Here is a 69,642-nt window from a genome sequence, read left to right on the forward strand (position 1 = left end):
CCTTTTTTTTGTTTTGTTTTGTGAGGTTAGGATATGTTCGTTACTCTATTATAAATTGTCTATAGCTATGGAGATCTCGGGTGCCTTCGTGCAAAAAAAAAGTACCACAGCTACCAATACATATCCAGATTTTGAAAAACGCAGCAAAGTCATATAACATCAAACAAATGCACTGCCTAAGTCGTTTTGGTTTTGTGCTAGCTCTGATCAAATTTATTGAAAAACATGTTAGCATCAAACAAATGCACTGCCAAAATGTATTGCTGATGTATCTAATGAATGTTGCTTCATATTGTGAATGTTTGAGCTTTTTTGTGGATTTGGTTAAAACTAAAGAAGCTTGGTTTAGACCCTATTTAAATCAGCTAAAATAAGTTGCTAGCTGCTAAAGAAGCTCTAGCTAATCCAAACAACCTAGCTTATAGCCGGCAGCTTTCCTATAATAATAAAGCTATCATGGAGTGTTGTCCACATCTTCGTTTCATTTTTTGTGCCTTTCACCGGATAATCTAGCTCTAGATACCATGAGGTGTTGATGGGCAAAACGTCTCTTTATGGTTACACAAATGGGTTGCTAATGTACATGTACAATTATTTTGCATACAACTAAAGTACAATTACACACCTAAATAGTTCCATATATATACACGACTTACATCCAGGTGCTTTTAATCATTGGAATATGCTAAACTTCTTAACGAAATTGGTAGGTGCGCTCTTTCATATAGTAGTAAAATACAATTAGCATTAGAAGGAAGTGCTGATGGAATTACACATTGCGATGTTTTTAATCGCGGACTAAGATATTTAGCTGCGATCTCTTCCAAGAGCTATAAAAAACTATAGTGAAATATAGTGGAAGCTATTTCATTTAGTTGTACAGAAAACATGAAAATTTCTAAATTAATTATCTATGGAAACACTTAACCAAACAAAATTATACGAATTCAAATACATATACTAGCTCTAAGAGAACATGCCTCCATATCGATTATTTAGCATTTAGGGCCTATTTGTTAGAGCTCCATCTGATTCTGATTCTTTATGGACACTGATTCTTTACGAGAAGAGATTCTATGGCTGAAAGCGATTCTCTTTGATTCTTTAGCATAAACTCTCAAAATCACGATATAATCACCCCCACATAATCAGGAGAAGCTACTTTTTCAGCTCCCTATCTCTTAGTTCATTTCAGCGAATCACTTCACGTAATCAACGAAGAATTACTTCTCTTTGAAAAACTAATTGGCAGAGCTTCTGCTGGATTCAACAAATAAAGAATTAGCTCTAGAAGCTATACCAAACAGGGCCTTACCATATCGATCAACATACACAATGCTACGATTAACATCCATTTCATTCAATATTCAATTATCCATAGTTCAATGGTTTATTACATCAATATCAAGTAAAGAACCCCACAAAGAGGTATAGATCGCAGTCCTTTAGACTAAAGAATGGATATTTTCCTCGATTAAAATTAGTGGTGTTAAAGCTAATAGGTGGCTAAGTCAAAATAGTAGTTTTTAGCGAAGCTAAAGCGTCATTAACGGCAATAGCAGAGGTAAACCTTATGAAAAAACTATATCGAGCTATTTAGAACCCTGATTGTCAGAGAACCCAACCGAAGATAAACAACTACTAAGAAGAGTAAAGAATGCCTCCCACAGGCCAGATGGTATCTAGACATCTAGTGGATCACTAATGTTGTGATGCCGCCTTGCTACTAATAGGGCGTGATTGGTTGGCCGAACCGGGCTGTCCTTGCACCGTTTAGTTGCCTGACCTTATTCATGCGGCGTGTTTGGTTGCCCTGCTCGTACCTTTCGCCTGAATCCTTTCATTCATCTACCATCCTCCATCCCGTACGACTTCGTCTTCTGGATTTCTCCTTCCCTCATGGTGCAGGATGATTTGATTCACCCAGGATGCAGGGACCCATACATCAGACACCAAAAAAACTGATGCATGCATGCAACCAAACATAACCCCGTCTTGTACTGAACCAACAGCAAAGATAACCAAACACGACTACCTGCACAAGCTCAACCTGACTTCTTCGGTCCTGCACAGCCTGGCCATCCTGGCTCAAGGCTTGCTCTGTGCCCATAATGAGTGGAGCAGCGAACATGATGCATACCCCGGACCATTTTAAGTGCAACACAACAGGAGCACTACAATGTAAAGGGCAAAGAAGGAGAAGCAACAACCGACCAAGCCAAACAAGAAAAAGGAAATAAAAGAAGAGAAGGGGAGTGGAAGCAACGAACCCTCCTCCACCTCCACTACTCTAAAAATAATCCGCTGGCTGATTAGTTTATGAAATGATGAATCACATCAGCAACAGCGCGGCAGCCCCGCAGCGCACACATTCCAACCCACCACCTCCCAAAAGCAAAGCACGTTGCTAATCTACTAACCAATCCCCTCCGCTTGCTTTCCTTTCTCCTTCGCCTTCCTCCTCCCACCACCAACAGCACTACCACCAGCGCTCCATCCATCCTCGCCTCTCCCCCTGCCCCAGCCCCTTTCCCTCCCACCCCGATTCCCTTGCCCCGTCTTGATCGGGCGGCGGGAGGGTCAGGCTGGCAAGTCGCGCGGCGATGATCTCCTCTCCCTCTCCCTCTCCCTCGCCGTCGCCTTCGTCGTCCCGGACGCCCAAGGGCGGCTCCGCTACGCCGCCGCCGCGGAATCAGGCCAGCAAGTGGCGCAGCGGCGCGGTACGCGGGGTGTACGGGCGGCGCCTGCTGGACGCGCTCCGCGCCACGGGCGGCGGCCAGCCGCGCGCCGTGAAGGCGGCGGCGGACTCGGCGCTGGCGCTGACCGCGCGAGGCCAGACGCGGTGGAGCCGCGCCATCCTGCTGGCCGGCGCGGCCTGCAGCCGCCGCCGCGTGCTCGTCAAGGCGGGCGGCAAGGTCCGGAGGCGGCGCCGTCCGCCGCTGCCGGTGCAGGCCAGAGACAACGCGGCGGCGGCGGCGTTGCTCAAGGGCAAGGGCAAGGAGAAGGACAAGGTGCAGGAGCGGCTCCGCGTGCTGGGCCGCCTCGTCCCGGGCTGCCGGAAGCTCCCCGCGCCCGCGCTCCTGGAGGAGGCCGCCGACTACGTGGCCGCGCTGCAGATGCAGGTCAGCGCCATGCGCGCGCTCACCGACGCGCTGGCGGCCGCGCAGCTGTCGTCGTCGCCGGCGGACGCGGAGGCGGGGAGGTGAGGCGTGGCCACGTGGGTGGGTGGGATTGATTACTTGATTGATTGGCCTAGCCGCCTGGCCCCATGACATGATTGATCACCAGCTCCAGCCTCCAGCTCGCTCCCCACACCTGCCGGATTCCGATGGGGCATCGGGGAGGGGAAGAAGACAATAATCATTTGCGGTGCGTGCGTTGCTCTTGTCGGGAGCGATCGGTGGTGGGACTAGCGCAGTGATGAACTCGATTGATGACCATTCCATTCCATGCAGCCTGAACTGCTGCTGCTCGTGATTTGTTGTAAATTCCTTAATCCTTACTCGTACCCCCCAGCTGCTTTCTACTTGTGCATAAGCAAATGCTGCTCCTCTCATCCTGTGCCTTCTTTCTGCTCTGCTGTGCTGTGGCCTGTGGTACTCTACTTTTGTGTAAGTACAAAAAAAATTGGTGGATAATTGTGTGTTGCGTGCCATGATTTTGGTACCAGGGAATGAACGATGGGAATTAATTTGGTGGATAATTGTGTGTGGCGTGCCATGATTCCTGTACCACGGAAATTAACGAACAGAATTAGTGTTGTGTTGTGGCCCTGTGCCCTCTTTCATCAGGTATAATTTTATGTTTGGGACAAAAAATAAAGAAAAACAGAGGAATTTTGTATTTGAATCATATACAAAAAATTCCCCATGGAGTGCTTTGGAGCACAAGGTGAAAGCCATCTTTGATAAGCGCCCTGGCAGGCAAAGTCTCCGGCCACGGCCAGGCAGCCATCCTAGCCTCCAGGCAACGTCTGAGTGGCATGAATGAGCTCCAACCTGTGATGATCTTCAAGGTTGATTGGGTCGAAATCATAACACCGCTGGCATTTTCATTTCGAAAAAAAGACACAGCTAGCGCTGGGCTTGGCAACAAAAGGCCCAATAAAAAGGGAAACCAAACAATAATTGCAGCTATTTAGGTTTATGTTTGTTAAATATAAATAAATCTATAACTAAGATATACATGATCCAATGAGTATGACATTTTTACTACAGTTCAATCATACAATAATTAGTCTACCATAAAAATTTCATCACAATTGGACATAGAAACGATAACTATGAATTATTCCAGCTATGAATTATTTCAGTTAATTATAGAAAAGCATATATCTAAAGCCACAGTAAAAACATCGTACTAAAGCATACCATATTATATGTTCACTGTGTAGATCTGCTCATGTGGAGTCCAACAAAATTGGATTTTCCATTTTATGATTTTTCTATGATTTTTCAAAGATTCTACCGAAATAAATAAAAAAGAAAAAACAAAACCACCTTTAAAACTGATCAGGAAGGTAAGATAAACCTTTTTAAAAGTTAAGAGATATGTTTTGTCTAGTTTTAGAGTTTAGAGACGAAAAACGGACTTTCGTAAAGTAAAAGTTGAGAAGGTAACGCGGATTTTTTCCCCGAGACAAAAGGCCAAACATTAGGAACCAGGCCCGGCCAACCGCCCTCGTAAAAGCCCATCTCAGGACGGTCAGTTTCAGTAAGGTACTCAGGTCAGCCCCCGCACGTGCTGCGGTCTGCGCATTCCCCGCGCCATCCGCCCCTCCGGTGATCCGGTCCTCGCCCCTCCCCGCGTCGTGTCGTGTTGGCCGTCGGGGGCTCCTGAAACTGGAAGGAAGGAGACCCGTCCCCTCGTCTAACCTCTCTGTCTCTCCCTCCGGCATCTCATTTCGCCTCCCTACACCTCCCTCCCAGTACCCGGTGGATGTGGATCCATACCGTGTCCTAACCCCACCACGCAGCGCGAGGGAGCAAAGGAGCCATGGCGGCGGCCCAGCATCGTCAGGTGTGGTGGCCGGGGCGGATGCCGGCGGCGTTCGGGCCCTCCTTCCTCTGCCTCGTCTGCCTCATCTACTTCATCCAGGTTTCTCCCTCTACCCCCCAATTTTCCTCTTCTAGGATCCTAGGCTTCTATTCCCCTGATCGATCACTGCTTCCGGTATATTTCCGATTAGTAATTATCCGCCCGTTGATTGTTTAGATCTCAATCTTATCGCATCCCCACACGACGCTGTTTGGGAGAAATGGACATATCAGATACGCAAAAATGCCTTACTATAGCTTCTAGTATAGGGCAAAAAATGCCTTACTAGCTTCTGAAGTTCTGATATAGGGCACCGAACCGGAAAATTTGATCATTCATGTTGCCATGCTCTGCGGATTTGTCAAGGCCCTGTTTGGAACCGAGGAGGGCGACCGCGTGGTGTGGTGGGAGAAGATCGCAGTTCATTCTCGCGGTGGATGGAGAGGGGCGGTCGAAAGAATAGAGGCCACCGCAGGGCGTTTGGCGGGCTTTTGCTTGATTGTTGCGGTAGATGGGCGAGAATCCGATTTTAATCGGTTCCAAACAGGGCCCAAATCAATTCCTTAGCATGCCTAGTTACCTGCGAGATCCTCGTTTCATCAGTCAATCAACATCTTGAAGCATTACCAAGAGCCTAGCCTTTCTGCAAATCTAAATGATTGTTCACACACGTACTGCTCTCTATTTTTTTTCCAGATCATCCTGCTAAATCAATTACGTTCCTTCGAACATTCTAGGGTTTCAGGTCTTTCGTCTGGACAGCTGTTTCCTACCAAATGAAGGACTTGATGATGCTATCACCCTCCACATCACAGTTTCTGGTCTCCCTTGCATATTTCCCTTGGAGCATTAAACCTATATATGGGTAAGGTTTTGTCCCTCGTCAATCTTCTATTGCTTTTCCTCTTCTACTGCTGGTACCGAAACTTACTGGTGATTCAACAATGATTTTTAGTGAGAAATGGTTAACATGGATGCTACATTTAACTTCCTGCCTGCAGAGTTGCATGCTTATTTTCTTGTTACTTAAGAAACCTATATGGCTAAATGCCTTCACGCATGCATGACTGCATCCATTCTGTTTCATGTTTCTCAGTAAAATCTAAAGTCCTACCTTTTGGCTGCTTATATGCCAATTGTTTTCTGCAGGATCTTGTCAGACTGCATTCCAATTAAGCAGAGGAAGCGTATACCCTATTTGATCATTTCTAGCTGCCTTTCTCTACTTCCGTGGCTTATCCTTGGACTATCACAAACTTTAAGGAGCTCAGCCAATATGCTTACTGCCTTGCTCGTAGTACAGAATCTGGGATCTGCGATGGCAGATGTTGTTATAGATGCAATGGTTGCAGAAGCAGTTCGATCAGCAGGGTAGGTTTCTTGATGTTTCCTGTGTCCCTATTTGGTATGCTGCTATGGAGTATTGTGAAAACCTACTAATGTTTCCAGGCCGGAGTTTGCTGGTGATCTACAGTCATTATCTTGGTCATCGATGGCTGTAGGTGGGATTTTCGGGAGCTTGCTGGGAGGATATGCATTATCCAATCTCCCAATACATGCTATATATGTTGTTTTCTCAGCCCTCCCATTCTTGCAACTAGTTTCCAGTATGTTTGTTGAGGATTCTCCAAAAGGATTCCACAGTGCAAATGATGAACATAAGTATGTAGACAATCAGAGTTCTGTTACTTCCTTTTCTGAAAAAGGCTCTAGTGAAGCACTTAGATATGAGGGCACTAGAAGGCGAAAGGGAACTCGTAAAAATAATAAAAGGAGATCACTGTCAAAGCAAACTGAGCCTGATGAGAAACACAATGGGTCAATTAATTCGTTGCCAAGTTTGTCTCTGAGATCAGCCTTCTTCAGCCTGTGCACAGCTTTTAAGCAGCCAAACATTCTGCGGTAAGCAAAGATTCTTTTCCTATATTTTGCCCGTTGTATACCCCTAATTTGATAGCCCTAATTTGATAGAAGGTACTAATTGGTAATTTTGTTTTATTTTTCCAGGCCTATGGCATGGTTTTTCTTTTCAAATGTAACAATTCCAAATATCTCCACAGTCATGTTCTATTATCAAACAGAGGACCTAAATTTGGAGGCATCCTTTCTAGGGACTGCACGTGTGATTGGGTGGTTCAGTCTAATGCTTGGCACCTACACCTACAACCGCTATTTTAAGCAGAAGAAGCTCAGGAATATTCTTGTGTAAGTTATCCATTGAAGTTTCTGTGTCTGATAGTTTTCCTTTTGTCATCATGTCCATATGGATTAACGGGACAAAGTAGCTTTACTGAAGTACATTATTTGTCTTGACAAATATATGGATATTGTACTTGAATAAGTTGTCACCCTCTTCTTTTTTGAGCTAAGTTTCAACACCTTTGTCCAGCACCTGCCTGGTTCCTACATATTTGCACAGTACAGGTTTTGTCTTCTTTTCCTGTAACTCTCTTTCTCTTTCTTTTATAATAAAATAAATTGCACAGTAGGGGCCTCCCCTACTTTATTTCCCCTAAAAAAATTGCACGTGTGCATTAAACTGAATGCGTGTTGGATTACATCCCCCCTTTTCCTTTATGTGCATTATGCTATGCTTCTATAAGCCACAGCTGGTCACATTTAGCTGTACTATTAAGCCCCTTCTAGCCCAACTTTGCTGTTTTGGTAAACAAATAAGGTTTGTAGTTTTTGTTATTAGTTACTCTTGTTCCAAGATACCCAACTAAACTTTTAGAAGTCATTGTCCACAGTAAAAAAAAAAATCTATTCAAAGCTGTTATGTCCGCTACTTCTAACATGTGCTGTTGATTTTTCCAGGTTTGCTCACGTCGGTCTTGCCGTAATTACCCTACTGGACATTGTTTTGGTGTCACGGTTACACATTCAGTATGGAATTGCCGATAAGTACATGGTGCTGTGGGGTTCTGCTTTGGGTGATGCAATCAACCAGTTCAAGTATGCTTTGTTTAGTTGTGAACCAAGTAGCTCTATGGCATTTGATATCAAACCATTTGCAAGCTTCTGACAAGAATGCTTCTGTTTGGCAGGATGATGCCGTTCCTGATCCTGTCAGGACAGCTTTGCCCACCTGGAATCGAGGGCACACTGTTTGCTCTCTTCATGTCAATCAACAACCTTGGTTCAACAGTAGGTTCATTCCTGGGGTCTGCTCTGGCATCAGCTTTGAACCTCACCACAGGACAGTTTGACAATCTTGCTCTGGGTTTGGGTGTACAGATGATTTGTACTCTCTTACCGATTGGGTTCCTATCTCTGATTCCAAAGGAAGTCACAGGACTAACATCGTAGGTTGAGGGGTGCGGGCCTGACCATACTTGTTTTATTCCTGCTGGAAGGTAATGGTCATGGTCTGTGCCCGAACCTCAAATTCTTGACTCATGCACAAATATACTTACAACTGTGTACCAGAGTGAGAGGAATATACATATCATAGGAAGGAAATTAAAGATAGTTGGAAGATAGACAGTTTTGTTGACAGTATACAGCTCTGTACCAGGATGAGTGGGAAGAAGAGTGCAACAGATTTTTAGGCAAAGGAATTGCAAAAAAAGAGAGAAGATTTTTAGGCAAAGATGAAAGTTACTTGATGTTGATGCTACTTGACATTTGCAGAAATGAGAACAAACATGAAAGTGATGTTGCTAATGAATAAGTCTGTGCACGTCTTTGGTTTTCATTAGCTGCGTTGTGCATGTATTACGAAGTGGTATGTGCATATACTCCAAACTTGTTGCTATGAATATGGTCATTAAATCCATTGGAGCAGTGAAAACTGTTTCAGAAGCGCTCGTGCTCGGTTCAGTTAAGTTGAACAAAGAACTAATGTATCGAACAAGTGAGTTGCTCCATCATAGAAGAGTTGCTCCATGATAGAAATTCAGAATACAACAAAAACGCACCCATCCCCTTGTACAACTAATGTTTCAGCTGTTACAAAGAATGTAACCACCACCACCCAAAGCCTAAAACTATAGCTAACTGATGACACGAAATTAGGTGTCTGCCTCGTGCTCTGCTTGGAGTCAAAAATTTCTGACAGTCTTGCTTCAGATTCAAAGCCATCTTTTAGCCTTTGCTGCCGAGTTCACTGGAGGTGGTGTTTTTGCACCTCTTTTGTCGTTTGAACCTGACAATAAAGCAAATGCACTTTCAGTACAATAAAATGGGAGGATCAGACAAAGCATCCTTTGTTCCATAACAACAGAGTACATCATAATCTGAAGTAAAATAATCTGGTTTATATTCATCAGCAGCAACTTGTTTTACCAGTAAACATCCCTAGTGCTATTAAAAACAAATAAATCCACTCCAGAGCGTCAACCGGGGATTAGTATGTACAGTTCTAAGGGCATTAAAAAAATCCCCCCTGATAATGATTCTCTATCCAAGGTTAAACTAATTAGCAAGCAGGTAAAGGGTGATCAGCTAAGTAAGAATGGGCATTGACCTTGTTCAGGCCATGGGATCCAGGAGAATGGCAGTGGCTTGTACTTGCTGGCAGCACATGCACTGGTGGTTTGACTATTTCTTATACCTTCCAACAAATGACAAGGCAATGGTTACACTTCAGTTAACTCACCCAGACACAAAAACCCTAACTATATAACTGATTTAATCACTACGCAGAGCAGCCTACATTGTTATGATTTCAAGGATCAATGTAAACATATAAGAGCAAATGGAGTTCACTGGATCTGAAAACTTACTTGTATCCGACTTCCCTCCAAGAGAAGATCTGCGTGACATAGTTGACGGCGGTGGTGGGATACCTGTCAGTGACTGTCTTCTCCTTAACCTAATATCAGCTGTAACTGGGGAGGCAATATTATGGCACGCGTTGGCAGTGATTTTAGTTGGAGTCCCTTGTGCTGAATGTTGCACGTTCCTGCAAAGTTGCAGAAACAGGAAGGCTGTTATCATCAGTAATACGTGTCACAAGAAAAAGCGTGTATCCTAGGGCATACCTTCTTTCAGTGCCGTGAATCAATCTCCCTATGCTGCTTTGAATTGACTTCCTTAGATGAGATCCTTTCTTCACTGCAGTACCTGTCATTATTTTCTCCAATTTGGCAGTGGAAGAAGGAGCATCACCGCAACTTGCTTCAGTGCACAGGTTCCTTGACCTACATGGTGCTGCCTCCGGAGTATTTAATCCTGATTGCTTAAGTAGATTATAAACTTCAGAGGGTAGCTGACAAAATTCCACTGTATCAACTGTACAAATTATCTTCTCCTCCTCTCTAACAAGATCTTCAGCGCATGTCACTGGCATCTTCCATAATGGGCAAGGAAAAAAAATGTCAGCTGCCACAGCATTGAATGATATGAAATACACTAAGAGCAAGATGCACCTTTATTAGTGATTCGTGGTGGTTGGTGTGACGGAAGCCATCAGTGTTGCATTCCTTGTCATGGGTTATACCCATAGCTGAACGAGGCGATTTCAGTATTTTTCTTTCTGGCATCCTGGCTTTATCAGAACTAGCATTCTCTAGGCTTAATCTCCGTGGCCTAGGGGGTGTGCGATCCAGTACTTGCTTTGTTCTCTCACTTGTGGTTGCATTTTCCTTCAGTTTAAGAGATGATTTTTCCAGTTCTTTGCTTGCTAATGCCTTTTTCAGAGTGTCTACCTGAAGAAAGGCTAACTTTTCAGACCTTTTTCGGCATGTGGAACAAAATGGCATACATAAAGTCAAATATAAGATCATGAAACAGCAAGGATTCAATCGACATGAGTGTCACAGAGATAAACACATGTTGTTTTGAGGGAAAAAATGTTCTATCAGATATTTCACCCAAAAATATAGTGACCAAAGAAACAAAATTTTAGCTCAGTGCAACAGGACAAAAAGATAATCATATTACATTGTTGACCACTGGATTTGTAGCGGACCAGAAAGTTACCTGTTCTTTAAGCTCTCTTATTTCACTGCTTTCTTTGTTTGCGTGTGCAGTTCCAAGTTCTACAGTAGAAGCCCTCTGAGCAAATTTCAGTGTACTAAGGGTTTCTGCACAAGATTCTGCTTCCGGACTTATGTGGGAAAACATTAGCGTTTTTGCATTCCCCCCTGTCATTGATATTGCAAAATGTATAGAGAAGTTAGAATTGCATATATAGCTTGAATTTGAAGAAAAAGTTGCCCTAGGAAGCTTAATTTTACTCAAAACAGAAAACAATAGTCAACAGGCATCAGACAAATTCAGGCATGATGAAGCCACGAAGTTAAATTATGATGTTAAAAAGATGGGTCAGAGATGTAGAACCATTGGACCACCCAATAAGTTGTAGATTAATGTGCACAAAATTGCAAGATCATTTTATAATGTGCAGCCAGATATACCTAATGAACTCTGTAGTAGTTGGGTGAGTTTACTATTTCTGTAAGGAATGTGAGAGTTCTTCTGTGCTAATGCGTTGATGACATCTCCAAGGCAGGAGAGGGACTTGTTAATATGCTGAGCCTCCTTCAATCTGTCTCCTGTGGCTTCTGACCTATCAACCCTTTCGCTTCCTGCAAGATCCACCAAGTGCAAACTGCTACGGCTCACATTGCCAGCAATGTCCTTTCCATTTACATGGACAGTTAAGATACTGCAAGAAAGCATCCGAAGTCAATTGCAGCAAGTAATAAAAGAATAACAGAAAACAAACATCACTAGAAAGTAGCCTCAAGACAATGTTAGTGCAGTTGTGCAAACCTGTGGGAACGACTGCTTCTATGGTTTATTGCTGTTGATCCGGAAGCTCGGTGCTTTTCACCCAACTGCATCAAATTGATTACATCAGAAGGACACTGCACTGGGCAGATCTTTGCATCTGGAAGGTTCAATAAACCATTGTTCAAGGAAGCCCTTATATCTAATGTGAACTCAATGTCAGGAACTAACACAAAAACAAAAAGAATCATACTTTGACAAAAGTAACAAGAATAATATGTAAGGTGTGAAAGGATATTTTGTGCTTGATCTGTTCTCATTTAGAAGATCACGAACTTGTTCATTGTATATTTCAACCATCTGCACCCGTATATCATATTTGACATCCTCTCTAGAAGTTGATATGTTGAAGAGATCATTCAAGGCTCTGTAATTAATTCCAAAATCCTTGGACAGCCCACCAGATGGACCACACTAATCACCAAAATACAGAGATAGAAGATCCATTAGATGTGACCAAAATATATTCCTAGAAAACTAAGAAATTACTGTATAAGACATGGTTTGCCTCATACCATTGTATGGGTTTTGCCGGAACCTGTCTGCCCATAAGCAAATATGCATACGTTATATCCATCCATGACAGATCTAACCAAAGGTTGTGTCTCCTTATACACCTCATCTGCACAAAGTTGAGAGTGATGATGTAAAACTAAAGAAAGATGTATTGAACTACAACTGATTTACCTTGAGTAGTTGTTGGCCCAAAAACTTTGTTGAACTGGAAGATTTTACGTGCACTTTGTGGTTTAACTGGATCACAGACCATCACTGACCCATCGGTTCCAATATGTTCGATTGAAGAAATAGACTCTGAATTAAGAAGTGGCCTTATCCGGCAGAAGACTCGGATATTTCCTACAAATAAGCTTTCAGAAATCTCTCGAACAATGACTTAAATAACAACAAAAAACAGTGAATTAGATCATGTGATACCTCGCAGTTCTTGAAGCATGTTATACAAGTTTCTGTTTTCTTTTACAGCTTGGTTATAACCAAGGGCAGCTTTGGAAAGATCTTGGATATTTTCACCTGTAAATATAAAGTTGCTGAGTTAAACCCACATAGTGCTGAGAGAATGTTATGTCTAGTGCAAACAGTGTACCTAATTTGGCCATGTCGTCTAGAAATTGGGTCTGCAAACACCTGAAGTTGACTTTAACATCTTGAAACATTTTCTTGAGGTCCTGCAAAAGTTACCAAGTGCCAACCAGAAGAAGCATAAAAATTTTAACACCACAAATAAAATTTTGATATGATACAAAAATGCACTATGAATTCTCACCAAAAGTTCAGTTTCATGTGCTTGCAACAGCAACTGTTTGTTCTCAATTTGTGAGTTGGAATGCTACATGGAAAAATGGTACTTCATCAGGACAAGTGCTAGGAAAAATTTAGATTCACGGAAGAATGATAATTATTTTGCTCCACCCTAATAACATGTGTATACATAATAAGAGTTCATTATGTTCCTGTATTCCTTGGGCAAAAATATTTATTCTGCGTCTTGGCCATCAAGTATGCTAGTAAGAATCCAGTATCAGTAATCGATAAAAATGAAACCTTGCTGTGGACTGGGAAGACAGCAGCTCTAAGTGCAGAATCCTGCTACAACAAATTTCTTACTATTTGTCTCTGCAAAATTTTACGAAATAAAAAACAACCTCCAGCTCTGTACTTTGTTACAAAGAAAACCCTTATGGATACCATGTTAAGAGATTTGCATCATCACTGGTAAAGAGCACAAAGCAAAGTCAATTCTTCTAACTTCTTCTAATTGTTTTAAAAAATATATGCATTTCCCGAACTAAAGATGAATGCAAAACTGTACCTCAATACAATGAGTTGGCTCATTCTCCACCATAAGCTTTTCTGGAGATAAAAGCTGAAGATGTTTGAAAGGCATAACAGGGATTATTGTGTGATATAAATAGCCTTACACACAGCATGCTAGGCATTTTGTACAGGTCCAACTGATGAAATCACTCACACAAGAGAAAAGGAAAGGAAATATTTTAATTTACCTGTTCTTTTCCCAGCTGATTTGCTAAAACAGCACCAATAAGCTTTGTTGGATCCTGAAAATAAAATCAATCCTTGTCAGTCTGGCACCTGACATGGACAGTACAGTATATTAACAAAAAACATGGAATAACTTATTATATTCAGAATGACCTTTTTCAGAATGTCTTGGTCAAAATTTTCCTTATAACTCAACATAGAATCTACTATAACTTTCTGAAGTTTCTCCACTGCCTCTGCAAATGCACAATCTGCAAAATTAATCAAGTGTGCAGACTATACTAATTATACAGGATAGCAACGCCATAAGTTGCAATTCTAGTAAAAGTAGCATTAATACGGGTAGCAGGAGTGACTTATCAATCAGAAAATATTTAGGCATAAAGTGTGTCGAGCAAGCCTGGAGAAATGTGGCACAAACCTTTCATGTTAGGATCTACATTTTGAAATGGCAGTGTGTCAGCATCAGCCTCTGTCAAGTATAGACACTTTTGGGAAGGAGAAGGTCCCAAAGCAACATTTTCGGATTGAATATGCGAAGAACGCACTGCAAGAGGTGATTTCATGTACTTGATAGGCCCATTGGCTCCGCCGGCTTGCTTCCATTCATGGTAAGACTTCAATGAAATTACACAGTCGACAATCTTGCCCACTGTCCCAGCATCAAGATTGTCCTGCAGAAGCAGCCGTATTACAGTGAGTAAGCATCGTGCTGTCAACATTAGTTTCATGAGCAAATGTTGATAACCTTATCTAAATCAGATGCCTCAAAACTCGGCAGCTTCAGTTTGTTCACAGCAACTAAGAAGTTGCGGATGTTCTCGAAATACTGAAAAGCCGTCAACGGCTGGCTATCGCAGGGGGCATTTGTGATAATCTTGGCCACAGCACCAGGCTGTAACTTGTTGATTGCCTTGCATAGAACAATGCCATTCCTTAGAGAAGCAACAAATTCCTGCTCCGACGGATAAGGGGCCAGGCCGAAGGAGCCCACCATTGCTTGGAGCCAGGCTGCAGCCTGATGCCGCCTCAATGCTTGCAAAGAGTAAGAAAGAACAGTAGGCAAAAATAATATTATAGGGGCAAAACTTGAAACTGCGCGTTCCACTGAAGAAACTTCAATTCATTTGTAGCATAGCATACACAGATTGAGCTTGGTAAAGCCATGACACTAGACTAGTAACAAAACCATATTGCTGCATAATTATATAGGGTGCTTGGTTCAAGCAATCACTCTATTCTAGATGAAGTGCTGCATCATAAGTCCATTTCTCAAGTTTGCTGGAAGTAACGATGGATCACCTATTCCATTCCACAAAAAGTAAGGAGGATGATGGATTAACTCATTCCTCAAAGCAAACACTAATAGAGAGAGGGCAACACTGCCCTGGAATCGAAGAATCGCTCACAGCTCGCTTCGTTTCTTATAGAAGCAGAGTTGTAGTCACGAACTCACGATCAAACTAGAAATTGCATGTCCCCCGCCTCCCCGGGAATGAGTTACATACATCTCAAAGCCTTGTTTAACCAACAGAACATCAGGTATCATACCACCGACACATCAGGGCATCTTTCAAGTCATCATAAGATTGAAGAACACCTTCCAGATGATCAAGATGTGAAGCGACTCTATTATCGGCGAATACCGCACCCAAGTTGCCGCAGAAGACCGAGGACCGCGGAGGGAAACCCCACCTAAACCCCGAACAAAAAACAACGGTCGAAACCGAGGAGCCCCTGGAGATCTAAGCACGCGAGAGGGATAAACCGATCGAAAGTCGAGAGAGCAAGGGACGGAACTACGGGAGATATGTAAGGTCAATACCTGCTTCCTCCGCCTTCCGCGACGCGAGGCGGCCGTCGCGGAACGACAGCCTGCGCGGCTCCGTCATGGCTGCGCCTCGCGCTCCCCGGGGGCCGGGGCCTTCGGCGAGGGCGTAGAAGCTTCGATGGGAAGGAGACGAGGAGGGGGAGCAAGGAGATGGCTGGAGGAGGGGGAGGAGGAGGTGGTTTGAAATTCGAAATGGGCTGCGGTTGTGGGGCCCAGCCCGACGCGGCGGCCGTTGCCCCGAGAACCGAATCTGTCCGAGATCTCGACACGCGCCGGCCGCACCGCCGCTCTAAACACACACCTGTCGGATTGGACGGCAAGTACGAGGTTCCCTTTTACCGCTGGGACCCACGAGGCGTTGGGTCCGTTGGTCAGTGACTGCTGTCTGCCTGTGCCGCAGGTCTGGCAAAGACAGGTAGCCAGCTGAGGGCACGTCCAACGCTAGCTAATGCCCGCATGCAAGCAAACTTTTTTTTTTGTTAGGCCTTGTTTAGTTGACAAATTTTTTTGTGAAATGATATTGTAGCATTTTCGTTGTTATTTAGTAATTAGTGTTCAATTATAGTCTAATTAGGCTTAAAAGATTCGTCTCGTGAATTTCGTCTAAACTGTGTAATTAGTTTTATTTTTTATTTATATTTAATGCTTTATGCATGCGTCCAAAGATTCGATGTACGGAGAATCTTAAAATTTTTTGCAAAATGAAGTGCAACTAAACAAGCACTTAGAAGCTTTTGATAGTGCATGGAGCAGCTTTTCTTGTTTTCTCTGTTCGTGAAGCAGCTACTTTCCGTCCCTAACACGTTTTTCACCGGTGGCTTCAGCTTTTTGTGAGTTATGTAACATCTCTGGTGTTTTGACCTAACACTAAAACTTGCCATGTCATCATATGCATTGCAAAGCATTCATGAAGTAGAAAATTTTGAATGCATTCACTAAATAAGCTTTATTTCATAATGTTGTTATTTCATGTGATGTGATTCAAAACCCTAAATAAAGATCATGACCACAAGGGTCAAATTTCATGTGATCATGTGAGGCCATGTGTCATTTGACTCAAATAACCCTAATGGGCCATGTTACTGGTCAAAAATCATAGTTAAAGTAAAAGGAAAACAAATCAAATTTGAATTCATATTCAAATCATAAAAGTCCTTTTTGCCCCTTTGGACTAATTCAAAATCCATGTGGAATTTGGGGTTGAGGCAAAAAGAAAAAGTTGAAGATTATTTTATAAGGATCAACTTTGGTATTCAAAGTTTTTCAAGTTTACATATAAAATTTGGAGTAATTTTGAAATGATTCAAATACTCAAATGCACCCCAAATTCAAATTTCAAAATGGAGGTAGAATTTGAAAATGTTCCTTGAAGCAAAGTTGTAGAGTTTGAAAAGTTGAGCAACTTTTTTTTTGGAGATTTTCAACTTCTTTAGAAAATTTGGGAGTAATTTAAAAAATAGACGCAGTGGCAAATCTGTAAATACTTCAAAAATCCAGATAACTATAGGCCGTCACCGCCTCGCCGCCGGCGTCCTTCTCCGGCCTTCTAGGCGCGTCTGCGACCGCCCTTGGCTTCGCGCTGGCGCGGGGAGCATGCTGCGTGTCGATTCCGCGCGCTCCTTGCCGCGCTATAAAGCCCAGAAGTCGCCGTTCGTTTTTCTTCCTTCTCTCTGTTTTCCCGACGCCGCCGTCTCAACTCCGGCGAGCTTCTCTCGTCTCCTCAGCGCAAGCAAGCCCCGTCAAAGCCATATTCCAGTTCCGCCTGCTCCTTGCGCATTCGACCGAGCTATTGCTACCACCTAATTTCGCCGAGAGCTCGCAGTACACGTTCATCTTCCTCGCGGCCGGCGATATCAACGGAAGCTTCGATTCACCGTGGCCAGCCTCGTATGGTGAGCCGTTGCCCTTGCTGGTTGACTCTATGGATTCGTCTCGATGTTGTAGTGCTCATTCCACTTTTGCCTGCTCGTTTTACCCACTGCAGTCGCCGGAACACTGTCGTCGACGAGGTCCGCTCCGCCGTGATCCCGGTCATCGTCGAAACGAATCACCGTAGCTTCTCCGGTCTCGCCTGTTGCTTCAACGCGATCGGGGTGAGCCACTGATGCTTCCTGTACTCTCTGTTTCACCGTTACTGGCCTTGTTTCGCCGGCCGTAATGTTGCCGTGCCACCGCGTCCGCCATTTTCTTTTACAGCTTGGTTATAACCAAGGGCAGCTTTGGAAAGATCTTGGATATTTTCACCTGTAAATATAAAGTTGCTGAGTTAAACCCACATAGTGCTGAGAGAATGTTATGTCTAGTGCAAACAGTGTACCTAATTTGGCCATGTCGTCTAGAAATTGGGTCTGCAAACACCTGAAGTTGACTTTAACATCTTGAAACATTTTCGAGGTCCTGCAAAAGTTACCAAGTGCCAACCAGAAGAAGCATAAAAATTTTAACACCACAAATAAAATTTTGATATGATACAAAAATGCACTATGAATTCTCACCAAAAGTTCAGTTTCATGTGCTTGCAACAGCAACTGTTTGTTCTCAATTTGTGAGTTGGAATGCTACATGGAAAAATGGTACTTCATCAGGACAAGTGCTAGGAAAAATTTAGATTCACGGAAGAATGATAATTATTTTGCTCCACCCTAATAACATGTGTATACATAATAAGAGTTCATTATGTTCCTGTATTCCTTGGGCAAAAATATTTATTCTGCGTCTTGGCCATCAAGTATGCTAGTAAGAATCCAGTATCAGTAATCGATAAAAATGAACCTTGCTGTGGACTGGGAAGACAGCAGCTCTAAGTGCAGAATCCTGCTACAACAAATTTCTTACTATTTGTCTCTGCAAAATTTTACGAATAAAAAACAACCTCCAGCTCTGTACTTTGTTACAAAGAAAACACCTTATGGATACCATGTTAAGAGATTTGCATCATCACTGGTAAAGAGCACAAAGCAAAGTCAATTCTTCTAACTTCTTAATTGTTTTAAAAAATATATGCATTTCCCGAACTAAAGATGAATGCAAAACTGTACCTCAATACAATGAGTTGGCTCATTTCTCCACCATAAGCTTTTCTGGAGGATAAAAGTGAAGATGTTTGAAAGGCATAACAGGGATTATTGTGTGATATAAATAGCCTTACACACAGCATGCTAGGCATTTTGTTACAGGTCCAACTGATGAAATCACTCACACAAGAGAAAAGGAAAGGAAATATTTTAATTTACCTGTTCTTTTCCCAGCTGATTTGCTAAAAACAGCACCAATAAGCTTTGTTGGATCCTGAAAATAAAATCAATCCTTGTCAGTCTGGCACCTGACATGGACAGTACAGTATATTAACAAAAAACATGGAATAACTTATTATATTCAGAATGACCTTTTTCAGAATGTCTTGGTCAAAATTTTCCTTATAACTCAACATAGAATCTACTATAACTTTCTGAAGTTTCTCCACTGCCTCTGCAAATGCACAATCTGCAAAATTAATCAAGTGTGCAGACTATACTAATTATACAGGATAGCAACGCCATAAGTTGCAATTCTAGTAAAAGTAGCATTAATACGGGTAGCAGGAGTGACTTATCAATCAGAAAATATTTAGGCATAAAGTGTGTCGAGCAAGCCTGGAGAAATGTGGCACAAACCTTTCATGTTAGGATCTACATTTTGAAATGGCAGTGTGTCAGCATCAGCCTCTGTCAAGTATAGACACTTTTGGGAAGGAGAAGGTCCCAAAGCAACATTTTCGGATTGAATATGCGAAGAACGCACTGCAAGAGGTGATTTCATGTACTTGATAGGCCCATTGGCTCCGCCGGCTTGCTTCCATTCATGGTAAGACTTCAATGAAATTACACAGTCGACAATCTTGCCCACTGTCCCAGCATCAAGATTGTCCTGCAGAAGCAGCCGTATTACAGTGAGTAAGCATCGTGCTGTCAACATTAGTTTCATGAGCAAATGTTGATAACCTTATCTAAATCAGATGCCTCAAAACTCGGCAGCTTCAGTTTGTTCACAGCAACTAAGAAGTTGCGGATGTTCTCGAAATACTGAAAAGCCGTCAACGGCTGGCTATCGCAGGGGGCATTTGTGATAATCTTGGCCACAGCACCAGGCTGTAACTTGTTGATTGCCTTGCATAGAACAATGCCATTCCTTAGAGAAGCAACAAATTCCTGCTCCGACGGATAAGGGGCCAGGCCGAAGGAGCCCACCATTGCTTGGAGCCAGGCTGCAGCCTGATGCCGCCTCAATGCTTGCAAAGAGTAAGAAAGAACAGTAGGCAAAAATAATATTATAGGGGCAAAACTTGAAACTGCGCGTTCCACTGAAGAAACTTCAATTCATTTGTAGCATAGCATACACAGATTGAGCTTGGTAAAGCCATGACACTAGACTAGTAACAAAACCATATTGCTGCATAATTATATAGGGTGCTTGGTTTCAAGCAATCACTCTATTCTAGATGAAGTGCTGCATCATAAGTCCATTTCTCAAGTTTGCTGGAAGTAACGATGGATCACCTATTCCATTCCACAAAAAGTAAGGAGGATGATGGATTAACTCATTCCTCAAAGCAAACACTAATAGAGAGAGGGCAACACTGCCCTGGAATCGAAGAATCGCTCACAGCTCGCTTCGTTTCTTATAGAAGCAGAGTTGTAGTCACGAACTCACGATCAAACTAGAAATTGCATGTCCCCCGCCTCCCCGGGAATGAGTTACATACATCTCAAAGCCTTGTTTAACCAACAGAACATCAGGTATCATACCACCGACACATCAGGGCATCTTTCAAGTCATCATAAGATTGAAGAACACCTTCCAGATGATCAAGATGTGAAGCGACTCTATTATCGGCGAATACCGCACCCAAGTTGCCGCAGAAGACCGAGGACCGCGGAGGGAAACCCCACCTAAACCCCGAACAAAAAACAACGGTCGAAACCGAGGAGCCCCTGGAGATCTAAGCACGCGAGAGGGATAAACCGATCGAAAGTCGAGAGAGCAAGGGACGGAACTACGGGAGATATGTAAGGTCAATACCTGCTTCCTCCGCCTTCCGCGACGCGAGGCGGCCGTCGCGGAACGACAGCCTGCGCGGCTCCGTCATGGCTGCGCCTCGCGCTCCCCGGGGGCCGGGGCCTTCGGCGAGGGCGTAGAAGCTTCGATGGGAAGGAGACGAGGAGGGGGAGCAAGGAGATGGCTGGAGGAGGGGGAGGAGGAGGTGGTTTGAAATTCGAAATGGGCTGCGGTTGTGGGGCCCAGCCCGACGCGGCGGCCGTTGCCCCGAGAACCGAATCTGTCCGAGATCTCGACACGCGCCGGCCGCACCGCCGCTCTAAACACACACCTGTCGGATTGGACGGCAAGTACGAGGTTCCCTTTTACCGCTGGGACCCACGAGGCGTTGGGTCCGTTGGTCAGTGACTGCTGTCTGCCTGTGCCGCAGGTCTGGCAAAGACAGGTAGCCAGCTGAGGGCACGTCCAACGCTAGCTAATGCCCGCATGCAAGCAAACTTTTTTTTTGTTAGGCCTTGTTTAGTTGACAAATTTTTTTGTGAAATGATATTGTAGCATTTTCGTTGTTATTTAGTAATTAGTGTTCAATTATAGTCTAATTAGGCTTAAAAGATTCGTCTCGTGAATTTCGTCTAAACTGTGTAATTAGTTTTATTTTTTATTTATATTTAATGCTTTATGCATGCGTCCAAAGATTCGATGTACGGAGAATCTTAAAATTTTTTGCAAAATGAAGTGCAACTAAACAAGCACTTAGAAGCTTTTGATAGTGCATGGAGCAGCTTTTCTTGTTTTCTCTGTTCGTGAAGCAGCTACTTTCCGTCCCTAACACGTTTTTCACCGGTGGCTTCAGCTTTTTGTGAGTTATGTAACATCTCTGGTGTTTTGACCTAACACTAAAACTTGCCATGTCATCATATGCATTGCAAAGCATTCATGAAGTAGAAAATTTTGAATGCATTCACTAAATAAGCTTTATTTCATAATGTTGTTATTTCATGTGATGTGATTCAAAACCCTAAATAAAGATCATGACCACAAGGGTCAAATTTCATGTGATCATGTGAGGCCATGTGTCATTTGACTCAAATAACCCTAATGGGCCATGTTACTGGTCAAAAATCATAGTTAAAGTAAAAGGAAAACAAATCAAATTTGAATTCATATTCAAATCATAAAAGTCCTTTTTGCCCCTTTGGACTAATTCAAAATCCATGTGGAATTTGGGGTTGAGGCAAAAAGAAAAAGTTGAAGATTATTTTATAAGGATCAACTTTGGTATTCAAAGTTTTTTCAAGTTTACATATAAAATTTGGAGTAATTTTGAAATGATTCAAATACTCAAATGCACCCCAAATTCAAATTTCAAAATGGAGGTAGAATTTGAAAATGTTCCTTGAAGCAAAGTTGTAGAGTTTGAAAAGTTGAGCAACTTTTTTTTTGGAGATTTTCAACTTCTTTAGAAAATTTGGGAGTAATTTAAAAAATAGACGCAGTGGCAAATCTGTAAATACTTCAAAAATCCAGATAACTATAGGCCGTCACCGCCTCGCCGCCGGCGTCCTTCTCCGGCCTTCTAGGCGCGTCTGCGACCGCCCTTGGCTTCGCGCTGGCGCGGGGAGCATGCTGCGTGTCGATTCCGCGCGCTCCTTGCCGCGCTATAAAGCCCAGAAGTCGCCGTTCGTTTTTCTTCCTTCTCTCTGTTTTCCCGACGCCGCCGTCTCAACTCCGGCGAGCTTCTCTCGTCTCCTCAGCGCAAGCAAGCCCCGTCAAAGCCATATTCCAGTTCCGCCTGCTCCTTGCGCATTCGACCGAGCTATTGCTACCACCTAATTTCGCCGAGAGCTCGCAGTACACGTTCATCTTCCTCGCGGCCGGCGATATCAACGGAAGCTTCGATTCACCGTGGCCAGCCTCGTATGGTGAGCCGTTGCCCTTGCTGGTTGACTCTATGGATTCGTCTCGATGTTGTAGTGCTCATTCCACTTTTGCCTGCTCGTTTTACCCACTGCAGTCGCCGGAACACTGTCGTCGACGAGGTCCGCTCCGCCGTGATCCCGGTCATCGTCGAAACGAATCACCGTAGCTTCTCCGGTCTCGCCTGTTGCTTCAACGCGATCGGGGTGAGCCACTGATGCTTCCTGTACTCTCTGTTTCACCGTTACTGGCCTTGTTTCGCCGGCCGTAATGTTGCCGTGCCACCGCGTCCGCCATAGCCGGTGTTAGCTTTGTTCCATGTCGTAATCGACCTCTAAAGTGCCACTGATCGATGTGCCTAGCTCTGGTGAGCATGTTAGTGCTTTGGCCGTCGCTGTTAGACTCACCGACGACGAGTTTGCGCCGGTCAGCGCCGTCGCAGCCACAGTCAATGCCCGAGGTTGGGGATGACAGGTGGGGGCCGGCTGTCAATGAGAGCAAGAGAGAGAATAGTGACTTTTGTTATTTTCTGATTTTGAATAGTGCTGAATCTTTGGAAATTTGTAGGAAAATAATTATAGCTCCAAAAATTCTGAAATTTTGTGTGTAGCCTTTGTACATGATCTAGTATGGTTTAAAATTTTGAAACTTGAAATTTGAATAAATTTTTAATGTTCAAATATTCAGTCCATTAATTAATAAATGCAATTTCCATGATTTTTGTAGGCCACTGTATAATTCCAAAATTATGAAATTTGTTTTGGTACACTAATTTGTCATGAGGGAGTTTACATAAAATTTTGAGGTCATTTGGAACAAGTTCATTTTTGGGCTTATTTCCAAATTAATTCAAAAATAAATAAAAGCAAACCCTAAGTGTTTGATTAGTGTTGAAACTTGTTTTGGTCATGTTTTGTGACTAGTAGGGTTTCAAGTTTCATTTGATCAAGTCACATGTGTGGTTCTTGACGGTAGGATTGCAAGTTGGTTTTGTTGGCTTGCAACTGTACCGTGAAGGAAAATCGTATTCGGGGTGTTTTTACATTTCATGTACCGTGAAAGCATCATGTTTACATTATCATCATGTTAAAGCATATGTTATCATTTCATGTAGAATTCGAGAGTGAAACAATTCTAGTTGAGCAAGTTCTGGAAGAATCCCCGGTTGTCACGGGATTCGATAAGTGTGGTACGGATCTGGAACCTGAGATCGTCAACGAAGGCAAGCCCCGGTTTATGCATTAAACCCTTACCTTGTTTACTTTGAAAAGTTTATCACCTATGTTACTTATTGCATTAAGTTGATTTATTCAAATGTTTCCTACTTGATGCATTGCCTACCTTGATAATTGTTTACCATCCTTGAAGATGTTTTTTTTTTACAAAGGCGTAGTATGCTTAGTATGCTTTATGGTAGGCTTTCAAAGTAAAAGTTTCGATACAATTAAAGATGGCATACTGGCCAAAGAAAGAAAGAAGATAGAATGAACTAGAGACTAGTCGGGTGACTTATCTTGAATGTTGGGTAATGTTGCCGACTATGTCGCTTAAAGGCCACTCATTGTGGATCTTCTGAACGAGACACTTTGTAGTACTGGTCACATACTCCGGTAAGCCTACTTCGGCTAATCCGATACTAAGACGAATGCCCACGCACTGGGAGTGGAGAGATAACGGGAGTAGCGTGTACCCTCGTGGCTGGAATGTGGCTGGATTTGAGGTGTGTTGTGCTCTCGGGTGGCGTGGAGACGGCTTAGTATAGGAGGATCCAGTAGCGAGGTTGATATATGCAAGATTAAGTTCTACATATGTCGTGTGATAAGGAATCCCCAGCTGGGACTTGAATCAATTCGAATTGCCGGTGCTCCGCGGATATGGAGACTCGATTCATTACTGAAGCAATGCAGGACTGGTGAATTACTAAAACATGAGAAAAGAATGGAATAAGAAGGATTGGGATATGGAAAGTGTACATTTAGTTTGAGATAATGAACTAAAAGGACATAGGGGTAAAACTTGAAAATAGGATGAAGAATAGTAAGCTTTTGGCAAAGAACTTTTGAATCTTGCTACATCCTTACCTTGCCCCAACACCTGCATCTTTAAAGTCTTTCACCCCTGTTACGCCGGGTTAGTCTTGTTGAGTACTTTTGTACTTAGGGTTTGTTAACCCTTGTTGCAGGTGAGTCGCATGCGCAGGCTTGTTTTGGTCCCTGCTGCATGTCCGTGTTTGAAGTCAATGACGATGAGGAGTGATGAATGGCCTTTGGGCAAGGCACTAGTTTGTATAATAAATAAAGTTAATGTAATATTATCCCGCTACTATGGTTGTATGACACTTATGGTATTGTAAGTTTGAAAACAACTGGTTTGTAAACTATGTTATCTTAAGACTTCCGCTATCTTTTACTCTGACGTATATATATTTGAATAAACTGTTGTAATCTGCAATGTCTGTGATTGGGATCCTGTTTAAAAAGAGAATTATGGATGATTCGGGTTTCCCGAGGACACCCGACAGACCTGTTGAGTTGTTGGGAACTCATGTACGCTATCCGAGGTCTGTCAAGACAACGATAGGTACACGTGAGTCCGATTTCTTAGAAGGTTCTGCCACAAGTTAAGACCATCGGCTCCTCTGCATAAGACTATGAACAACTACGAGACCAACACTTTTGATGACGTGGAGCCTGACGCCTACATGGATGCTGGGCAGTACGCCACCGTGTTACATTGGGGAAGGCCTAACCATCCCCTCTATCTTTGACTTATTTTGATTCTTGGGGAGTGACGTGGAATTCCTCTAGTCCCAAGTCAAAGCATCTACTGTCTGTAGCTAATCACAGGTGTTTTATTTTGATTTAGTTTAATCACCAATGATTCTCACATGAGCATGATGTTTGCCTAAGCAGTCGTCTAGTTCGTTTACACATCGTTTAGACGCTACACGGTGGTACACTGTTTTCATTTAATCAGTTGTTTAACCGTTTAAATGCCTGTTTTACCCATTTAAACACCAATTTTGTCTGAATAATGGCTAAAAGGCATGTGACTGGCTGTTTACTATTTAGCATTTAGGATAACACATGCATGAAGGTATGTACTCTCTTTGTCCATGATCCAATTCTCAGTTTTCGAAAAGTCAAATGATTTAAAGTTTGACTAAGGTTATATAAAAAAAGCACTAATATTTATGATACAAGATAAGTACAATTAAGTTACTTCTAGAATATATTTATGTAGTAAAACTAGTTGGAGGTATAAATGTTAATATTATTTATTATAAGCTTGGTTAAAGTTAAGCTAATTTAACTTGCACAAATATCATAATTACATCTTTTGTAGGCAGAGGGATTACTATGCAACAGAATTAATCACGTGCCCTCTGTGACTGTGACAACTCCACTAGATTGTTTCCTCCAAGAAAAAATGTTTAAAATCCTACATAATTCATTCTACTTGACAACGTTAGTCCACTGGTACTATAGAGCTTTTTGGATACGATTATTTTAGCTTTATGGATGCGGGCAATGCAAGGCATCCGTCGCCGACAAGCATCACCGATTCACCGTTAAAGTCACCATGACACGCTAGGAGGAGAGTTCAACGCCAAGCACAGAGGTGGTGGTGTCATGTGCCTGCCACAGTGAGGAGAAGCAGGTCGCGGGCGTGGCATTGTTGTAGCGGTGATGAGGATAGCAGTAGCAATGGCCTCGATGCACATCGAGCCCCTCGTAACCATGACGTAGCGATCGGTTGAGTGGAGCATGACAATCGCGATAACGGAGGTAGATACGTGCTATGGACCATGATTGAATACTTCAATAGATGATTGGATGCTTTAATACATAGATTATAGATTTAGATATCTACATCTATATATCTTATATTTTAATTTCCACTAGCATTCTATCTCGCTATGCAAGCTGTTCACATATTATCATTTACTAGCACATACAATCATGTCTTCATTCAAGCTATTCACATGAGCAAACCACACATCATTCACTAACATATATTTTGTTGTCCACATCAAAATGCTAAAACATCAACTAACATGTATTATGATATCCAATCATTCAACAAGTAAGGCTGTGTTTGGCATGGCTCCCAGGGGCTCTGGCTCCTCCTCTCATTTTCCTGTAGCATCACTGTTTGCCACCGTAGCAAGGAGCCGTTTCGCTTCCCGAGAAAAAAATGAACTAGAAGGAGGAAAAGCCGGAGAAGCCACGATGTGCAGCTTCACCGGCTCCATGCGACAGTGTCACTACAGTGTTGTACAGTGCAGGAGCCGGAGCTGCAAGGAGCTGTGCCAAATAGCTCATAAATATAAGCAGTATAACTTTATGTGTGATTCTTGTAGCGACATGCAGGGTATTCTACTAGTTTTATAGTTTTTTTGGGCCTCATGAGAATAGTATAAAAATTTAGAACTGTTCATGTAATTATAAGTTATGGATCACACGCCAGCCTCACGTTGGAACTCCATTTAATTATAAGTTACGGATAGTACATCATTAGAGTTTATGATCTGATGTGTCTATTGTAGATCAAGATTGATGTGTTTAAATAGTTTATGAATCTAAATATGCAACTTCATAGTTTAAAAACCTGGATAAAAATGAGATACTCCATATATCCTGAAATATAAGGTATCCAAATGATTTCTAGACAAAATAAGAGATCCAGTAAAAGACTACCTTGCCCTTCACTAATTAGAATGGAGGAAGTAATTCAGTTATTTTTCCCTTATTTATTGGTTGTCTATTTTTGTTGACACCAAGTTATTTATTGACTGTCTATTTTTGTTGACACAGTTTAAAAGTAATCTCAATATCACCTGCGAAAAAGCAAGAAGAGATGGGGTTGACCATTCAAAATAGCTTATATTTTGGTATAAATTTTGGACTCTATAGTCCTTATATTTCAAGATGGAGTGTGTACAGTTTAAGGGCTACTAGTAATTTTATCCCCTTTTTTTTTATGCCTATAGTGTTCTTGTGATCTCGAAATGATTTGATGTCTGCTTGATCTTCTTACGAGTGTTCAACCACCAAAATTACATTAACACTAATTTCTAGTGTTCTTAATTCTTTACATAATTGGACTGAAATGAATCAAAATCACGTTACGAATATGATGGTCCCGTTCGCTTCGCCGAAAAAATAAGCTGAAATACTGTTCCGACTGATTTGTTGTGAAAGAAAAATACTGTTCCAGCTAAAAACAACAAACATAAAAAGACGGATTACAACAGAACCGGACCAGACCGATATGCGCAAAAAAAAAAAAAAAGTCTTAAGACCGGGACACGGCAAACACAAGGGACGATGTCACATACTCACGGATCAGAACCCGGAGTCTGTCAGCACTCAGCATGTGTAACGGTGAACCCTTCCACCGCCTGGGGCTGCGGACCGGGCTTGCTTGACCTGGGTTAGGCCATTGGGGTGAAGCACTCTTGACAGACAAGTTGAACACACCTCGTGTTTGGATTTAGCCCTGTTCGCTGGTCTGAAACTTGACTGAAACTGACTGGTTGTTGTGAGAGAGAAACACTGTAGCGGCTGAAACTGACTGGTTGTTGTGAGGAGGAGTAGCCGGCTGGTCAGCCGGACCAGACCAGCGAACGCGCCCCTAGTGACTAAAATTTAGAAGATATGTTAGGGGGATGTTGTATAGGGTTGTTGGTGTTTCGAATAAACACCGGCTAGTAAATTTATGATTACTGCGCGTTAGGCCCAGATGGTGCACTAAAGGACACGAGGTTTATACTGGTTCGGGCTGAACGTCCCTACGTCCAGTTTGCTGCTGCTGCTCGTGTTATTAGTATCGAAAATGGTTCGTAGTAGGGGTACAAACGGTCGAGACAGAGACGAGTCCCAAGTCTCTGATGGAATGATCGAAAAGGTCGCCGAGTGCTTGGTTGCTGCTCAGCTGTGTGTGAAGCGTTGTGTGTTCAACTTGTCTGTCAAGAGTGTTTTTTCTAGTGAGGGGCCCTGCCCTCCCTTTTATAGACCAAGGGGGAGCAGGGGTTACAGATAGGAGAAAAAACAGAAACCAAGAAGCCCCTTCGAAGGTGTTGGCCCTCCTTTTCCGCTGAGCCAGCCTTGCTGACATGGTCAAACGGTATCAGGGATTGACACGTTCGCCGGGTGCCCATGTCCTGGTGACGCCATGCCCTTACCTGGATCAGCAAGTGTCCCGTCCCGCCCCTCCAGGCGGCGTGTCGGACAAGGGTGTTGACCTGTGGCCCTGTGGGGAGCGGGCGACACGGTGACAGCACGTCTATTACTGTAGAGGGCGCGAGTCTCTTTCTGGACCGTAGTGGTTGTCGTATGTCTGTGTCAGGTTCCGTGTCTAAGGGCTGAAGGCGGCGCCTACAACACTATTCGGACTCTGTAATGCCAGAATGGTCTAAAGCGCCCATTCCGTCGTACCCTGATGGTACTTTTCCTGCTGCGGCGTAGGGCATGGTCCATGGTGCTGCGTTTGACTTGAATGTCATGTCGTACCCTGTGCCCATCCTTATAAAGACGCATGGTGTACTTGTTGGGCGAGGCGGCGCTAGCCCTCGGCCGTCGGGCAAGGCGGAGCCCACCATCGGTCGTCGGGCGAGGCGGAGCCCACCCTCAGTCATCGGGCGAGGCAGAGCCGGTCCTCAGCCGTCGGGTGGGACGGAGCCTGTCCTCAGACGTTGGGTGAGGCGGAGCCAGCCCTAGGGGGTCGGACAAGGCGGAGCCAGCCCTCGGGGGTTAGGCGAGGCGGAGCCAGCCCTAGGGGGTTGGACGAGGCGGAGCCAGCCCTTGGGGGTCAGGCGAGGCGGAGCTAGCCCTTGGGGGTCGGGCGAGGCGGAACCAATCTTCCGTCATTCGGGCAAGAAGCGTAGTAGCATTCTTGTCTGACCGATAGCGTCAACGTTCGATGGTTATTAGTCCCACCTCATTGGGTACCTCGGGATTGGGTCCCCGACAGTAGCCCCCAAGCCCTCGAGTGATTCAGATAGAATCGCTCGGAGGGTATTTTGATTCACCAGAGGGTGTAGCCCCCGAGCCCCTGGGTGATTCGGATAGAACCGCCCGGGGGTAATTTTGGATCCTTCACAGGTAAGGTTGTGGGATTTGATTTTTGTTAGCTAGATAGTTTTTAAGGGGACCCTGGTATCCCGTTCATGGGGATTTCGTCTAGGGTCAGCCTGGCTGGGATTCGATCGTGGATCGAGACCCCCCTGCTGATGTTCGCGTACCTGTGTCTTAGTCGCCTGCGGCCCCGTCCCTCGTTGGGATGGTCATTGAGACTGTTGGGCCGACCCTTGGGCTTTCTGGACCCTCCTGGGCCGACGAAGAGATTTTCTGGCCCGTATCCCCTCCATGGGGGAGAGTTCGATTCGTTCGGGAAAGCGAAGCGTCCGGGGCGATTTTGGTGAGAAAGGATAGGGATCGCGGGCGCGTATCCCATGATGTGACGTAGCGGTATGTCGTGGCAGGCTCGGAGATTGAGGTGGACGGTTGCGCTTCTCGCATCTGTCGCTCCTATAAAACCACGGGGTTTGCCCCTAGGGTTCCATACTCCGTCTTTTTGCCTTCACATCGCCAACCTTCGCCGCCAATCGCCAGAGCTTCCCACACCAGTATTGCCACCGCCATCAAGCTTGCATCCGCATCACAGCCGCCGTCGGACTCGCATCCGCATCACAGCCGCCGTCGAGCTTGCATCCGCAGCGCAGTCGTCGTTTCAATGGAGCCATGGTGTAGATCCAACATTACCTCTCAGCGCCTAGAGGGCCTTGTCCATCATGGCCTCCTTCGTCCGTTGTCCGCCTTCGCGGAGTGGCTGCTTCCTGGTGATGAGGACGAGCCATCGCCACCCGAGGGGTATGTTGTGTTCTTCGCTCTCTTCCATGAGCGGGGATTCGTCGTCCCAGCCCATATGTTTCTTTGGGGGTTGTTGGATTACTACCAGGTGGAGTTACAGCATCTTAATCCCAATGGGATCTAGCATATCATGGCGTTTGTCACCCTATGCGAGGGGTTCCTTGGGATCAGTGCCCACTTCGATCTATGGCGGCACTTCTTCACCGTTAGTCTGTCGAAGAAGCGGGTCGGGAAGCAGGAGCTGAGCACACCGATAGGTTGTGCCAGCATTCATCTGCGCAATAATCGGGCGTCTGACTACCCATTGATGCACTTGTCGAGCTCCAACAAGGAGTGGCACTCGTAGTGGTTACACATCAAGAACGATGTGACCGCCCCTTTTGTCGGTGTATACCGGGTGCCTTCTCGAACAGGCTTCGAGGTCGTGGAGGTGGGGTGTCCTGGACAAAGATAAGAAGAGGATCAAGGACCACCTCGCCGCCCTCCAAATTCTAAAGGACAAGGGCGTGAAGGGGTCAGGGATCATCGACACCTACCACACATGAAGGGTAGCATCACTGATGAGCCGCATGCTCTCCCTATACCTGATGGCTCCCGGGGCGTCGCTCGAAGGGACGACGCTCACCGACGGAGTGCTCCCTCCCACCAAAGTGGCGCAGCGGATCAAGGAAGCGATGGAGCCTTCGAAGGACACCGATGGTGTTGTCCTTGACTTTGTATATCTAGTGCCGGGACATCCTCTGATGTGGCCGGAACCGGGGTTCATTGATTTCGTAAGTTCTCCTTTCATGTGTCTTTTGCTTTACTTAAACTTCCAACCCTTTGACGCTGACCTCAGGATAGCGGGACTAGCCGAGGAGTCTTGTCCTCACAGATAGCCCAGCTCTGCTGTCGAAGGACCAGATCCTGGCGGCCATGAATCATATCGCGGCTGCCTGGGACAAAAGGACGAGGGAGCTCTAGAAGAAGGAGTGGCTACAGAAGCAACAAACGCGTGATCCGAGGGTTTCCACACAAAGATGTCTTTGTTGTCGCGAAGGAAGTCGATGAGTGCGCTTTTCTATTTAGAGGAGAGCATGGTACCAATGCGCACCATTTTACTCTCGGAGCTGCTGGGGTCTATGAGGACCTCCTCGGAGCCCTCTGCCGATTCGAACGACCCAGTTGATTTCTTCACGTCGAGCGCTTCTTCGATGATCTCCTCCTTGAGGGCGGTGAGTTCCCTGGAGGTGACGATTGCTGTGGCGTGGCCGCAGCACTCGACTTCGCACTCGTAGGTCCACTGGAAGGAGGTGCCGACGGTGATGACCCCTTGTGGGCTCGGCATCTTCAGCTTGAGGTATGTGTAGTTGGGGACGGCCATGAACTTCGCGTAGCATGGTCGTCCCAAGATGGCGTGGAAGGTTCCAGGGAACCCTACTACCTCGAAGGTGAGGGTCTCAGTCCTATAATTGGACTGATCCCCAAAGGTAACAGGCAGATCGATCTGTCCGAGTGGCATGGCCTGCTTTCTGGGGATGATGCCGTGGAAAGGCGCTCGGACTAGGCGAAGGTGCGTTCGGTCGATGCCCATTATGTTGAGCGTCTTTGCGTACATGATGTTGAGGCCGGTGCCTCCGTCCATCAGAACTTTGGTGAGGCGCTTTGGGCCGACGATCGGGTCGACGACAAGCGGATACCTTCTCAGATGTGGGATAACGTCCGGATGGTCGGTCCGATCGAAGGTTATGGCGGACTTCGACCATCGGAGAAAGAAAGGTGTGGCCGGTTGGGCCCTATAGACTTGGCAGCGTGTGACCTTCTGACGACGTTTGGAGCCGTAGGCCATTGATCCTCCGAAGATCATGAGGTAGCCGTCTAGCGTTGGAAAGCCATCGTCCTTCTCCTCGGTGTCATCGGCAGTGGGGGTGGGTTCCTTCCTCTGCCCCCCTTGTTGGCGCTTTTGGCCAAGAACTTTCGCATGAGGCCATAGTCCGTGAGCAGATGCTTTACGGGGAAGGCGTGGTTTGGGCATAGCCCCTCGAGCATTTTCTCGAAGTGGTTTGGAGCGCCCTCCGTGGGCTTCTGACCACCCTTGTAGTCAGCAGCAGCCACGAGTGGGTCCTCGTGCCGTTGCTTCTTGTTTTTCCTTTTATGAAATGATTGGAGGTGCCTTCGCCGGCACTCTCGTCCCACCTTGCCTTGCCCTTGAGGTGATCAAAGATCATTTCGACCGCCTCTTCTCCCGAGGCGTGGCTAGTGGCGATGTCTAGGAGCTCCTTGGTGGTTCACGGGCCCTTGCGTCCCAGCTTGTGAACCAAAGACTCGTAGGTTGTCTCGGACAGGAAGGCTCCTATCATGTCGGTGTCGGCGATGTTAGGGAGCTCGCTGCACTGTCGGGAGAAGTGCCGGATGTACCCACGGAGGGTTTCGCCGGCCTTCTAGCGATAGTTCTTAAGGTCCTAGGGGTTCCCAGGATGTTTGTACGTGCCCTAGAAGTTCCCCACAAAGATCCCCCTTAGGTTCGCCCAACCCAGAATGGCGTCGGACGGAAGGTGCTCCAACCACGCTCGTGCCGAATCGGCAAGGAACCGTGGAAGGTTGCAGATAATGAAGTTGTCATTATCCGCACCACCGGCTTGACAGGCAAGCCGATAGTCTTAAAGCCAAAGTCTAGGGTTTGTCTCCCCGAAGTACTTAGGGATGTTGGTAGGTGGTCGATACCTTGGTGAGAACGCAGCGTTGAGGATGTGACGGCCGAAGGCCTGAGGGCCTGGTAGGCCGGGGCTTGGGCTCCGATCCTCGCCGCTGTCGTAGCGTCCGCTGCGTCGAGGATGATAGCCGTGGCGGGCTCCTTCCCTTGGGTCACCGTAGGCGTGTCTGCGGGTGTCGAGGGTGCTACGTGCGTCGTGGTTGTGGCCGAGACGTTGATGCACCGGGATTGCAGTGCGCTGCCCATCGCCTTGCGGCGCCTGGTGGACCGACGCGTCCCTAGCGAGACGCACCAAGGGGGTACGCTGGCTAGCGTTAGGCTCATGTCGCCGAGACATCGAGCTCTCCGCCTGCTGTGCTGCCGCACGCTCAAGTAGCGTGTGAATCTCGCGGTGGACCCGGTGATCCTCGGGCGTCGCGGCCTCTGGAAGGCCATGAAGTAGGGCCATCGCGACTGTGATGTTCTGGCTCGCACGAGCAAAGCGGGGAAGGGTTTCATCATCGGCGATGATCCTTCGGTTCACGTCGCGGGCCACGGCGTGTGCGTGCCCTCCATCTCCGCGGCGCCTAATCTCCTCGTTGATCTTCTCGTACTCCCGAACAAGCTGCTGTCCGGCTTCGTCTATTTCCCGCTTTTAGGCTTTCAGCTGCTCCACCCCTACGTGAGGTGGGGCCACTACTTCCCCTTTGGCTCCATTGCCGAGGTTGCCTGCCGGGGTGACCTCCTCCTCGGAGGCGCTTTCGACGTGTCCCTCGGGGGTTTACACTATGAAGCATTCCCGGGAGGGATGATGGCTCCCCCTACCAGAGTCAGAACCAGAGTTCGACCCTAGGCCTTCTGTGAGGAGGCCGTGGAGGGATTCAGTGATGCTTTTGATCATCCCCATGAACTCATTATTTGTGAGAAATGGGATCACACGCTGGGCCACAAGGTGGCTTACAGTCGCCGCGGCGTTGTGGAGACCGAACATAAACGCCATCGAGGCGCATCGAGTGGAGCGTTCCAGAGAGAGGGTGATGCGACGTGGGGCCTCCCTGGATGGCTGGGGTCCAAGGGAGATGCCGGGCTAGCCCTCAAGCTTCTGGTAGCTGAAGTTGGTGGAGGGGAGAGACTGGACGGCTGCATGGGCCAGCGCCAACTCTCCTCCCAGTGTGACAATGAAGTCTAGGTCACCGAAACGCACGTGTGCACCTAGGACCCAGCTGATTACGTGGTTAGCCATCCGAGACCTGTTTTGGAACGCGCAAAGGTCCCCTACCTGGCACGCCAACTGTCGGTGTTTTGAACAAACACCGGCTAGTAAATTTATGATTACTGCGTGTTAGGCTCGGATGGTGCACTAAAGGACACGAGATTTATACTGGTTTGGGCGGAACATCCCTACGTCTAGTTTGCTGTTGCTGCTCATGTTATTAGTACCGAAAATGGTTCATAGTAGGGGTACAAATGGTCAAGAGAGGGACGAGTCCCAAGTCTCTGATAGAATGATCAAAAAGGTCGCCGAGAGCTTAGTCGCTGCTCAGTTGTGTGTGAAGCGTTGTGTGTTCAACTTGTCTGTCAAGAGTCTTTTTTCTAGTGAGGGGCCCTGCCCTCCCTTTTATAGACCAAGGGGGGAGCAGGGGTTACAGATGGGAGAAAAACCAGAAGCCAAGAAGCCCCTTCGAAGGTATTGGGCCCTCCTTTTCCTTTGAGCCAGCCTTGCTAACACGGCCAAACGGTATCAGGGATTGACACATTCGTCGGGTGCCCGTGTCCTGGTGACGCCATGCCCTTACCTGGATCAGCAAGTGTCCCGTCCCGCCCCTCCGGGCGGCGTGTCGGACAAGGGTGTTGACCTGTGGCCCTGTGGGGAGCGGGCGACGCGGTGACAACACGTCCGTTACTGTAGAGGGCGCGAGTCTCTTTCTGGACCATAGTGATTGTCGTATGTCTGTGTCAGGTTCTGTGTCTAAGGGCTAAAGGCGGCGCCTACAACACTATTCGGACTCTGCAATATTGGAATGGTCTAAAGCGCCCATCCCGTCGTACCCTGGCGGTACTTTTCCTGCTGCGGCGCAGGGCATGGTCCATGGTGCTGCGTTTGACTTGAATGTCATGTCGTACCCTGTGCCCATCCTTATGAAGGTGCAGGGTGTACTTGTTGGGCGAGGCGGCGCCAGCCCTCGGCTGTCGGGCGAGACGGAGCCCACCCTCGGTCGTCGGGCGAGGCAGAGCCGGTCCTCAGCCGTCAGGCGGGGTAGAGCCTGTCCTCAGACGTCGGGTGAGGCGGAGCCCGTCCTCGGTTGCCGGGAGAGGCGGAGCCAGCCCTCGGGGGTCGGATGAGGCGAAGCCAGCCCTCGGGGGTAAAGATGGCAGCGGGCGTGGTGCCCGCGGATACTGCCTTCTTATGCCCGCGCCCGCCAGCTAAATCTCTCGCCCACGCCCGCGCCCGCGACCCGCCACGGGCAACAAACCACGCCCGCGCCCTCCATCCACGGGCATGAAATGCCCGCGGGCATGCCCGTGTGCCCGCCAGGTTGAGTATATACATAAACCATAGTGCATTACAAGAGATACGAAGATACATATTCACAACAAATCGTGTATATATACATATATTTGCTTGTAGGTCCCACATGTCAGACCTGTGGAGCGGGTCTGGCGGATAAGCGGGCGAGGATAGTACATTTCTTTGCCCGCGAAGAACTATCCTCTGGGTTCAGAACGGTGCCCGCGCCCGTGCCCGCGGGCAAGAAGTGGTGCCCGTATCCTTGCCCATCGGGTTCCATGCCCGCGGGCATGCGGGCATTCTGTGCCCGTTGCCATCTTTACTCGGGGGTCAGACGAGGCGGAGCCAGCCCTAGGGGGTCGAACGAGGCGGAGCTAGCCCTCGGGGGTCAGGCGAGGCGGAGCCAGCCCTTGGGGGTCGGGCGAGGCGGAACCAATCTTCCGTCGTTCGGGCAAGAAGCGTAGTAGCATTCTTGTCTGACCGAAAGCGTCAACGTTCGATGGTTATTAGTCCCACCTCATTGAGTACCCCGGTATTGGGTCCCCGACAGGGTGTTCAGATACTAATAAAAAAATAAATTACATAGTCCGTCGGTACTCTATGAGATGAATTTTTTAAGCCTAATTAATCCGTCATTAGCACATGTTTACTGTAGCACCACATTGTCAAATCATGGACTAATTAGGCTTAAAAGATTCGTCTCGCAAATTAGTCGTAAACTTTGCAATTAGTTTCGTAATTAGCCTATATTTAATGTCCCATGCATGTGTCTAAATATTCAATGGGACAACTATTAAAATTTAAGAGGGGCAACCAAACACCACATAATTATGACCTGTTCTTAGTCAGCATGGGCCCATTGGTACGATGTACTAAATGATCCAGGATGACCTACATGTCATGCTGTTCCTATAGGTTACCTCAAGGTCCAAGTTTTGGACGTTGACAAACTTCTTGATCTAGCTGCATGATGGTAGTATGCGCATATGCCCGTGCAGCTTAAAGCAATAACTGAGGGTCTTTGACGGCCGAGCAATTGTGTCATCCAAAGAAGGAAGCAGACCATCATGTTCTTATCGAGTCGCACTGACAAGGACTTCAGATGGTTGAGACATGAGATGGCAGAAAAGAACTCATGGATATTGTTTAGGTTGGATATTGAGAAATGTGGTTAACACTAGAGTGTTTACAGTGACTTGCTGTTTGATCACTTAAAACAATCTATAAATACTTAAGATAAAAAATTTGCCTGACCAAATAGAACTACAATATAGAAATACTTAAGTATTTCTAGACTGTTTTAAGTGATCAAATAACAAGTCATTGTAAAAAATCTAGAATTAGCCACATTTCTCAATATCCAAGTCATGGTAAAAATTAAAATTTATCAATTTCCATATCTACGTCCGCGCCACGCAAGCAGCCACGTCAACGACACGTAGAAAATAACTCTGAACCTTAGCGCCGAGACGTGTAAGCTCGGCGCCAATTGTTACGGCGCCGAGGTCAGGATCTATTTTTTGAAAGGATACTGCCAGAAGCGTATTTGTAAAAATCTTTCAAAAAAGGAGTGCTGAAAAACAAAAAAAAAAAATCGGCTCCAGCAGGGGCTGCATGGTACAACAACGACTACTTGAGCACGAATTTGATTCCATTCACGTATCGAGTGTTGGCTCGGTCTTCACGTTTATCATTCATATGATCCTCCAGCTCAATTGGATGATACCACTGTGGAACAGGAACTGGCCATATGTTTATTGGTCTCTGGCCATCTTCAATAACAACGGCCTTCAAACCATATGCCCTTAAATACGTAGTGTTTTTTGTCTCGAAATATTCCAGGATTCAGCGGAGACCTTCACGATACAGGTATACGGTTCCTATTTTCTTATTCAATCCAACGAAGTTCATGCCAATATAATTACCATAGACATCAACAAGGGGCCCTCCGATACCAGCCTTAGTGACTTCACATGTGGAGTAAGAAAGTTTACTACAGTCAAGACTGTCTGTATCAGCAGTTAGTATTCCACTTGTAGCCATTAATGTGCCTGATTCGAAGATCCGCCCAACAGCTAATACCTCCGTATCTATTCTCTCATCAAGTTCGAGAGGAATTGTATGTTTAAGATTCACAGGATAGCGAGCGCGGCAATTCTTGACACTGACTAGAGCAACATTGTAATGTAAACTGTAATGTAGCAATGTCCCATCCACACGTTGTTTGTTTGGGAGCAACACCTCAATCCTCAAGCCTTCAGCAATCTTATTGTGATCATAAGGATCCTTAACCAAGCTCGCTGAAGTCAGAATACTTGGACATTTATCATAGAAGTCAACGAAAACTCCTGTGCATGCAAAAAACCTTGTCTTGCCATTGACAGAAGCAAGTGCCACAACGCTTCTGAGATATTTCAGAAGAAACTCTTTTCCTGATACAAGTCCAGACACCTTCCGGATAGACATCACCAAAAGTATCTTCAAAGGTATTGACCAAAATCCAGCCACTATTGACCATACTCCTTGATGGAATGGGATAACCCAAAGAGTGTTGATCCTGAAATTGTTCCTTGTCAACACAATCATATGCCTTAGGATGGAAGCACCGCTCCCCACTTATAGTCTCAAACCAACCGTTCATGCCAACATAGCGAAATGCCATCCTTTGCATGGATGTCGACTGTTCAAGAGCTATTCTTGGTGGCAAAAAAATGAAGTGGTTCATACCAACAAAGCTTCCATCAAAATAAAAAAATGCCGCCCCTAACCAATTCTCAGAGCATTTATCCACATCAGAGAACACAAGACATTTTTTATCTTCATATGAAAGCAACCCAGTTCCAGTTGTAACCATTAAATTCCCAGAGAGATCGTGCCCTATAGCAGCTACGTTCTCCTTGTGAGGCATGAATTCCATTCCATGATTCAGACGCACACAATAAACATCAAGGGAGGAGTTCACTTTGACAACAGCAAGCTGACGGTCAGAATCATGTTCTTCGAGATGTCCTGTGACAACATTGCCTTCGCAGTGTACTTCAGTCTTATTTTCCAAACGGTAGAACCGTAAAGCCCGAACCAAACTTCCTGATGTCACAAACTTTGTGGCATTGCTGCGGCATTCTATGGCTATGGCAGAGAATTGATGTCTTGTGCGTCCACTGGTCAAAACAATTAAGACGACACTTCTTGACAAATTTGATGCAACTTCTTCATTCAGCTGACTCCAAATACCTTGATTGTTACTAGCAGGTAAGTCACGACCGCAGGTTCTTTTATTCTTGTTTGAGAATTGTGTGATATCATCAGCACCCCTCTTACTTGCTAACATCTTTCCAAGACTTGGTCCGGCGTAGGGGCGTGCGACGTGGGTAGCAGGCACGGGGACGTCCGATGCAAGGGCAAGGGGGAGCCGATGTCCGGAGCAGGTCGGACCTCCACGGCGAGGTAGAACGTCCAGGAGGTGAAGAGGCGCGGAGGGAGGAGATCGAGCTGGCGGCGTGGAGGCAAGGAAGGCCGGCGGCGCGCAGACTAGATGCGGCGAGGTGGTGGCACGCCACGGGTGGTCGGGACACGGGACGGTCGTTGCGGGCTCTGGTGGAGACCTGCCTACTTCTTGTATACCGTGGGAAGGTGGAGGATGGGGGATGGAGGAGGCTGCTGCTGTGAAACCCTAGCTACTCTACCATGGCTTTGAGCGAGACCGCGAGAGAAAAACTTGGCTGGCATGTAACGTGTCTCGAAATTAACTACCAGGGTTTGATTTGAACAGCCGTAACCAGGAGAACCTAGAACCGGATGATGCAGGTTCCAATTTTGCACGCACCGTGTCCTTCTCAGATTTCAGTTGGTGCCTCTCTTTTTTTTCCTGGTTATCCACAGGACTACAGGAAATCAGTGGCTACCAGCGAACCCTGGTTACAACTTCATAGATCAACTATTAATAATTGTAAGCACAATACATTACTACAATTTCTTTCAGACTCAAATTGCTTCATTATTCACAAGGCTGAGGCATCTCGGTCTGATTTATTTATGGCCAAGAGCAAGGTCTCTGTTCTCCTTGTTATAAACATGAATAATTGTGAATGCAGAACAAATATCCATTACAATGCTGATTGTGTGATTTCTTTGACGCAGGGATAACATGTACGTTATGGACAATGACAATGCGATGTAAGCTAAAATAAAAAAACATGAGTTCCAGCTGCCGCCCCAATGATAACAGCAATGGTAGCGAGGATAGCCTGTTATACCAAGTAATTCTCATCAGAATCGCTTAAGTTTCAAAATTACAGTTAACAAATGACTCAGATAAGTGATCGAATGCAGAGTTACATCTATAGAATTGCGATAGCTTTTGGCAATACCAAGAGAATAGACAAGCATTCTTTTCTTTCAATAATGCACCCTCTGGAAGTGCTCCCTTTCTGTCTCATAATTCATAGATGAGCTCTAGCTATACAAATAAGTTAGAACTCTCAAAAGTCTCAATGCATGAATCACAAACTAACAGTTCCATCAAGCATTTTAGTGACCAAGAGCCGGAATAAAGTTCATTGAGTACGACATAGCAGTCACCATAACAAGATATTCAAGATGATTGAAGTATCTATTTTTTTCTTAGGTGATCATATGGCTACAAACTTTTTTCTAGCAACTTGATCTAGCAATCTCAAAGTAAAGCTAAATATTTTTCTTCTTCTTCTTGGAGCCTAGTGTCAACAAGAATGGACAACGGTCCAAATTTACTATTAACATCAGATTTAAGGCTCACTCTCGGTCGATTCACAGTTTACTTCTAGTCATGCACAGATAAAGGAAGTAGAAGTTGAGCAAGCATAGAAATGAGTTTATTTACTAGTACCATCTGATGGTATTGATGATGGACCACATGACACATGAGTTGTGTAATACAAGTTGTTTACTCACCGCTACTGTGCATGCGACATAGCCCGGTTTCTCCCTGTAATCAACTCTGGAACACCACAGCAGAAGGGCTCCAATGTACCAGGGAATGGCACCAAGAAAGAAACCGATTATGAACCTTGAAGGGGAGGAGTTTATCATTAGAAGAGTAGTAAATAAAAGGAAGGAAACAAAGCTAAAGCAGCAGCACTGCTGTACCATGAATTCTGCCCAAGTATCAAACTGAATGACAATGTTGTTTGACACATATGAATGAAACTGTTATGAAAAGAGAAAGAAAGATGGTGCGACGATGATGACTTACAGGAACCAGCCAAAACCAATGCCGCAACAGGGAAGTCGATCATGGCTGTGTCCCCGCACACCTGCTTCGTAATCTCGAGCTGAAAGCAGAGCAAACTGAGCAAGGTAAACAACAACATGGAATTTGGATGTAAGCATACACGGAATGCATTGATAAGCAGAGCAGGCACTATACATTGCAGATAGTGGGCACTAGGACAAGAAGGGTTTGACAGTTACTCTAAAACTGGAATTTGGATGTAAGCATACACGGAGTACTAGCGAACTACGGAGCCGTCGCTCTAAAACTGAATTGGATTAATATCCTGGTAAAAACAAGGTAAATTAAACCCACTATAATTTCCTTTGGTTCCAGCAAATCTGGTCCCAATTTGCGCAAGAGAGTCGCCGAATAGGGGCAGACAGTTGAGATCAAACGACGCCTAGAAACTTTTTTTTTAACGAACAACGCCTAGAAACTTGATCTTGATCCCGCAGTTTTTTTAAAATGGTACGCCCAGAAACTGAATTGGGGTAGTATTCGAGAAAGGAAATCGCACATCGCAGCAACGTTACCGGGAACGGACTGGTAGCCGCCGCGGTGGTGGGCGGAGAGGCCCGGCGGCGGGGCGGGCTGTGGAAAGCCGACGGGCGGCGGGCGCGGGGGAGGGTAGCTGGGCGGCCCCTGGAAGGCGCCGTATACGCCTCCCTGGTGGGGCTGGGAGCTGTCGGCCTCCTCCCCGCTCATCCTGCTGGGCTGCTGCGCGCCCGCACTCCGACCTCTCCTCTCTCCCGGAGGCCGGAGCACGCAAGTTTGGTGGTCTGGTAGCCCGACAGCGCCACACTTTTGGCTGGTTCGCGGAGAAGTCCTGTTGTGGGCTTGTTTGTGTGAAAGAAATTTATATCACTTATGATAAGCCACGGTTAAACGATCGGGCTGAGCTGAAGCCTGAAGGAGGGAGGAGGAAGAGGCCAACTGTCGTCATGGCCCATGTGCATCCGATGCACACGACGTGGACCCGCTCGGATCGACCGGCTTGGCCGATTCGGCCCCCGCCTAACCGTTCCACATGCCGTTACGTCGCAAAGGCACACTGTTTGTTACGAGAATATGCCAAAAGGCGAAATAATCGATTGCTGACAATAATGGAGCATACCAATAATTAATTGATTAATACGGAGTAGTCCATCCGTTTTAAAATAAGTGATGTTTTAGATTTATTTAAACCATTTCAAATTTGACTAAATTATAGAAAAAACATTAATATTTATGACACCAGGTAGAATATGAAAATATATATCATGATAAATTCAATAATACTTTTTTGGTATTATAAATATTAATATTGTTTTATATAAATCTGGTTAGAAATAATTTAACTTAGAAAAAAACTATAAAATCATCTATTTTAGGACGTAGGGATTACTGCCCTCTGCTAGTCGTGGCTCGTGGGTTTATTATAAGCGAAGGAACTCACCACAGGCCCACAACCAGTGGCTGAATAACGCCGCGAGACGTGGATGATCCGATCGCATTCGCAGCCGCGGCGTCGGCAGGCACGTGACGACACACCAGGCCTGCCGCGTGCGGCCCGTGTGCCCGTGTGTACCACTTGCCCTGACACCTGCGCAGCTTCTTCTTCTTCTGTTGGGCCTGTGCCTGGCCCGTTGGCTGGTCGGCATGTCGCGTTAGCTTCTCAACTTCACCCCCTGTCGCTGTCAGAAATCAATTTCTACTACTACTAGTCCTCGCCGTCCCCGCCCGGCTGGCCGGCCGTCGTGGTGCGGTGGTGGTGGTCTGGTAGTGGTAGGGCTCCCCTCCTTCCAGAGCAGTGTCACACCACGACCCGTCAGACCGCCACTTGCTAACCAACGCCTTTCTTCTTGGCCTCCGGGAGCGGGAGCGGGGAATGGACGCCGCCGAGCTGCCCATCGTCTACCACATCGGCCTGGTGCTGGCCGCGCTCTGGGCCGCCGCCGCCATCGGCTTCCGCGGCTCCCTCCTCTACCTCGTCGCCTTCCTCTACCTCTACATGGTGGGTACTTGCTGCAACTACTTCCTGCCCCCCTCACGTACTCTGTACTCATTAAATCACTAAAGATTTGCCCCCTTTTGTTGCCAAAGAAAGAACAGCACCCGCCTGCCTTTCGTACCGCATCATACTATTCCAGTATATGTTGCCTTTTTCAGCAGGGTTCGTACTTTGTACTTCGTCGGTTTCTGTAATTTCCCTCGCTTTCTCTGATGAAACTTGTTTCTGTCATCAAATTCTTTCACCTTATCTGATGCAGCAGCCCGTGCCACCAAAAGGGCAATTTGCCACCTCATTCTGCACTCTGCTTTGTATCTATTCTGGGTGCTATGGTTTTATAGATCATTTACCAGTTAGCCATGAAATCCAGAGACCTCGCAGCAGCTAGAAAGCTTGTTGCATGCTATCATTGCTTGACTAATTAGCATGGCACATCATACGCTGCAAAAGTTACTCCACACAACACCCACTTAATCGAATCAAATTCATTGGGACCAAGTCTATCTCCTGGCTAGGTTGTATAGTTATTTTTCCAAAACTGCGGTGTACTGATCCTATGCCCCCAAGATAAATACATGGCTTCCAAGGGATAACTTTCTCAAGCAATTAGTAGCTATTCTACTTTGGCACAGTATAAGAAGGTTGATGACATGTGAGAGTGATATTACATGAATGATTGAATGCTTCTGCTTTTTAAGGATTTATTGTATCGTATCGTGATTTCAAGACCATCAAATGCTACAAAGTAATTTCCTTCATCTTTATGACCTCCTATACTAATTTTTATGGACTAATTTCAATTCATTAAGAACCAATCAAGTGATGTAAAATATTTCAAATGATTTAGCTGAGGCACCTTGGCACTGTATCAGAAATTTTCCCGTTTTTATTCTATGTTATGGAATGAAATTTCCCTTCTCTTCATCAACACCAACTCCAAGCTGGTTCAGTATTTTTAGACCATACTGCTTCTTTTTCCCTGTTTAACTTCCTCATCTTTTCATGACACTTACTGTAATTTTAGATTCTCATCCCAACTTTGCATACATTGTTTTCCAAGTCTTGTATATCGTGATCCTAGTTGTTTGCTTGAACATGTGTGATACCAGAATACCAGATAATCAGGAGAAATTAAGTTACAATAATGCTCCTTGTAGGTAAATGCTCGCTGTGCAGTGAGACTGCGGAAGAGGATACAACATGAGGAGATGAAATCTGCCTATCAGCGAAGGGTATACATCCTTATTTTTCTGTGATCCACAGTTGTTGCGCTTTTTAAATATTGCACGGATAAGTATTGTTGACTAGGCTGGAAATTTCATTTTCTCCTTTTTATTTCCTTTTTTATGACTGTTCCTGCCTGTGTAAATGCATCTCATATTGTTTCATGTTTAGCTCCTCTCTGATGCAGAATCAGTACGCTGGTTAAACTATGCAATCAACAAGATGTGGCCTGTCTGTATGGAGAAGATCAGTTTCACAACTTCTACGACCCATCATACCATGGTTCTTGGATAAGTTCAAACCTTGGACAGTCGTATGGTTTCCTTCTTTTATCTTGATTTTCTGATTCATATTCTCTATTTTGTGGCATTTTACCTCGAACTGCTTCTTTAACAATGATTTCCTATGACAGTCACATTTTAGTTTCGTTAAGTAGGCATTTCCATCCATCGATTTTCTGTAGCTTACTTGATATTGTTATTCTGCAGAGCAAAGCAGGTATTCAGGAGCTTTACATGGGCAGGAATCCACCAATCTTTACCTCCATGAGAGTTCTACCTGAGACATCAGATGATGACCATTTGGTAGGTACCACTTTTGTTTGATCTGAATATTTCCTTTACTTCTATGGGCAATTGACAATAATCTGTGTTTATTTTAATGCTTTTATACAGGTTCTTGAGCTGGGAATGAATTTCCTTTCTGGTGAAGATATGAGTGCTGTACTTGCTATGCAGCTGCACAAGAGTGTGGGACTTGGAATGACTGCAAAGATGCATTTAACTAGCATGCATGTCGAGGGAAAGGCAAGTTAACTAGTAAGCTGAACCATTTTGCCATAGGAGTGATAAACTTGTGACATTCTCATAGAAAATGGATTTTAAAACACCAAATCCACACTTAGGAAGAGTGATGCTTTGGAAAGAGTGTGATTCACATTATGCTGAAAAAAGGAAAAGACTTATGATGCTAACTTTTTCAAGTCCCATGTTATTTTTCTCTGTGCATAAATAAGTGACATAATTTACAAAATGGTTAAAGTTTACAATACCTCTTTATTATTGTCTTGCTTTACATTGTTAAAGTTCTCCATTATCATTGGGGACCGTGCTAAAAATTCGAAATAGGATGCACAGTTTCCCTTACCTTCATGAAGGCAACCACCAACACTCATGAACCAAAAATACACAGTTTCTTGTACAGACTGGTGGCAAGGACCATGTTGTAACTTTACTGTAATCCTAAGGAAATTAATAAAAGTTTTCTGGTCAAAAAAGGGCCTATACATATTCTCCCTTTTTTGTGACAAACAGCAGATCCCACCGATCTTTAACTGTGTCAAGCAATATAAAAATATATATATACGGATTTGTTCTATGGAAAAGCAGATGGTAAAGAAAATTTTAGTTTAAATTTAGAAAACCCTCATTAGACAAAGGAAACAGTTTCTTCCCTACATGTAATGTTTACCTTGTAAAGTTGTACTCAACACAAGAATATGTTTTTGCAGATTTTAGTTGGTGTGAAGTTTGTTCGGAGTTGGCCATTTCTTGGCCGTGTAAGACTATGTTTTGTGGAGCCGCCTTATTTTCAGATGACTGTGAAGCCACTTATTAATCATGGGCTTGATGTCACTGAGTTTCCAGGAATTTCAGGATGGCTGGTGAGATTTTCCTGTATTATAATATTTTCTTATTGTATAATTGGTGATTCTGTTTCTTACTCATCACTCGGCCTACTGGGTTTCTTTTTCCAGGATAAGTTGATGGATACTGCATTTGGGCAGACATTAGTTGAGGTCAGATTTTTATTACGGAGTACTATTTTTTGTTTGTTTTGCTTTCTTCAAAAGACTTTCAGGGCTTACCTTTGAAGGTTGTCCATGTACCTTTTCCTTACTGAGGTATTTTTTTTCTTCTGGCAGCCCAATATGATAGTCATAAATGTGGAAAAATTTGCATCTACTCCTTCAGGTAGGTAGCAACTTATTTCTGCTTGTGTTTCAGAAATCTTTAAAAAATTACTGTGATTCTGAAATCCTCCTGTGGATGTGCTGTTAAAATTTAGTTATAGACAGTTCTCATATGGTGTACAATATGAACTGAAATATTTAGGTCACTTGCTTTATTAGTGTGTGCTAGGCTGGTAGCAAATGCTAGAATTTGTTATGCCCCAAAGTTAAACGAACTTTATAGTTCTATGAACTATGGCTGCAAAGTTCTATTTTGACTAAAATCATTGAGAGGAATAGTGACTCCCACTTTGTAAATTATGTGATGATAAACTTTCAGTTCCCTTCTGTTATCTTCTCTACGGTACCAATTTCTTTTCATTCTGCAGAAAATAACTGGTTCAGCATTGAGGAGAGGCCTCCTATTGCATATGTGAAACTTGAGATTTTAGAAGGAACTGACATGAAGCCATCTGATATAAACGGTGAGGATGAATTGTGCAGCTTCTGTGTTACTCTTCATCGGTGTAACACATTTGATGATCTAATGCACAGGACTAGCGGACCCTTATGTGAAAGGTCGTCTGGGTCCTTTCAAATTCCAAACACAGATACAGAGGAAAACATTGTCCCCTAAGTGGTTTGAAGAATTTAAAATACCAATCACATCGTGGGAGGCAACAAATGAACTTGTCATGGAAGTTCGTGATAAGGACCCCATGTTTGATGACTCGCTTGGGTATGTTCTGTTTTCTAAGCTCATGTTGATAAATGATGCCTTGATAAGGAAATCTATAGGATAATGCTTCTACTGTCTTATTAGCACATTGCTGTGATTCGATTGGCTTTTGTTGAAGAGGACAATCTAGCACCTCCTGTCATTTTATAGTGATCTGACCAAACAACAACAACAACAACAACAACATCAACAAAGCCTTTTAGTCCCAAGCAAGTTGGGGTAGGCTAGAGTTGAAACCCAACATGAGCCCCTAGTCACGGTTCAGGCACTATAGTGATCTGACCAATTTGGTATTATTTGGAAATGAAATAAACATACATCTCACGCTGTTTTATTTACAGACAATGTACCATTAATTTACATGAGCTGAGAGGTGGACAAAGACACGACAAATGGATGTCACTGAATAATGTCAAGAAAGGAAGGATTCACTTGGCAATAACAGTTGAAGATATATGTGAGGTCAGTGGCAAACATTATGTCTATTTTCTTTTATTCAACACCATTTTAGTGGCCTTCGGTGAGGTAGCAGGGTTATACCAAAACGGCATGTTCAAACCTGAAATGTAGAAGGGCTCTGCTGGACTCAATTCTTGTTGTTGTTTTTTCGAAATGGCGGCAAGAGCACTCAAGTCTAGTTGTATCTGCAGGACCAAAATAGATCAAGTTTGGATGAATCATTGAAGCAAGCGGATACTGAAGTACCAGTATCAACATCTGTTTATAGCAAAGTGGATTCTGGTGAACTTCCTGAAGAAAAGAAAGTCTTAATGGATGAAGTGGAGCACATAAACATTGATGGACAAGAACAACCTGGAGGTTTATATGTACATCGCCCTGGCACTGGGGTTCCAAGGACATGGGAATCCCGGAAAGGACGAGCACGAAACCCAGACACACAGATTCACCAAGAGGTTGACAAGTCAAGGGAAATCCCGACACCAAAAGGCAGTGGACAAGGGGGTCTATTTAATGTAGGCTCCTTTTTCAGGAGAAATTCAAGGAAGGGGAGCTCAAAAAATCTTGATCCCAGCCTTCCTGCAACTCCGGGTTCTCAGAGTGTGACAGAGCTTGATCCAAAGCTCCCTCAAACTCCACGTCCCAACCTGAAGGAGCTGGGCGAGAAGCGGACATCGATAAAGATTGTAGTGAATGAAGAAGCAAGCCCTGGCAGACAAGGTGGGAGATGCAGAGAACTCAGGAGAAGATGTGGCAAAGGTGATAGAGAAAAATGCAGGTGAACCAGGCAGATCACTGACAAGCACATTGAGCAGGAAGTTTTCCAGAAAGAGAGCAGATGATAGGCTATCAGATATCCCGGAGCAGATTCAACCTCATGGATCTGAGTCGGTGAGTGAAGGTCCTATTCTTGTTAGAGGTGAGCCAATGATAGCAGAAGGCCATCCGACAGCGGAACATGGCAATGGAGGTGGCACCGAGCTAGATGCGGCAGGAGCAAAGGTTGCTACCCATGCCTCATAAAGGATTGGGACTTAAGATCAGCAGTTTTTGTTCTTGTAATCATGCTGGTAGATTTGGTTTGCGCATGCGGCCCTATTTGCTGTTTATAGACTCATGGTGGTGAAGAACGTCAGATAGTAGACTTGTTTCGTTGTCCATAGTTGCTAAGGATAACCATTTAGAAATGGGTGTAACATATAGTATCAAAGAGCAGCGTGCTGTGCAGTGATATACGATCATGTTGATAAGTTGGCTCTTTGAGATTTTGTTCACTTCTGTAAAGAAACATAAATTCCATATACACAATAATGTAAATCGTAATTTTTGTTGCGCTCTTTCCTCTGCACGGAATATTTTGTCCAATTATTGTCATGCAATATTGGACTCTAATATTGTTGAAAGCATCTAGGCCTCTAGTTGGGTTTTGGTGATTAATACAATACGAGATTACTATGACTAACGTGTGTTTTATAGAGGCAATTAAGTAAGGTCATGATAATGGCAATTGATTGGGTAATCATGGTTGTTATGCCCCTACGATGTAAATCAGTTTCAGTTTTCAAAGGATGAATGACAAGGTTAAGGATGGACTAGTTCTAAGTGTCGTTTGATGTTGAAGAGACACTTAGAGTAGTTTATGACTTTGTTTTTCCTTTGGCCGTACTATTAAGGGGAGTATGGACTAGTAGCTTGGCCTAGATGAGTCTAGTGGGTTAGGTGTGGTGCATACTTGTCAAATCTAGCACTAAGTAGCCCAGGAGTAGCCCTAAGATCAATTAGAGCAAACTTCATTCACATATGATTTCGAATTGGAAGTGAATGGGGGGTCAAATGTTGACCGGACGCTGGCTGTAGAGTCCGGTCAGTTCATTTGATCAAGGAGAAGTCAGTCTCGGTTGCGACCGAACGTTGAGTGAAAAGTGATCGGACGATGGGTGCCAGAGTCCGATCAACTCCAGTAAGGTTCCAGAGAAGGGAAAATCCTGATCGGACAGCGTCCGGTCAGTGTTGACCGGACGCTGGTCAGGTTCCGGTTACTGACCGGACGTTGAAAAACAAAGTGACCAGACTCTGGGTGCCAGCGTTCGGTCAACATTAGTAAGGTTTCAGAGAGCAATTTTCGTGACCAGACGTGTCCGGTCAGTGCTGACCGGACGTAGGTCAGAGTCCTGATCACAACTTAACAGCTTTGTGGCAGGGATAACTGACCGGAGCGTCTGGTCACCCCGCAGAGTGCTGACTCAACCTTCTAACGGTTCGTTTTGAATGAGAGAGTATAAATACTTCCTCTATTCATCCAAGAGAGGTTTTTTGCCCATTTGTTCAGTTGAGAAACACCCTTGAGAGTGCTTAGGAGAGCAAGAGTCTAGTGAGGTGATTGAGATTTGAGAATCCAAGATTAAGACCTCATTAGTGCAAGGAGAGTAGCAAGTGTGCATCCACCCTTCTCATTAGGCTTGTTGTGGTCCAGTAAGAGTTCGTGCTTGTTACTCTTGGTGATCGCCATCACCTAGACGTCTTGGTGGTGATCGGGGATTTAGTGATCATCTGGCCGAGCTTGTGGATGACCCAACTCAAGTTGTGAGCGATTTAGGCGATTCACCGTGATGGAGTGTCGAAGAATCAGCCCGTAAAGAGCACTTGATCCTTGCGCGGATCAAGGGAGAGCTACACCCTTGCACGGGTGCTCCAACGAGGACTAGTGGAGAGTGGCGACTCTCCGATACCTCGGCAAAACATCACCGCGCTCCTTCTCCTCTCTTTACTTTAAGCATTTATATTTGAGCAATTCATTTCTTGTCTTTACTTTCTTAGAATTGTCATGCTAGAGTAGGATTGTAACTTAGGGTGCAAAACTTTTATGCGGTAGATCAATAGAATCACTTTCTAGGTACAAGGGGTGAAATGGACTAAGTGTAGGGTTTAATTATTGCAAAGAATTTTAGAATTAGCCCAATTCACCCCCTTTTGGGCATCTTGATCCTTTCAATTGGTATCAGAGCCTTATGCTCACGAATTTAGGCTTAACCGTCTAGAGAAAGATGTCTCACGGAGATGGACCTTCTCCCATCTTTGAGGGAGATGATTTTTCTTATTGAAAAATCCGCATGGAGGCTTATTTAGAAGCCTTAGATGTTGGAATACTTAGAGCCGCCTTATAAGGCTTTCCAAAACCTAAGGATCCCACCAACCTTCAAGGCGATGAAGTAAATTACGAAAATGAAATACAAAGGCTAGAAACATCATCATTAGAGGCCTTTGCAAAGATGTATTTAATCGTGTGTGGAACCATAAGGACGACCATGCACTATGGTCGGACATTTGTGCACTCTATGAGAGAACAAAGAGTGAGCATAAGGAACACTATCATCTTGTCATAAAAAAGCTTAATTCTTTTTGAGATGCTTCCTAAAGAAAGTACAAATGAAATATACTCACGCTTAAATGTTCTTGTAGAGGAAGTCAGTGGGCTTAGACTTACACAAATGCAACCATCCGATGTTGTAAGAAAGATCTTGAGTGTCCTCCCCATTGACAAATATGGGCATATTATGACCGTGCTTTATCAAGGTGATCTTTCCACCGCTACACCAACTCAAATCTTAGGAAAGATCAACGCACATGAGATGTATATACATATCACACCACAAGATGGCTCATCTTCTACCAAAAAGAAAGACATGGCATTCAAGGCTAGCCAAGAGAAGGGCAAAGCAAGAGTTGAATATGAGAGCTCAAGTGATGATGAAATTGATGATGCAAGTCTTGCTCTCATGGTGAGAAGAACCGCCAAGATGCTAAAGAAGCTCAACAAAAACAGTGTTAAGTTTGATGGCAAGAAAAAGAAATTCTTCACTATCAATAGAAGGAAGCCAATCTTGGAGATGGATTGCTATAATTATGGAGAACTTCATCATCTCGCACATCAATGCCCCAAGTCCAACAAAGACAAGTACAAGAAGAAATACAAGGGCAAAAAAGATGACTCAAGCAATGAAGATGATGATGAGAAAAAAAACAAGCCATACAAGAAGAAAGATGGCAAGAAGGATTTCCACAAGAAGAAGAAAAATGGCAAGGCATATATCATCGGCGATTGGCTCACGGATATTGATTCATCAAGTTGCTCATCCGATGATAATAGTGAAAATAAGAAGGTGGCCGCTATTGTAATTGACTCTTCATCATCTTCACCAACACCACCGTCATCATCCTCTACACACCTATGCCTTATGGCCAAGGGTGAATGAAAGGTATCAAATGATGATGAAAGTAGTGGTGATGAACATGCTAGCAATGATGATAGTAATAGTGATGATGATGAATTTAAATCACCTTCATATGATGATCTTGTTAAATTGCTAAATCAATACACTAAGATCATTAGAAAGTCAAGAGCTAAGAATGAAAAGCTAGAACTTAAGAATGACTCTCTTTTAGCTAAATGTGACATAGCCAAAAAAGCTAGTGTTGAGCTTAGAGAAGCAAATGATGCTATCTCATCCAAACTCAAGGAGCTCAAATCTTCTAAGAAAGAGCTTAAAGAAAAATATGACAAACTTAAGGGGATACATAATGAACTCATCACTAGCTACAATATGCTAAAAGAAGAGTATACCAATCTCAAGGTTAATCATGATAATCTTGTTGTCCCTCATGAGTTTTTTATCTAATGAGCCACATGATGCTACTAACCATGTTGTTAAGATTGATATAGCTACATCATGTGATGATTTGATTATTGAGAGCATTGAGCAAGGTTCTAGTATCAAAGGCAAGCAAGTGGTTGAGTTCGATAACTATGATGAGTATGTCAAGATCAAGGATTAGAATGAGAAGCTAAAGAAAGATCTTGAAAAGCTATCAACCACCAACACCATTGTGATAGAGAACCTTGACCATGATAGTGATCTAGCTCTTGAGAATGAGAAGCTTAAGGAAGAAAACAAGAGACTCAAGAAGGAGAAAAATCATGATGAGCTCAAGGAAGAGAACAAGAAGCTCAAGTTAGAAAAAAAACATCTCAAGACCGGGTTGAGCAAATTCATAAGAGGTCAACATCTTCAAAGTGAGCTACTCATGAACACCATCATGAAGATGGATAGAAGTGGCATTGGGTACTTGGCACATCAAGAGAAGAAGGCTCAAGCTCAACACCAATAACAACACAAGTCAAAGCTAAAGCCAAAGATGTGTTTTGAGTATGGACAAGAAGGTCACTTTGCCCATGAGTGTCAAACTCCACCACCACAACTCTTGCCCAAGCATGCTAGACCTTTTGCTTTCAATGCTCATTACATGCTTAGAAAGGACTCTAGTGGTAAAATGAAAGTCATGTTCTTAGGACCTCCCAATAAGAATAGGCCTAAGAAAATTTGGGTTGCAAAGTCACTTGTTGAGAAAGTCAAGGGCCCTCAACAAGTTTGGGTCCCTAAACAAGATTGATCTCTTGTGTGTAGGTGAACTACAAGACTGGTGGAAGTTATTGGGTAATTGATAGTGGTTGCACTCAACATATGACCAATGATCCTCATATGTTCACCTCACTAGATGAAAAAGTTGATGGTCAAGAAAGAATTACATTTGGTGATAACTCAAAGGGCAAAGTCAAAGGATTAGGCAAAGTGGCAATATCAAATGATCATTCAATCTCAAATGTGTTATATGTTGCTTCTTTAAGCTTCAACTTGCTATCTATTGGATAATTGTGTGATCTTGGCTTTCAATGCTTGTTTACCGAGAAGGAAGTGGTTGTATCTAAGAAAGATGATGATCAAGTTATATTCAAGAAATTTAGATACAACAACTTATATCTAGTTGATTTCACCTCCGAAGATGCTAACTTGAAGACATGCCTATTCACCAAAACATAACTTAAGTGGCTATGGCATAGAAGACTTGCTCATGTTGGGATGAGCTCACTCAAGAAGCTTATGAAGAATGAATTGGTGAGAGGGTTGAAGGATGTGAAATTTGAGAAGGACAAGCTTTGTAGTGCATGTGAAGCCGGCAAGCAAGTTGCAAACACTTATCCTACAAAAGCTTTCATGTCAACAACAAGAGTGCTAGAGCTCTTCACATGGACTTATTTGGATCAACAACTTACAAGAGTTTGGGAGGGAATCTTTATTGTCATGTGATTATTGATGACTATTCTAGATATACATGGGTGTTCTTCCTTCATGACAAGACCGAGGTTGCATCATGTTTCAAAAAGTTTGCCAAGAGAGCACAAAATGAGTTTGAAGTGAAGCTTAAGAACATAAGGAGTGATAATGGAAAAGAGTTTGACAACACAAACATTGAAGCTTATTGTGATGAAGTTAGGATCAAGCATGAGGTCTCCGCAATATATACTCCTCAATAAAATATTGTAGTTGAGAGAAAGAACCAGACACTTATCACACTTGAAAGAACAATGCTTGATGAGTATGACACACCCGAAGCTCTATGGGTGGAAGCTATCAACACCGCATGTTATGCATCCAACTGCCTATTCCTTCAAAAGTTTCTTGGCAAGACATCTTATGAGTTGCTCAATGGAAAGAAGTCAAACGTCTCATTCTTTTGGGTGTTTGGTTGCAAATGCTACATCTATAAGAAGCGGCAACACCTAGGAAAGTTTTAAAGATGTTGTGATATTGGTTTTCTTGTTGGTTACTCATCAAAGTTCAAAGCATATCGAGTATTTAATCATGCCACTGGCTTGGTTGAAGAAACATATGATGTGGAATTTGATGAATCTAACGGCTCCCAAGGAGCATATGAGAATCTTGATGATGTAGGTGATGAACCATTGAGGGAGACCATGAAGTACATTTTGGTTGGAGACATCAAGCCCAAAGATAATGTACAAGTGATTGATCCACCTTCTTCATCAAATGTACCATAAGATGGTGATAAAGATGGAAGAGTAGAAAATAAAGATACCCATGTCTCTTATGATCAAATGGTGGCACAAGCACAAGATGTTGATGCTCTACAACCTCTCCCTCAAGTGGTTGATAGAAGAAATTCACCTTCTTCATAAGGAGTCCTATAAAGGATGTAATGACTCGATCTCAAAAACTTGCTTCATTTATTGAACATCACTCTTTTTGTCTCTTGTGTTGAACCTAAGAATGTAGAAGAAGCTCTTCAAGATTTAGGTTGGATAAATGCCATGCATGAAGAGTTAAACAACTTCACTCACAATGAAGTTTGGACTCTTGAAGAGCGACTATAAGGTGCAAGAGTCATTGGAACAAAGTGGGTGTTCCATAATAAGCAAGATGATCAAGATGTTGTAGTGAGAAATAAGGCAAGACTAGTTGCAAAGGGGTTCTCTCAAGTTGAAGGGTTGAATTTTGGAGAGACCTTTGCACCGGTTGTATGACTTGAAGTCATTCATATCCTCCTTGCATATGCCTCGCATCATGAAATTAAATTATATCAAATGGATGTTAAAAGTGCATTTTTAAATGGCTTCATAAATGAACTAGTCTATGTTGATCAACCTCCTAGGTTTGAATACCCTAGATATTCTAATCATGTTTATAGGTTGTCCAATGCGCTATATGGGCTTAAGCAAGCCCCAAGAGCGTGGTATGAGCACCTTTAGGATTTTCTCATTGAGAAGGGCTTCACCATTGGGAAGGTTGGCACCACACTATTCACTAAGAAGCTTGATGGAGAAATCTTCATTTGTTAAGTATATGTTGATGATATTATCTTTGGATCATCGAATGAAGATTATTGCAAAGAGTTTGGTGAATTTATGTCGAAGGAGTTCGAGATGTCAATGATTGGAGAGCTTACATTCTTTCTTGGTTTTTAAGTCAAGCAAATGAGAGAAGAGATTTTCATCTCTCAAGAAAAGTATACCAAGGATCTTCTCAAGAGGTTCAATATGGATGAATGTAAGCCAATCAAGATACCAATGCCATCTAATGGACATCTCGACCTAGATGAGGGAGGTAAAACAGTTGATCAAACTCTCTACCGCTCTATGATTGGTAGCTTGTTATATTTAACCATATCTAGGCCTGACATCATGTTTAGTGTGTGTATGTGTGCTAGATTTCAAACTAATCCTAAAGAAGCTCATTTGGTTGCCGTTAAAAGAATCTTTATGTACCTTAAGCACACACCAAGCATTGGCCTTTGGTATCCCAAAGGAGCTAGATTTTAATTAGTTGGCTATTCCGATTCGGATTATACCGGTTGTAAAGTTGATAGGAAAAGCACATCCGGAGGGTGTCATTTGTTTGGTAGATCACTTATGTCTTGGTCCTCCAAGAAACAAAATAGTGTGGCTTTGTCCACCGCCGAAGAGGAATACATTGCCGCGGGTGCTTGTTGTGCACAAATACTTTATATGAAGCAAACTTTGCTAGACTATGGTGTAGTTCTAGAAAAAGTACATTTTTTGTGTGACAATGAGAGTGCGGTAAAGCTTGCTAATAATTCGGTTCAACATTCTTGCACTAAGCACATAGATATCCACCATCACTTTCTTAGAGATCATGTTGCTAAAAATGATATATCACTAGAAGGTGTAAGGACCGAGGATCAGTTGGTGGATATCTTCACTGAACCGCTAGATGAGGCGACATTTTGTCGATTGAGGAATGAGCTCAATGTCCTTGATTTTAGTAACTTCACTAGAAAATAAGCTTGTGTTGTCTCTTGCATTGCATTGTAATATACAATATGTTTAATTTTTTGTAATGCATTTAGGGCTTGTCTAACATGGTTAAGATAACCGCCGAAAAGCGTGTGAAGAAGCTTAACCTCGGATCAAACTTGACAAGCAACTAGAATTAATTTCAAGTATTGCATTGCATATGCATGTGTTGTTTTGTCATTTCATTTCTATTACCCTTTTTATTGCCTATTTTCTTAAAAAAGAAGTATAGCGTAAGGCAAAATATTTTTAAAAAATTGAGGGTTTGAGAGAGGACACTCACATCAGTCCCAATTAATGTTTATTTGGGTCTTATTGAAGTTGGGACTTAATTGGGAGCAGGTAGCGCGAAGGAACATTGAAGATTTGTTGAAAAAGGGCGATCGGACGCTGCAACGAACTCTAGATTCTAGCATCCAGTCAGTTCACAGGAGGTGAATAGAAGCACAAAGGAGTCACCAGACGCTGATACAGTGTTCGTCCTGCGTTCGGTCAGATGGTGATCCTACATCCGGTCAAGCGAAGAAGATGTACACAAAATCGACCGGACTCTGGCTGTGTCTGGTCACGACTTGAAGGGATTTGGACCTCTCTATAGTTGACCAAACTCTAGGTGGCAACGTCCAATCATTGCCACCGAAGTGTCCGGTCAGTAGAAGTCGTGCAGATCTATTACTCTGTTCCGTTTCCTTTCCTTATCCATCATGGGTGGGCCACCATATATACCATACGGCATTTTGTACCTACATAACTCGCACCCGCACCCGCACTGACTTCGTCGTCGTAGCTTTCCTCGCCCGCACCACGCACCCGTGCCCTAGCCACCGCCTACTGCGCCGCTATCTCACGCCGCACTGCACCTCCCCACACCTCGCGCACTGCCCGTGCTACTCCCACATAGCTGTGTCCTAGCGCCGCCTCTCTCATAGCAGTGCCGCACGCCCATGCCCTAGCACCGCCACACCAGCATCACAGCCACGCGCCTATGCCACATTACTCCACACCGATGCCCTAGTCCGTCACTACTCTGCATCTTCTCAGTCGTCGAACCTCTTCGCGTTGGAACCCTAACCCTACGCATTTTCCTGGGGGTGCCCTCATGTTTCATTCCTTTGCTCTTTGGTTCATTGGTTCATTAGGTAGCAAGCCATCGCCTCTAATTTCGTAGCTATTGCTTGCTTCTTAGGGTTTCATATCTCTAGATGTATATTGTAATTATTCATATATCCGATCTATTCTATCATGCAGCGAGTCAGTGTTTGTGAGGTTCCTTTAGCAGTGGTCAGTGAACTTGGGGTCAAGCCAGCGAGTGTCAGTGATAGTTGATTCTTGTCTATGGTAGTAGTTCATTTCAGCTCCAGCAATGGCACGTGTCAAGAATGCCGAAGGTGGTCCCGGTGATGAGGATCCAAGGCCTCCTCCTCGCTTGTCTGCTGAGGTGAAAGGCAAGGCAAAGAAGACCATGACAAAGAAGCAGAAGTTTGTAGATGCTGATACTTAGAGAGTTATAGTAGTGGCAGCCACCGCAGAGTGTGTAGAGAGAGGAGGGGCTCGGAGTGGTGTCCGCATTACAGATTAGCTTTCTCCAGCACATAGGGCCACCATCGAGAGGGTTGAGAGTCTTCATGGTAGTCTAGCTAGGACTATCATGCTTGGTGGATGGCGTATTGCTATAGATGAGAGTCAACCTCTAGGGAGACTATTGAGCAGCAGGCACAGCCAGTAGAGCAGTCAGAGGGTACCCAACACACAGAGCAGACTTAGGAGACAAAGCAGATCGAGGAGATAGAGCAGGCACCTCAGCCACAGTTACGACGCTCTGGTCATACTTGTGCTTAGGTGACACCGAGGCCTAAGACATAGAGGAGGGGTTGTCATCTGCCTCCCAGACCATAGGGTCTGCCTCCAGTGACTCACCTTGACTTGTGGGCAGCCACAACCAAGCAGGTACAATAACTTAGGTTCATACAGTTCAAGGACTGGTTTCCACCGAGGCAGGATGAGTGTGCTTTAGAGGGATTCTATACACCACTACAAGAGGATTTCTATCATGCATATCTTAACAGTGGGGTTGCTTTTAGATCTCAGAGAGTTTACTCCATTGAGTCAATTGTTGTAGTAGTAGGAGAGCAGATTCATCCCCATCTATCTTATCTGCTAGGGTTGACATACCTACTTGGATGGACTGGTCGATATGTTCCATCATAGGTCCATGAGTTTTACTCTTCATTTTGGATTGACTCGAGCCATAGGTTCATACACTTTGCATTCATAGGCCATGACTACAGGCTGATGAGCTTCAGGGTCACAGAGATTCTCAGGATTCTAGAGTCACCCATTTGCCTACATGAGGTTTGCTATGGTCAAACAGAGCCTCCTAGACACCCTCATGGCAGTCCAGTGCCTCCTACAGATCTGGTCCGACCTTGCTTCATAGAGCCTTTTAGCGAGGGGTCGAGCAGGTGAAAGCTCTAGTTTGGTTTTGATGAAACCCTAAGTGCTAACCTAGTTTATCAAGTGATCATGAGATAGGTAGCACATTCCAAGTGGTGAAGCAAATGAAGATCATGACATGATGATGGTGATGCCATGGTGATGATCAAGTGCTTGGACTTGAAAAGAAGAAAGAGAAAAATAAAAGGCTCAAGGCAAAGGTATAAATGGTAGGAGCTATTTTGTTTTGGTGATCGAGACACTTAGTGAGTGTGATCACATTTAGGATCGATAGCCATACTATTAATAGGGGTGAAACTCATATTGAAATGCGGTTATCAAAGTGCCACTAGATGCTCTAACTCATTGCATATGCATTTAGGATCTAGTGGAGTGCTAACACCCTTGAAAATATTTGTGAAAATATGCTATCACATGTGCACAAGGTGATACACTTGGTGGTTGGCACATTTGAGCAAGGGTTAGGAACTTCACTGGTGGAGTGTCCGCCCGTAGAGTACGTACAGTCTAACGGTGCCATCGGTGCCCTATACAGAAAAGACGGAAGTCACTGGAAGTAACCGGACGCTGGCCTCGGTTGGACCAGCGCGTTCGGTCAGTGGAAGCCACGAAGACGCTAGCGTCGGTCTCTGATTGGACGTTGGGTCACTCAGTGACCAAATGCTGATAGGGTGCGTCTGGTCCTACTGATGTGGTAGCACATAGGGGAGTCACCGTGTGACCAGACGCTAGGTGTGTCAGGTCGAGCATGACCGGACACGTCTGGTCGTGAAAAGTCGTCTCTAGATGCTTACTGGAATTGACCGGACGCTGGGGTTCAGCGTCCAGTTGTCACTTGACCATTGAGATTGGGCGATCAACATTTAAAGAGAGGGGACACGTGGCATGCATCGCGTGACCAGACGCTGAGGTCCAGTGTCCGGTCAATATGATCGGAGCGTCCAGTCACCCTGTGTTGTGCCCATTGAAGGGGTACAACGGCTCAATTTCATGGGGGCTTCTATTTAAGCCCCATGGCTAGCTCAAGCTCACTCTCTTGGCCATTTGCATTGACACAGCAACCTTGTGAGCTTAGCCAAAGCCCTCTCACTCATCTCGATCATTGATTCATCATCTTTGTGAGATTGGGAGAGAATCCAAGTGCATTGCTTAAGTGTTTGCATCTAGAGCACTTGGTGTTCGTGTTTCACTGCAGGATTTGTTTGTTACTCTTGGTGGTTGCTGCCACTTAGATGGGTTGGAGCAGCGAGGATCATCGAGCGGAGGTTGGTGATTGTCTCCAGCTCCGATTATGGTGATTGTGAGGGGTTCTTGACCTTTCCCCAGCAGAGAGCTAAAAGGTACTCTAGTGATTGGTCTTCATTGATATTGATTCTTATGATTGATTGGTTCACTCCTCGACACGACGATATAACTATCTTACTCTATCCCTTTACATTATCACAAACTAGTTACCAAGCTCTTTAGTGTAGCTAGTTGTGAGAGCTTGTTAGTTTGGTTAGTGTAGCTCTTTAGTTAGTCTTTGAGAGCACACTAACTTAGTGTAGTGTCATAGCTATTGTGTGGATAGAAACTATATAAACTAGAATTATGGTAGGTGGCTTGCAATTTTAGTAGGCTAGTGCAACACTTGCTTCGCCTCATAATTGTCTAATTGGTTTGTTAAGTATTGTTGTAGAAATTTTTATTAGGCTATTCACCCCCCCTCTAACCATTAGGACCTCTCAAGTGGTATCAGAGTCGAGGTCACCGTGATTTGAGGCTTAATAACCTTCGGTGTAAAAATGGCTCAAATCAACAACACCAAGAAGCCACCCCAATTTGATGGCACAAATTATCCGTATTGGAAATAAAAAATGACCACACATATCAAGTCAATCAATAGAAAAGTGTGAAAGGTGGTATAAACCAAAATTGAGATTGATGATCTAGAGAATCCTACCGTAGCCAAATAAGTGCTTCTCCAAAACAATGACATTGCTCTAAGTGCCATTCATGATGCAATTGATCAGAGAACATTTGAGTAAATCAAGAATATTAAGATGGCTCATGAGGCTTGGAAGAAGTTGGAAGAATCATTTGAAGGCACTCAAGCCGTGAAGGGTGCAAAGGCATATATTCTCAAAAAGAAGGAAAAGAAAGATAAGAAGAAGGATGAGAAAAAGAAGAGCGTGACATTCAAGGCCACATCATCCAAGGGCAAGGCAAAGCAAGATACATCAAGTGAAGATGATGGCTCATGGGATGATGATGATGATGAGAAGATGGCTCTCTTTGTCAAGAAATTTGGCAAGTTCATGATGAAGAAAGGGTACCATGCTAGAAGAAAGAAATCTTCATCCAAGAACAAGGAAGAGTCAAGAAGGTGCTTCAAATGTGGAAGCAAAGATCATCTTGTTGCTCAATGTCCATACAATAGCGACAATGATGATGACAACAAGAAAAACAAGAAGAAGGACAAGAAGGAAAAGAAAGAGAAGAATTACAAGATGACCTTTAAGAAGAAGAAGAAGGATGGTTCATATGTGGTCACTTGGGATAGTGATGCTTCCTCAAGTGATGATGATGATGATAGTGATGATGACAAGACCACCAAGAAGAAGACACTTGCAAGCATTGCAATCAATGAGAAGCCTTATCTCTTCGACACTCCATCATGCTTCATGGCTAAGGCCACTAAGATACAAAATTGTGATGATGGAAGTGATGAGGAACATGATAATGAAAATGATAGTGATAGTGATAATGATGAACCTACTAAAGATAAATTATTTGACATGCTAGAAGATGCCAAAGAACACTTTGATATTAAGAGAAGAGAATGCAAGAGCTTGAATAAGGAGGTAAAAGCCCTTAAGCAAGCCCTTGATGAGCTCAAAGCAACTCATGAGAGGCTAGAGGAAGCCCATGAGAAGCTTGGCAAGACTCATAAAAAGCTTGAAAAGGCTCATTCTTCTTTGTTTAATGAGTAAGATAAAAAGAAGCATGTTGAGACTTGTGATACAATTGATGAATCATTATTTATGCCTATCATTGTTGCTCCCACTAACCCTTCTTGTAGTACTTCTACTTCTACCTCATCTAGTGTGATGGTCTCACTTGTGATGTCTCACTAATGGTTGAGAATAAGAACCTCAAGAAGGAGGTCAATAAGCTCACTCACACCTTGGCTAAGGCCTATGGTGGTGAGGACCGCTTACTTATGTGTTTGGGTAGCCAAAGAGCTTCTCTCTACAAAGAGGGATTGGACTATATCCCCAAGAAAGGTAAGACGACCTTTGCTCCTTACAAGACTAGTTTTATGAAGAACAATGGTTGGTTTTGCACTAGTTGCAAGCAAGTTGATCATAAAGAGCATGAATGTAAAAACAAGAGCAAAAATGCTAATGTATCCTCCATTAAGCTTGATTCTTTCTATATGCTTACCAAGGATGCAAATGGTGTAAATGCTAAGTTCATTGGTAAACCATGGATGGGCTCAAAGAAGAAAGCCATTTGGGTACCAAAGAGCTTAGTAACTAACCTTCAAGGACCTAAGCAAGTTTGGGTACCTAAAAAGAATTGATCTTCTTTTGTAGGTCAATTACAAAGCTAGAGGAAGGCATTGAGTTCTTGATAATGGGTGCACTCAACACATGACCGGTGATGCAAGAATGTTCAACTCAATCAATACCAATAGCAATGATGGTTTTAATAGTATCACATTTGGTGACAATGGCAAAGGCAAGGTCAAAGGGCTTGGTAAGGTTGCAATATCCAATGATATGAGCATATCCAATATGTTGCTAGTAGAGAGCTTGAACTTTAATTTGCTATCCATGGCTCAATTGTGTGATCTTAGATTCAAATACATATTTGGGGTAGATGATATAGAGATCATAAGTGTAGATGGCTCTAACTTGATCTTCAAAGGCTTTAGATATGAGAATCTATACTTGGTTGATTTCAATGCTAGTGAAGCTAGATTATCTACATGCTTGTTCACTAAGTCTAGCATGGGTTGGTTATGGCATAGAAGGCTTGGTCATGTTTGAATGAAACAATTGAATAGATTGGTTTGGCATAACTTAGTTAGAGGCTTGAAAGATGTTATGTTTGAAAAGGATAAGCTTTGTAGCTCTTGTCAAGCCAGAAAATAAGTTGAAAACACCCATCCTAAGAAAAGTACGATGAGCACTAATAAAACATTTGAGTTATCGAAATGCGATTATCAAAGTGCCACTAGATGCTCTAACTCATTGCATATACATTTAGGATCTAGTGGAGTGCTAACACCCTTGAAAATGTTTGTGAAAATATTCTAACACATGTGCACAAGGTGATAAACTTGATGGTTGGCACATTTGAACAAGAGTTGGGAACTTCACCGGTGTCCTATATAGAAAATATGGAGGTCACTGGAAGTGACCGGATGCTAGCCTCGGTTGGACCGACGTGTCTGGTCAGTGGAAGCCACGAAGACACTAGCGTCGGTCTCTGACCAGACGCTGGGTCACTTAGTGACCGGACGCTGATAGGGTGCATCTGGTCCTGCTAACATGGCAACACATAGGGGAGTCACCGTGTGACCAGACGCTAGGTGTGTCCCATCGAGCATGACCGGACGCATCCGGTCATGAAAAGTTGTCTCTAGATGCTTACTAGAATCGACTGGACGCTGGGGTTTAGCGTCCGATCGTCACTTGACCATTGAGATCGGGCAATCAACATTTGAAGAGAGGGGACATATGGCACGCATCACGTGACCAGACGCTGAGGTCCAGCGTCTAGTCAATATGACCGGAGTGTCCGGTCACCCCGTGTTGTGCCCATTGAAGGGGTACAACGGCTTTATTTCATGGAGGCTTCTATTTAAGCCCCATGGCCGACTCAAGCTCACTCTCTTGGCTATTTACATTGACACAGCAACCTTGTGAGCTTAGCCAAAGCCCTTCCACTCATCTCCATCATTGATTCATCATCTTTGTGAGATTGGCAGAGAATCCAAGTGCATTATTTGAGTGTTTGCATCTAGAGGCACTTGGTGTTCATGTTTCGCTGTGGGATTCATTTGTTACTCTTGGTGGTTGCTGGCACCTAAACGGCTTGGAGCAGCGAGGATCGTCGAGCGGAGGTTGGTGATTGTCTCTGGCTCCGATCATGGTGATTGTGAGGGGTTCTTGACCTTTCCCCAATGGAGAGCTAAAAGGTACTCTAGTGAATTGCTCATGGCTTGTGTGATCCTCATCTTGTGTTGGTTGTGCGGCACCCTATTGAGGGTTTGGCGTATGATGCCAATTAGCGCGTGAACCTCCAAGTGAGTGAATCGCCACAACGAGGACTAGCTTGCCGGCAAGCAAGTAAACCTCGATAAAAATCATTGTGTTCATTATTTGATCCTGAGGTGATTGGTCTTCATTGATATTAATTCTTGTGATTGATTGGTTCACTCCTCAACACGGCGGTATAACTATCTTACTCTCTCCCTTTACATTATTGCAAACTAGTTACCAAGCTCTTTAGTGTAGCTAGTTGTGAGAGCTTGTTAGTTTGGTTATTGTAGCTCTTTAGTTAGTCTTTGAGAGCACACTAACTTAGTGTAGTGTCATAGCTATTGTGTGGATAGAAACTATATAAACTAGAATTGTGGTAGGTGGCTTACAATTTTAGTAGGCTAGCGCAACACTTGCTTCGCCTCATAATTGTCTAATTGGTTTGTTAAGTGTTGTTGTAGAAATTTTTATTAGGCTATTCACCCCCTCTAGCCATTAGGACCTTTTAGTAGGACACCTAGAGACCTTACTCCTACTGCTAGGCTGCTTGATGCTATCATGAGGAGGACTTTGCTCCTGAGGATGGGGTATCATGAGGGATTGGCTCGCATCTAGCTGTGGCTAGTGAACTCTCTGATCCAGCAGATAGTTTTAAATATTTAGGATGTTATTCTATTAGAGATGGAGGATACTCTTGCAGAGGAGTTCAGAGGCCATCGTAAGCTGCCTTATACTCACTGGATGACATTCTTGATTCGCAAGGTAGTTACAGTGAAGTCCCTAGAGACTATGGTAGAGTATACTGGTGCTACTACTGAGTTTCCTCCATACAACATGACCTAGATGCTCTATCACAGCAGTGCGAGGACACCTAGCGAGCCGTGCCATTGCCTAGAGGTGCCAGAGACTGCAACCTAGTAGGATGAGATCATTAGGGGTGTTGCAGTGATAAAGGAGGAGCAGCTAGATGCTCAGTAGGAGGGTATGGTCGAGAGAGACCCTAGTGATAGTTCTAATGATGATTATCATGATATCCCTCAGATGCCTCCTCGATGACATGACAGCGAGGCTGGTGGCTCCAGCTCAGCTCCACCCCAGCCACCACAAACAGACCCCGCTCTTCTTGCTATACTTGAGTGGATGAGGTAGGATTAGGCTTGCTAGGCCTAGGAGACCGCAACTACACTTGCACAGGTTCAGGCCAGACAGGATGAGTTCTAGAGACAACAACAGGCCATACAGCAGTAGCAGCTCCTGATGCAGCAATAGTTACTTGGATTTATGCAGCATGTTGTCACTGCTATTGGAGTTGCTCCACCACCATCTACACCTCAGCTTGGTCAGCCTGTCACCACTTCAGTGACTTTAGCTTTATAGCCCAGTGGGCTTTAGAGTCAGGGACAACCAGCTACATAGTTTGCTTCATCGACAGACCAGGTGTCCCAGTGGTTTGCTTCTCCAGTGCCAGCCTAGGGTCCTATCGATGTTTGACCACCGATAGCCTACCATGGGGGTCCCTAGGGTAGTATGTTCGAGTTTTAGCATATGCTAAACTTAATGGTTAACGCAAGAGATAGTGGATTTATCCTGGTTTGGGCCTTCGATCATAGATTGAGTAATAGCCCTACATCCAGTCGGCATTAGCCTTTACGTTGGATTGATTATAAAGTGTTGTGTTGTACAATTGTTTTCTCAACTCCTGATCCAAGGAGCCTTGCCCTCCTTTATATATTTAGGAGGCCAGAGTCCTGGTCGGTTTACAATGAGAGTTCCTAGTAGGATTACAGAATAATATTACTACTAAGATTACAGGGGAAGAATCCTAGTTAGGCTAGTTCTTCTCCCTTTCTTGTGGGGTATCCCATGGGTCCTGCACCGATAAGTCCCCGAGCACTTCATGGTTGAGTTCAGGAAGCCTCGTCTTGCTCCTTCAAGTCTTGTCGAGCAGGAACAAGCATCGTCCGAGTGCTTTCTTGAGCGAAACCGTGCAGCGCTTCGTGAGATCTTCGCGTGGTGTGTACCTTTTTGAAGAAAAAAGTACCCCCAATTGGATGTAGCCTCCGAGCCTCTTGCTGTTTGGCACAAGGAGTTTGAGGGTCTTTTCTTGAAATCTCCCTGATTCTTCGTTGAAAGGCTCCTGAGCATATACCCAATTTCTTTATTGAAGAGAGCTCTGATTTAGCTATGTTCGGGTTCTTTTTGTCAAAAGAGCTCGGATATAGCTATGTCTGGGTTCTTTTTGTCTTGTGGCCTTGAAGTCATTTGTCTTGAAGAAGTGTTCTGAGTGGCATGCACTTTTTTGAAGGAAAAAGTGCACTCACTGAGTGTAGCCCCCGAGCCTCTTGCTATTTGGAACAAAAAGTTGGAGGGTCTTGAATCTGAGTTGTTCGAAAGAACTGTATACCTTTCCTTTTGCAGCCCCCGAGCATATATCTAGGTTGTTTTGTTCAGGAAGAACTTGGATGCAGGGTCTTGGCGTATTCTCTAGTAGTCTACTGTTGTCAGATGTAGTTGTATGGTGGTGGTTGAGTATAAATGCCTTTTGTTCACAGGTTGTACTGTGTTGGTATATTCTTTCAAATATGCTCGTCTTTGAGTACTGTTCCCTCTCGCCTGAGTCTTCCATTATTGGGCCCTGTCTTTTCACTGTGTCCTTTGTTAGGCTTGTTTCATTGGTACTCCTAGTCCATGTGCTCCGCTCCTTTGATCTATAAATATCCTCCCTGGAGTGCTTGTTTTCATCCATTGAACATTCTGTTGAAACCTTCATTGTCATAAATATGGTAGTTTATGAAGTAGAGCAGCCCCCGGGCGTGTTTTGTAGTTTCTGTGTGTCTTGTCATAGCTGGAGAAAGTCTTGTGGTAGGGATTAGAGGTAGGCTAATCCCGCAGCAGCAATATACCAGGATGTACGTGGTGGTAGTTGGAGGAAGTCTTGTGATGTGGGCTTCGTTCCTTCATCTAGCAGTTCTAGGTTGATCCTCGTCGCCTGTCCTGAGACTGTCCGGTGCAGATCAACACCATATCTAGCATCACATCGGTCTTAGATAGATAGATGCCTACCGGCCTTCTCTGCTCCATGTTATCCCACCGTGCTGCTGATTTCTGCCTTAGATGCACTGCATCCGTCCTTTGAAGAAAATAGTGTAGCCGAGGGCGGTTTGTCCTTCCGAGTAGCAATTTGGGACACGTAGTCATTCTAGAGCCTAGCCATGTCCAGGTTTCTCTTTGCTACTTTGTTTTTTGTGGTACCAAGTTCGTTGGGTCTTGTAAGATTTGTAATCTTCTATTTTTGAAGTCGCTTGTAATGGAAAGAATCTTGTCCTCTGAGTTATCATTTATTTTTCTGCTATAGTCCTAGTTGTTCATGAGATTCCCAAGTTCTTTCCATAAGAACTAAGTTCTTATGTTCCTTATGAGGTAACCCTTCTTTTCTTCATGGTTGACGAGTTGTTTTTTGTAGTAATTTGATAACTCTACCGTAGTGCTGGATGGATAAGTCTGAAATCTACCCGTTGCATTGTACCGTTGTGTGGATTTGTGCCCTCTGTCATTTTAGCTGTGTTAGTAAATGGACCGTTGCATTCTCAAACGGTGCTTTAATAGGCATGGTGGGCCATTTTTATCGCTGTAAAATCTATTTAAAGACCCTTCATCTTCTTTTTCTTTACTGCCCTTCTCTTGCCTTGAAACCCTAGCTTTCAGAAATCCACCGTCGCCATTGCTGCCGCCATCTTAGCGCCGCCGTCCAAACCTTCTCTTCCCCTAGTTCCTTCTTGCCTCCATTAGTAGATGGGTAGGAAGAAAGCTGTGAGCAAGTCCTAGGCAACCTTTGTGGATGAGGAGTTGTCTCTTTCCGTGATCGAGAACCAGGAGTTCGTGGCCATGAGGGCTGCCTAGAAAGCTTGGTCGGCTCCGACAACAACTGAAGACCAGCTCCATGAGCTTGCTGGTGATGGTCTGATCTAGAGCAAGGGCATTGCTGAATGGAGAGTTCTAGGTGAGCATCGGGTCCCTGCTCTAGGTCCTGGTGAGATTATCCTTTTCGTCTCTTTTATCCATGCTGGTCTTTGCCTTCCTACTTTCGCCTTCCTTCATCAATTTCTTGGTTATTTTGGGGTTAGTCTGAACCATCTAACTTCCAATGTCATTCTCCATCTTTCTGTTTTCGTACATCTCTATGAAGCTTTCCTTGGAATTTCTCCTTCTCTTTCTCTTTTTTGTCACTTCTTTTGTTTGAAGCCTCAACCCCGCCGTGAAGACACCAATGTTCTTGGTGGCTGTGGGATTCAGTTTTGCCAGGGTCTTAAAAGCAAGTTCTTTAACTATGACCTGGTTGATTCTATGAGGGATTGGCGTGTTGATTGGTTCTATGCCGCCAATTTGATTCCTTCTCTAGTCGTACATTCTGGATCTGGTCCCTCGGTTAATGACCGGTGGGAAAAGAACTCCCTAACACCGGCTGAGGTTTAGGCGATCTAGCCATTTCTCGATAGGATAAGTACTCTGAAACAGCAGGGTTTGACTAGCTTTGGTATTGTCTCGAGCTTTCTTCATTGCCATGTTCAGCCTCTGAAGGAGCGAGAGAACCTTAGCTTCGAGTACTCTAGGGCTGAGGATCCTTCATGTATGGTCCCTGCCCTTGAGTTGACCGATGAGGAGGTTCTCGAGCGTCTCTAAAAGATGCTAAAAGGAGCAAGCATTGTCCCACTTACTGTCTCCGAGTTCTCTGCCAACAACCCGCCTCCAGCTGTAAGTCATTTTCTCTTTGTGCGGGTACTTTCTGTATTTCTTTTGTTATATCCATTTTTGCTTAATTTTCCTTGTCTTGTTGTTTTATTCTTTTCATAGGAATTGGGGCGCAACTTTGTTGACCTGATCCCCCTTGATGTCCTCCCTACCGTGGTGAATACTGGGGAGAACCTTGCTGGGGCTTCTGTAACCAGTAAGTTCCCAATCACCACCGTGTTTCCTAGAGTTTCTTCCAGAGTTGTTGATGTATATGAATAATATGTTCCTCGTCTAGTCCCTCAAGGTCCTCGTAGTGTCTCGAAGAGGGGGTGAATGGATGGTTCTTCATCTGGTTTACCTACTTTCAAGAAGTCTCGCCAGCCAAGTACTCATCCAGGTACTCCAGTTGTAGCTAGCATGCTCTTAGGTGAGCATATTAATACACTCTGTCCCTTTGTCTTCTTGTTTTTGTCTTGAACCGAGTTCTTTTGTTCTTTTTTCAGCTAGTGCTATGGTGGCCTTGGTCGAGACTGAGGAAGAAGAGGGCGATGATGCACCCCTTATCACACGATGGTGAGTTATTTTCTTATTTTACTGTTGCTGAATCCCTCCTCTTTGTTTTGACTTTGGTCTTGATCTTTTTGTAGTAAGCGGTCATCGGGTACGAGTTCTTCTATGACTCTAGTGCTAAGTTCTTCCATAGCTCTGGTACCGAGTTCTTCTGGAGCTCCGGTACCGGCTATACCGCTCCTACCGCCTAGTGGCGGGGACGTTTTTGCTGCTATGGTTCCTCCTGTGAGGTCTTCTTTTTGTTTTACGAAGAAGAAGATAGCTAGGTGAGTGGATTCTGGTTTCGTCTCTTTGCTTATGTTCTCCTTTTCTCTTGTTCTCATTGGTGAGTTCTTTTATCAACTTTTAGGCCTTCGTCTTCTCTTATCCCTCCATCGACTTCTTATCAGCCCTCTATTGTGCCACTGAGTACTAAGCCTCAGTTCTCACAGTGCACTATTAGTGAAGTGGTTGTGGGGGCAACAAGGCCTTCTGGTGATGATGTTGCTGCTGTCTTGGTTGCCCTGGAGGTGACCGTGGCCATTGTGGTGGATTCATCTAGGGAGGTAGCTGGGACTTCTCATGATGTGTCCTTGATCTTGCCTTCTCTACATCGGCCGTCTTCTCCCTCCGCTCCTCTTTCTACTGAAGACATGGTTCATCAATTTGATGCCACTCATTGGTTGACAGAGTTGACCGCTTCTTGGGGAGACTTCGCGACCTTTGCGACTTCTTTTA

At 44.4% G+C, this 69,642-nt stretch overlaps 6 protein-coding genes and 1 pseudogene across 9 annotated transcripts; 3 read left to right on the top strand and 4 right to left on the bottom strand.

Annotated features, from left to right (window-relative positions):
- Window positions 1-2,226: 2,226 nt before the first annotated feature.
- On the top strand, window positions 2,227-3,748 carry LOC136461631 (transcription factor bHLH150-like). Its single transcript, XM_066460917.1, has one exon. The coding sequence runs from the start codon at window positions 2,604-2,606 to the stop codon at window positions 3,204-3,206; it is 603 nt and encodes a 200-aa protein (XP_066317014.1). The 5' UTR covers window positions 2,227-2,603; the 3' UTR covers window positions 3,207-3,748.
- A 993-nt stretch (window positions 3,749-4,741) lies between these two features.
- On the top strand, window positions 4,742-8,732 carry LOC136461633 (probable folate-biopterin transporter 4). 2 transcript variants are annotated; one of them, XM_066460919.1, is made up of 7 exons: window positions 4,742-5,097; window positions 5,775-5,902; window positions 6,187-6,408; window positions 6,487-6,939; window positions 7,045-7,242; window positions 7,855-7,992; window positions 8,085-8,732. In XM_066460919.1, exons 1-7 carry the CDS (start codon window positions 4,996-4,998, stop codon window positions 8,344-8,346), a joined length of 1,503 nt encoding a protein of 500 aa, XP_066317016.1. In that variant the 5' UTR covers window positions 4,742-4,995; the 3' UTR covers window positions 8,347-8,732. The 2 variants fall into 2 exon arrangements, with proteins under 2 accessions (XP_066317016.1, XP_066317017.1); XM_066460920.1 differs by having other exon boundaries at window positions 4,743-5,097; window positions 5,734-5,902.
- Window positions 8,733-8,864: 132 nt separating this feature from the next.
- On the bottom strand, window positions 8,865-15,885 carry LOC136461632 (kinesin-like protein KIN-14A). Its single transcript, XM_066460918.1, has 20 exons — window positions 15,623-15,885; window positions 14,546-14,832; window positions 14,219-14,471; window positions 13,951-14,033; window positions 13,800-13,853; window positions 13,607-13,660; window positions 13,061-13,123; window positions 12,881-12,962; window positions 12,712-12,807; window positions 12,463-12,633; window positions 12,291-12,397; window positions 12,012-12,189; window positions 11,758-11,920; window positions 11,400-11,650; window positions 10,963-11,126; window positions 10,410-10,688; window positions 10,023-10,330; window positions 9,765-9,943; window positions 9,506-9,592; window positions 8,865-9,184 (listed from the first exon to the last, which is right to left on the bottom strand). Exons 1-20 carry the CDS (start codon window positions 15,687-15,689, stop codon window positions 9,111-9,113), a joined length of 3,000 nt encoding a protein of 999 aa, XP_066317015.1. The 5' UTR covers window positions 15,690-15,885; the 3' UTR covers window positions 8,865-9,110.
- A 2,800-nt stretch (window positions 15,886-18,685) lies between these two features.
- LOC136460199 (kinesin-like protein KIN-14A) lies at window positions 18,686-20,949 on the bottom strand. Its single transcript, XM_066459995.1, has 6 exons — window positions 20,687-20,949; window positions 19,609-19,895; window positions 19,282-19,534; window positions 19,014-19,096; window positions 18,862-18,916; window positions 18,686-18,708 (listed from the first exon to the last, which is right to left on the bottom strand). The coding sequence occupies exons 1-6, from the start codon at window positions 20,751-20,753 to the stop codon at window positions 18,686-18,688; spliced, it is 768 nt and encodes a 255-aa protein (XP_066316092.1). The 5' UTR covers window positions 20,754-20,949.
- Window positions 20,950-31,513: 10,564 nt separating this feature from the next.
- Window positions 31,514-31,816, bottom strand: LOC136460200 (uncharacterized). The gene has a single exon (XM_066459996.1). The coding sequence runs from the start codon at window positions 31,814-31,816 to the stop codon at window positions 31,514-31,516; it is 303 nt and encodes a 100-aa protein (XP_066316093.1).
- Window positions 31,817-39,613: 7,797 nt separating this feature from the next.
- Window positions 39,614-42,527, bottom strand: LOC136461637 (large ribosomal subunit protein eL20z-like). Of its 3 annotated transcripts, none has more exons than XM_066460927.1 (4): window positions 42,323-42,527; window positions 40,867-40,945; window positions 40,566-40,680; window positions 39,614-39,880 (listed from the first exon to the last, which is right to left on the bottom strand). In XM_066460927.1, the coding sequence occupies exons 1-4, from the start codon at window positions 42,525-42,527 to the stop codon at window positions 39,815-39,817; spliced, it is 465 nt and encodes a 154-aa protein (XP_066317024.1). In that variant the 3' UTR covers window positions 39,614-39,814. The 3 variants fall into 3 exon arrangements, with proteins under 3 accessions (XP_066317024.1, XP_066317025.1, XP_066317026.1); XM_066460928.1 differs by lacking the exon at window positions 42,323-42,527 and adding an exon at window positions 41,421-41,726 and having other exon boundaries at window positions 39,629-39,880; XM_066460929.1 differs by lacking the exon at window positions 39,614-39,880 and adding an exon at window positions 39,887-40,092.
- A 221-nt stretch (window positions 42,528-42,748) lies between these two features.
- Window positions 42,749-48,587, top strand: LOC136461635 (C2 domain-containing protein At1g53590-like; annotated as a pseudogene).
- Window positions 48,588-69,642: the final 21,055 nt, after the last annotated feature.

Source organism: Miscanthus floridulus, chromosome 6, assembly GCF_019320115.1.
Source record: "Miscanthus floridulus cultivar M001 chromosome 6, ASM1932011v1, whole genome shotgun sequence".
Lineage (NCBI taxonomy): Eukaryota > Viridiplantae > Streptophyta > Magnoliopsida > Poales > Poaceae > Miscanthus > Miscanthus floridulus.

Coding starts and splice junctions, on each gene's coding strand:
- LOC136461631 (XM_066460917.1), top strand. CDS start 2,604: ATGATCTCCTCTCCCTCTCCCTCTCCCTCGCCGTCGCCTTCGTCGTCC.
- LOC136461633 (XM_066460919.1), top strand. CDS start 4,996: ATGGCGGCGGCCCAGCATCGTCAGGTGTGGTGGCCGGGGCGGATGCCG. Junction 5,098..5,774: donor GCCTCATCTACTTCATCCAG/GTTTCTCCCTCT, acceptor CGAACATTCTAG/GGTTTCAGGTCTTTCGTCTG. Junction 5,903..6,186: donor AGCATTAAACCTATATATGG/GTAAGGTTTTGT, acceptor TGTTTTCTGCAG/GATCTTGTCAGACTGCATTC.
- LOC136461632 (XM_066460918.1), bottom strand. CDS start 15,689: ATGACGGAGCCGCGCAGGCTGTCGTTCCGCGACGGCCGCCTCGCGTCG. Junction 11,127..11,399: donor ACTACTACAGAGTTCATTAG/GTATATCTGGCT, acceptor TATCAATGACAG/GGGGGAATGCAAAAACGCTA. Junction 10,331..10,409: donor ACCACGAATCACTAATAAAG/GTGCATCTTGCT, acceptor CCATTATGGAAG/ATGCCAGTGACATGCGCTGA.
- LOC136460199 (XM_066459995.1), bottom strand. CDS start 20,753: ATGACGGAGCCGCGCAGGCTGTCGTTCCGCGACGGCCGCCTCGCGTCG. Junction 19,535..19,608: donor AGGCATCTGATTTAGATAAG/GTTATCAACATT, acceptor CTGCTTCTGCAG/GACAATCTTGATGCTGGGAC. Junction 18,709..18,861: donor ATCAGCTGGGAAAAGAACAG/GTAAATTAAAAT, acceptor TTTATCCTCCAG/AAAAGCTTATGGTGGAGAAA.
- LOC136460200 (XM_066459996.1), bottom strand. CDS start 31,816: ATGGCCGTCCCCAACTACACATACCTCAAGCTGAAGATGCCGAGCCCA.
- LOC136461637 (XM_066460927.1), bottom strand. CDS start 42,527: ATGCCGACCAGCCAACGGGCCAGGCACAGGCCCAACAGAAGAAGAAGA. Junction 40,946..42,322: donor CCACTGGTTGTGGGCCTGTG/GTGAGTTCCTTC, acceptor CTCTGCTTTCAG/CTCGAGATTACGAAGCAGGT. Junction 40,681..40,866: donor ATTGGTTTTGGCTGGTTCCT/GTAAGTCATCAT, acceptor CTCCCCTTCAAG/GTTCATAATCGGTTTCTTTC.